General features: G+C 40.9%; 2 protein-coding genes across 2 annotated transcripts; both read right to left on the bottom strand.

Annotated features, from left to right (window-relative positions):
• Positions 1-28,281: 28,281 nt before the first annotated feature.
• LOC137294921 (uncharacterized) lies at positions 28,282-51,051 on the bottom strand. Its single transcript, XM_067826092.1, has 3 exons — positions 51,016-51,051; positions 32,247-32,780; positions 28,282-29,515 (listed from the first exon to the last, which is right to left on the bottom strand). Exons 1-3 carry the CDS (start codon positions 51,029-51,031, stop codon positions 29,277-29,279), a joined length of 789 nt encoding a protein of 262 aa, XP_067682193.1. The 5' UTR covers positions 51,032-51,051; the 3' UTR covers positions 28,282-29,276.
• Positions 51,052-51,599: 548 nt separating this feature from the next.
• On the bottom strand, positions 51,600-58,974 carry LOC137295297 (uncharacterized). The gene is made up of 8 exons (XM_067826611.1): positions 58,952-58,974; positions 55,199-55,845; positions 54,685-55,161; positions 54,097-54,555; positions 53,665-53,841; positions 52,985-53,520; positions 52,240-52,757; positions 51,600-51,927 (listed from the first exon to the last, which is right to left on the bottom strand). Exons 1-8 carry the CDS (start codon positions 58,972-58,974, stop codon positions 51,600-51,602), a joined length of 3,165 nt encoding a protein of 1,054 aa, XP_067682712.1.
• Between the last annotated feature and the right edge of the window lie 13,115 nt (positions 58,975-72,089).

Here is a 72,089-nt window from a genome sequence, read left to right as displayed (position 1 = left end):
AAGTTCTCAAACGGTTTGAAAATACAGTCGCTGCTAAGCGTTGTCAGGGGTTTTGTTTAAGTAACTGTAATTTCTCACCTTTCGTAATGTGATATCTTTACGGAAACTGTGAACAAGCTGATATTTCAATGACGTACAAATACGTAAAATGATCTGATATGCTTTTGCGAAGCGTCATGCATTTAATACGAAAAAAACCCCTCTTGCCTAAATGACGAAAAGTCAGTAATGATACCATCGAACGACCACGGCCTTGGGCTTGTGCAATGGAACTGATACAACGAATTGCCCAGCATTAAGATTAGAGGCATATCAAAGATCTCGAAGATGTGCGTGCGTGTATGCGTTTGTGCGTTCGTGCGCACCGCCACCTCTGGATACGCCCCCGAAGAATAAGACCAAGATTATTCATAACGCCTGCCTCCGGTCTGTATAAATATATGATGCAGCCAAACGATGGACAGCACAAATAACGCTGACAAGCGTTCTTCACATTGTGTAATTAGAAGCTAAGAGAAGAACTCATGTCAGCGATTATGTTTAACATGACTAAATTCGTCTGATGATAGAAAATCTGATACATGTTTCCTTACTAGTGTGACTCTTTGTTTCCTTTCTTAAATAGGAATGTCCATCACGTACAGATGATAATTGTCTTCCATATCCATCATATAAATTGAGCAAAAAGTTTAAATATTTTGCTAGTGATTGATTTCAACCCGTATTCATCATTACATCGATCAGTCAAGCAAAGTCTAAATCTTATAACTGTAGCTCTAGGTTTCTTTCTTCTTATGTTTGATAAATATTTCTCAGAGTCAGTAATTGTTTTAAATGATATGTATACATCATATTTTGAACAAAGAGCCCTCCGGTTCTGATGAATCATATCAACTTATTCGATGAGATGCGTTGGAACATTGGAATAGCCACACATGGATGCACCTTGGAAAAAAAACACATATAATTTCTCCTTGAAATACATATGTAACGAAAATAAACAAAAAGGAATGATCATAAAGGATACATTTACCAAGCTGAATGTTCCCTTCGTAGTAAACAGAGCCAGAAGCTGCAAAAGCCGATGTCGTCCGTGTAAGAACGTTGCTGTGTCCGATGCAGCTTCCAGTGACAGTGTTGTAGAAGAAGGATCTACAAGACACGTCTGCCAAACACATCAAGGAACACCGACCTGTTCCTCCTGCCTTCTCTCGAACCCACAAAGCAGAATCCATGACAACATAATTTTCCAGGGATGGTATTGCTCGAAAATAGCCCTGTCGGCTATCGCTCCCATGTGTGTACGACATCAGATACATTTGAAAGAGGATTAAAATCATGGGCCAAGAACCCGTTGACAATATCGACTTCATAGCTAGCATAGTCAACAGTTGTGGCAACTGTAAGCAAGGGAATGCCTATTACATAACCAAACGCTCCACTGAACTATTGAACATTGTTTAGTCTTAGACGGATCAGTACAAGAATAGCGCTGGCAAGTTGTCAACGACAAGTATACTTTCACGCAACTTTGATTAATGTAAAACAAAATATTTTTTGTTTAGTGTTTTCAGTTATTTATTTAGTTAGCTTAGTGTTTAGTATTTTCGTGTCTGAAACTGGTTCATCAAATCTAGCGTGCTATATACCAGGAGTGATGCCAACCCTGAAAGAGTCTGCACACATATTTGACTCCAAGGTTTGACACCAGGTACTGGTGGGTTCCATCCCGACACCTCAGGCGGGATCACTAGTCTTCAGCTTTAAACACCTCAACATCCTCACATAGATTACATAGAAGCAGTTTAACTGTAATGATTTGTTTCACAAGGATCTATTTCTAAGCACATGAATTAAAACGTTCATAAAAATATATACTTTATGGAATATATAATGTGCTTCACCTTATGCTGCCAAGTTTGAGTCCTGAGTGGAATATGTATTATCTTCATCATGCTTCAACAACAGTTATTGATAGATACTGTAACAGAAAGACAACCAGATCTGAGATGTGGGAAGTGTGCACGTGGGTGTGCAAGTAAAACAAACTGCTCATCTGAACACTTGACTAATTAAAGTACGATCATCTTTTATGAAAACAATAAACGGACATATTTCGACATTTCCTTTGTCTATTTTAATCAAATAAATTTACAAGTACGTCAAACAGTAGTAAAGAGCGTGAATGCTTTAACTTCGTGAATTTGGTAAGTTCACATGCAAGCCTTTGTAGCATAACAATATAAATAACAGGAAAAGCACGTGTGAAAAGCAAATTTATGAGGTCATTCAGTGTATGTTTAAACTGAACACACGGATTGAATGTGACCTTGAAAAACAAATTCAACGTTTCATTTTAATCTTTGTCTGAACGTGCCATTGGGAGGCCTGATAGTCTGTGGTGGCTTTTGCAAGAGCCTTTAAAGATCATATATACTCTCTGGGGTACAAAAACAAATTAATAATATATTGAATTCCTTATACGTCAAATCCCGTCCTTAAAACTAGTCCTTTCATCATTTAACTACCACCTATAATCGACCCTTTGCCAGCTGTGCACAATCCTCTCCCGCGAACGATATTTCAACCAATCAGAGGGGCGCGTCTCCGTGAGGTAATGTAAGGTGTGGACACTGCAGAATGCATGTACATTTCCGGGTTAAATGATCATGAATAAATTAAATCATGAATAAAGTAAATAATCATCAATAAGCTGAAATCTTGACAACTGTTATGAAAATGATTTCACAATATACTGTCATTTAATCTTGTCACCTGCTTGGCCTAGCTTCCGAGTTACCACTTGTTTTCATGCATGATTCTGCCAATTTAATCGCTTGTTTTTGTCATAACGGTTATAAATCTTTATATTACAAGCTGCGGCATGCCAAATCAAAATCAGATACCTACTTAACTACGAGTAGAAAGTAGTTTGAAAACAAACCATAATCTAACTGATTTTCGAACTGACTTTGGCACCCGTGGCGAGCCACCTCCTCGTGTTGGGTGCTGGGTAACGCCAGGAGCTCGCCAACACCCCCGTTATGGACCCGGGGGCATATGTGGTTCACCAGCCGTTTGCCGTGGGTTGCGGCCCAGTGTCGGTGGAGGAAGGGAATCTGGTGGCTGAGGGCTCTTGGCGCTTGTAACTGCGTCCCTTTGCTCAACACACCCCTTCGACCCTTACTTCACCTAGACGGGTGGTTGAATGGGCCCGGTTCAACCATTCAGCTGGTCACGCCAAGCCCTGAGTGTTCTGATGGAGTTTATCATCAGGCGTATCCTTGGTGCTGCAAGCTGGAGATCCGCTTGTTTTTAGCATTGTCCTTGTGATACTCCGTGGTGGGTGGGGAGCTCGGATGATGAACCTTTCCACAATAATTATGGCTTACGAAACCCATATTACCAAAAAGAAACGTCCACTTGACTCTGATCCTGATGTTAATGACCAGCGACTGTCCACTTCTATTGATTACTGGCCACGTTTCATTGTGATTGAGACCGCCGACAAAACACCATTAAAACTGGACCCTTTTGTTGTATCAAAGGACATACAAGGCATTGCTGGGGATGTTAAAAACATTAGACGTTTACGGACAGGTGCACTTCTAGTTGAATGCTGTAGAAAACAACAGGCAGCCAACCTCCTGTCAACTGACTCGATTGTCAGCATTCCTGCCCATCGAACGCTTAACACAAGCCAAGGCGTAGTTAGAGCCGGGATTTACTTTTTTCTGACATGCTGGAAATAGATATTGTCTCCGAGATGAAAGATCAAGGTGTTTTATATGTTACAGGCTTCACAACCCGGAAGAATAATGAAACCCTTCAAACCAATACATATCTGTTCTCTTTCTCCACTCCGATTGCTTCAAAGTCAATAAAGACTGGTTACTGTCATATCAAAGTGGAGACATACATACCAAATCCACTGAGATGTTTTAAGTGCCAGAAGTATGGTCATGGTGTCAGTACCTGCACATTGTCTGTTGTGAGTGCTCACTGTGGTGAGAAAACACACACAACAGAAGATTGTGACAGTAATTACAAGAAATGCACAAATTGTTCAGGAGACCATCCCTCTTTGGGAAGACAATTGGAGACGCCAGATGGAAATGAACAAGATCAAATATTCTCAAAATATTAGTTTTGCCGAAGCGAAACAGCTTGTACAAAGATGTGATCACCAAGAAACGTGCTTCAAAAACCAGGACACCATCTGAAGCACCTCCTAAAGTTTCCAGCAGCCAAACAAATTTGACCTGGGTCAAACCGATTCTCCGCAGATTTTCTCAACGGCAGTTTCAACTCAAACAGCAGAGCCACTTTCTGGCATGTTTCAAACTCAAAACAGAGCAAGTTCCTGCTCCTGACGCATCCTCTCAGTCAACCAAAACATCTCAGTCGCCATCTAATGTACACCAAATTACTAAAGGCAAAAATATACCTATGCCTGACTATTCAAAGAAACAAAGTGGTAGAGCCCCCAAAGGATCATAAAATAGAATTAAACTTTACAACAGATATGGATCACTTGAGGACATGGACGTGTCCGAAAACGTCCATTATAGGGCACAAAGCTTGTCGCCCTCCAAAAAAGTACGGGGTAGTTCCCCAATAAATCCCCCAAAGAGATAATTTATTCCAGTAGTATCATACAGTGGAATTGCAGAGGATTGAGGCATAATTTCAGTGAGTTACAGTTATTAGTCCAGGATTGTACGCCATCAGCATTCTGTCTGCATGAGATTTATTCAAAGCAGGCAGATCCTTTTGACCTACGCCATTTCAATGCTTATCATTGTTTCTCACCTCCGGGTGACAGGGCCACTGGAGGATCTTCAGTCATAGTGAAAAAGACTATTATACATAGCTCTATTGAACTTACTTCTAATCTTCAAGCAGTTGCAGTCCGACTCACTTTACATGTTACGCTCACATTATGCTCTTTGTATGTCTCACCGTCTACAGCTCTTCAGAAGACTGATCTTCAAATCCTTTACGATCAACTCCCCAAACCGTGTATTATTGTGGGAGATTTCAATGGCCACAACCCACAGCTATTAATAGTAAAGGTAAACTACTGGAACTGTTCTGTTCAGATAATGATTTATGCTTATATAATGACGGTACTAACACATATATACACGGAAACATATTCGGCTCTTGATCGGTCAATTACAGACCCTGAACTATTGGGTGAATTTGTCATATCAGTCCATGATGACCTTTGCGGAAGTGACCATTTTCTAACAGTTTTAACACCTGTGAACCCATCTGATACTACCCCCATCTTCGAGATGGAACTTTAAGAAAGCTAACTGGAACTTTTATCAAACTCTGTGTTGTGAAAGGCCTAAACCTGAACTTTTAACAGATGTTTTTGACGCCATAAAGAATTTCTCTTACGAACTCAATAATATAGCTGACAAGTGTATCCCTAAATCCTCTGCAATTCCACACATACGAAAACCATGGTTCACCGATATGTGCAAACAGGAAGGCATGGAAGAAAGTTGAACATTATTTCCGTCGCCATCCCATGGTCCATAACTTGAATAATTTCAAGATCTTAAACGCTAAGGCACGGCGTATTTTCAAGCACAGTAAGCACCAATCCTGACACAGTTTTGTGTAAATAAACTCTCGAACACCGATATCAAAGGTATGGAATATGATCCAGAAAATAAAGGTAAGGGCTCTCAAACTAGCACTAAACATCTCAAAGACGGAGGCGAATTATTAACTAGTAAATCTGATATTGCAAACAAATTTGGAGGAACTTTAGTGAAACACTCTTCCTCATCGAATTATGTACCTCAGTTCCAAAAATGTAAACAACAACAGGAAACGAAAACTATTAATTTTAATTCAGATAATGGGGAAGACTACAATGAAATATTTTCTATTCATGAGCTTCATACTGCTCTGGAACAAGCTCACGATACTGCAACAGGAGCTGATAATATACATTATCGGCTCCTGAAGCACTTACCGGAATAATGTTTAGAGACCCTCTTAAACATTTTTGATGATATTTGGACGTCTGGAAACTTTCCTTCTTCATGGCGTGATGCTATAGTTGTCCCTATCCTAAACCTGGATGTGATCATACCGATCCTTCGAACTATCGACCAATTTCGCTTACCAGCTGCGTTTGCAAAACCATGGAGGGCATGATCAATAATCGACCTGTTTGGTACCTGGAAACAAATAACCTAAGTGCAGATATTCAATGTGGTTTCCGTAAAAAATAGAAGTGCGTCTTAGAGCGTCTGGAATCATTTGTTAAAACGCTCTAATTAATAAACACCATGCAGTGTCTATCTTATTTGATCTAGAAAGAACATATGACAGCCTGGAAATATGGCATCTTAAAAAATTTACACAACTTTGGATTAGGAGGCCCTTAACCTCAATTTATAGCTAATTTTTTAAATGACTGACAATTTCAAGTGCGCGTGGGTTCTATCCTGTCTGATCATTACAATCAGGATCACGGTGTTCCACAAGGCAGTATTTTGCCTGTCACTATTTTTAGCATCAAGATCAACAGCTTTTTAAAGTTTTAAACGATCTAATGGATGGATCGTTATTTCTGGAAGAAATATGCATATTATTCAACGGCAACTACAGTTGTGTTTAAACAAAACAGATAAATTGTGTCTTGAAAACGGCTTTAAATTTTCTAAATCAAAAAACAACATGGATACACTTCTGCCGAAAAATACAAACCCCATAAAGGCCCAGACCTATTTCTACGTGGTACCCCAAAGTGGTCAAGGATGCCAAGTTCTTGGGACTTATTTTCGATTCACATTTACCTTTTTGCCGCATATTAAATCCCTAAAAGTCAAATGCTTGAAGGCACTCGATTTGTTAAATGTTGTTTCTAATTCAAAATGGGGAGGGGATCAGACTACCCTCCTTCACTTATCTAGATCGCTCGTGCGATCTAAATTTGATTATGGTTCCATCGTATATGGTGGAGCCTGCAAGAGCAACTTAAAATTATTAGATTCTGTGCATTATCAAGGTCTAAGACTTTGTCTTGGCTCCTTTCGAACTTCACCTGTTGATAGCCTGTATCTCCTAGGCTGATGAACCATCTCTTGAGCAGCGACGTATAAAATTAGCTTTACAGTATGTAACAAAACTATATTCCAATGAGTCCAATCCTGCATATAAATGTGTTTTCAATCCTCTGCATGAGGATTTATACAATAAGAAATCTTCTCATGTTCCGCCTCTTGGTTTAAGAATAAAACCACTCATTTCTGCTGCCAGCATTGAGTTAGATAAAATAGCCCCTTCCCGTCTTCTTTCTTCTCCTCCTTGGCAGTTGGTCATATAAACAAGAATATAATCAATTAAAACATAAATATAGCAATTATAAATCCTTATTTACAGATGGGTCCAAGGACGGTGGCGCGTCATTGGATTCAGAACAATATCTTCTAGATTACCGGATAGCAGCTCTATTTTCACATCTGAAGCTAACACCATATTAACGGCTCTTATATATATTCAAAGACACCCTAAACATAAGCAGTACATAATCTATTCAGACTCTCTTTCTTGTCTTCAGGCTGTTAAAAATATTTCTTGTAAACATCCACTTATAATCGAAATTATTGAACAGTATAATGATCTTGCTACTGGCCAATACGACACCGTCTTTTGTCAGTTACCCAGCCACGTTGGCATTTCTGGGAATACAATGGCCGATCTTCCTGCCAGGCAGCACTCAACAAATCTATGACACCACATCTTATTCCTTATTCTGACTACAAAGCTAACATTAGAACTTACACTCGCGATCTGATGCAGAAGAAGTGGGACACCTAAGTTGGTGTTAATAAACTACATGAAATAAAACCCTACATTGGTTATACCAACTTCGGTTGTCAGTCCAGATTTGAAGAGGTCATTTTGCGACGATGTCGTATTGGTCATACAAGATACACTCATGCATACCTGTTAAAAGGTGAGGATCCTTCGTTTTGTATCATTTATGATGGTGACAAACAGAAAGCCATCAAGAATTTGTCTACACTAACAAGGATTAAGCTGTGCTTTTCTAGACGCTTTAAGATTACTCGCAACCAAAGAGTTTAAATCAAACCATAGGTTCAGTCGATAAAGTTAATTAACATCTCAAGCACTCAGTTCTCCATCATTGATTTTCCCACTTGAAGTGGAAATATAGGAAACCCTCGAGACCACATGTCTATTTGGAAATTAGCTTCAGGACAAAAATCTCTCAACATGACTGCATCACAAAAGGGATGACGTCTAGTTTCCAATATGAACCTTGCTCAAACTGTCGAGGAATATCTATGTAGAGCCAGCTTCTGACAAATTTGATGGTACAAAAGATGTTGTGTGAAGTTTACCAAATTCAAGGGCTGTGTAAAGTGTTCCGAAACATTTTATGTTTCCAAGTTTGACGCACCAGTGACAAAAAGGATGTCTGATACACTTCCCAGATTTTTACTTGCTTTGCACGTATTTATGACGGATGCTATTTGTCAAGGGCATGTTGACATATGTTGATAAACTGACGTACTTAAATCAAGACCCATTTACAATAGCATTCAGTGAAACACGTCTTGAAATTCTGGACTAATAATAGAAACACTCAAGAGCACGTATCACATACAGGTAGTACATTTGTCAATCTTCACCCACATATATGTGCACATTAAACGGCCAACACCAGATGTTCTCTCCTCATACAATCCACTGTGAGCTCTGAGGTTGTTAACATCACAACAGTTTTGTTGTCTGACAACGCCCCCCCCCCCCTCCCCCCAAAAAAGAAACAAAACAAACAAAACCCAAAAAACCACAAAAACAAACAAAACAAAAAAGAAAAACAAAACAAATACAAACAAACAAAACAGTCACAAAAAAACCAACCAAACAAACACAAAAACAAAAAAAAAAACGAAAAAAAAACCAACAAAAAACAACAACGCTGTGCTAACTAGGTCTTTCCTTGAATGTGGAACATGCATGTCAGGGCACGTTGACACATTATAGGGCAAATTTTTACAATTCATACTCTATTTCTCCGTGATACGTACTTTAACACACATGTCAGATGAGCAATATTACTGCCGATGATACAAATTTCCAGCATGAAGATAAGACATTCATATGGGCACGTCTGCCATGGTATTATACCCAATCAAGCATTGCACACCGCAAAACACACTGTAGAAAAGAAAACCCTTCTAATGTTTTTTTTTTCTTTAATGACTTTCTAAAATTTCTGACACGTGAAGGTCCGGGGTAGAATAGGCCTTCAGCAACCCACGCTTGCCATAAAATGCGACTTGTCGTAAGATGCGACTAACGGGATCGGGTGGTCAGGCTCGCTGACTAGGTTGTCACATGTCATCTACTCCCAGTTGCGCAGATCGATGCTCATGGTGTTGATCACTGAATTGTCTGTTTATTATTCACAGACCGCCGCGGTATAACTGGATTATTGCTGAGTGCAGCGTAAAACTAAACTCACTAAAAGTTCCGCATCATACCACAACGAGTCAGTTTTAAGTTCGGCGTGTAAAACTTTAGCAACATTCTGAAGAATGTGCCTGCTGCTGACAAACCAAATAACTATCCAGGATTGGAAACCAAAGCACAAAATGGTAAGCTACGTTCCGCTTTCCATGTATTATCGGTACACATATATGTTATAATTATTCACTGTTATTACAATTGACTGTTGATTTATTGATATACGTGCATGAATCTTTTTTGCTTTCACTTAATTATCACGGTTTGCTTGTTTGATCCACTTAACCGGACGTCTCGCTATCCGGACGATTTTCGAGTGAAACCAAAACGTCCGGATAAACGGGGTTCGACTGTATAACACTTTGTAGACATGAAACGGTATTGTTTGATGGTACATCTAAGGGAACCTGAACAACATACTCACCCACAAGAAGAAACGTATAGGTTGTACACGTCTTCCACTTTCAACTTTCAGTAATATAACTATGTGCAAAAGAGACGAAATGCACACGCTAAACGAACTTTATTTTCTTCAAACACTTACAGATACAATATGTGGGTAAATGTTAGTGCGATGTCATTGTGGTATTTAACATGTATTATTATAAGCCAAAGTGTACAAAACACCCTTAATATCACAATAATCTTTTCGAAGGAGCAGTGGTGATTAATATGCATCTGGTGATGTTTTAATCTTTTTTAGTTTTATTCTCATAGAAATGAGAGGAGAACGGTATCCATATTCAAACTATTTGTGTTCAGTCACTGATGGCTTTGATTTTATGGACGATAAATGGTATTCTTCCCGCATCAGGTTCAGAAATATAAAGGAATAATAAGCTTATGCCCCTTTTGTCATAGCTACAACTTTTACCAACTTGTTCTAACACAATTAACAAATAAAATATTAAGCCCGAAAAGTCGTTTTTACAGTGCGTTTGACTATGTTGACAGAAAATGATGTATTTATCATGATGATGATTACTAAAGGGTTAACGGCTAAATTGTCAAATGTTCCACAGAGTATGTATAAATGAGTTACGGCATGTATCAGAACAGACAAAGGACACACCTAAAGTTTCAAAACTTCATATGGCGTAAGAGGGGGCTGCGTACTCGGTCCAGTCATATTTTTAATTTTCATAAATGAACTGTGAACCAAAATGCATAAAGAATATGACTAATGGTCATACTGTAATAAGGAAGTAGGTTTGTCTCACACTACAATTATTTAGGATTGATTATATTGTATCTTCCAGATTATCGTGGTCAGCAGTCGGTAGCAGCTAGCTTTGCAAGCATCTAAAGCCTTGATCGTCGCAGATAAGATCTATAAAGAAAATACGTTTATTTTTTCTCAGTTGTTACTTAAATGTCTGACAGGAAAATAGATCCGGTTCTTCTATATGGTTCCAAAATATGGGGAGTTAAATATAATGCTTCCATAAAAAAATCACGCTTTATGTTTTGAAACATCTCTTAGGTCTTGGTAAATATGCATCTTACGAAGTTATTTTAGGAGAAACAATGCTGAAACATTCACAACAATGCTGTTTCTTCACAGTTAGTTAAGGGCTGTCACATATTGGATAAAGCTACTTCGTATGAATTCAAATATTACATTTACCGTTCAATAATATTATAATATGTTTAAAAAAATGGATGAAAATGGATAAGATTCTTGGGTGTGTGATCTAAGAAAGATTGTTTGTATGTCTGGTTTTCCCTTTGCTTGGATATCTCAAGATGATGGAAATGATAAGCTATTTTCTTTATCCTTTTATCCTTATATCCTTATGCAAATATTAAGTGACATATTTTCACAATAACTGTCACTGGCAAATCATCCTCAAACTGTGCAAATGTAAAATCATTACTTGTTCCTGAAAAATATGTATCCGAACTACAGGATAGAACTTTAGGAAGCTATTTCTATAAATTACGAATATCTCTACACAATTTTAAAGTTAAAGTAAAAAAAATCTTAGAAAGAAAGATGTACGTGATAGTTTATGTCATTTTTTAATGAAGGCAATGCCGAGGATGTGTTTAATGTTCTTCTCATTTGTAAATATTACCAGTTTATTCGACACAGATACCTCACTATATTCTCAACTATGTACAATAATAAACAACAACTGAAAAGCTCAAGAAATAATAATAATAATAATAATAATAATAATAATAATAATATCTGTTTCAAAGGTACTTCTCCAAATTGTCGATTCCCTTCAGGCAAAAATAAAAGTTTGGACAGAAAGAAAGAAAAAATGGGAAAAGAGAAACAAATTTATCAAGCAAAATAAAATGTTTAAGAATAATGAAAAACAATTCTATAGGCAACTTAAAACAAGTGGTGATGGTGGGCATGATAAACGGCCTCCCATGGCTGCCAATGAAAGGTTCTGGAAACAGTTGTGGTCTGTACCCGGCAGCTGTAACCTGGAGGCACCATGGGTAAGTGATTATGACCATGCAATGCATGAGAAAGTAACTAAGTCGTTTGTGTGTTACATCTCACCAGATTGCCTTAAAAGTGTCATTAAAAAGTCCAAATCTAACACAGCTCCAGGGCCTGATGGCATTCGAAACCGGTACTGGAAACTGTTTCCCTGTGTCCAAGCACCACTCCTTCACTGTTTCAATTCTCTTGTGGATACAGGTGATGTTCCTCCATGGTTCTGCAAAGGTCGCACAATACTCCTTCCCAAAAAAGGAGACTTGACTGATCCCAAAAACTTCCGCCCTATCACATGTCTAAATACTCAATATAAATTATTCACAGGGTGTTTGACAAACCTCGTGTCATGTTACTGCTCTTCCAATGAGATAATTTACAGGGAGCAGAAGGGGGCGAGAAAGGGATGTTGGGGGTGCAAGGATCAACTTCTTGTACAGAAAATGATTTTGGAAGAGGCTAAAACCTATCACCGCAACCTCTCCATGTGCTGGATAGACTACAAAAAGGCATACGACTCTGTCCCTCACGAATGGATTCTGAAGTCTCTTCAGTGTATTGACCTCCCTGAGCGACTACTTGATTTACTCAAGTCTTTAATGAGTTGCTGGTCGACTCAACTTGAGATGTACTCACAAGGGCAGGTGCAAACTTCGGAATCTATTCCAATTAGAAGGGGAATTTTCCAGGGGGACTCCTTTAGTCCTTTGCTTTTTTGTCTGTCTCTGAATCCTTTGAGTTTTCTGCTCAATAGGGAGGAGGGCTATCATCCCGGACCTCCTCAGCACAGATCCCCAACACCTCTTACTCATCTCCTCTACATGGATGACATCGAGCTCCTTGCCAAGGGAGAGACCAATTTGAAAGAACAGGTTCTCCTTGTCGAGTCCGTCTCTAATGATATAGGCATGACGTTTGGACTCGACAAATGTAATACTCTTCATTTGAAACGTGGCAAGGTAACTAATGATGGATCGTCAAGTTACAAGGGGGAGGAGTTATTGAGCATCTTGTGGAAGATCAGGCCTACACCTATCTTGGAATGCAAGTTCGAGACAAGCTCCAGAATGCCCTGATTCAAGATAAACTTCGGGCCGAGTATAAATCTCGTTTAAAGAAAATCTGGAGTTCAGAACTAAATGCTCGAAACAAAGTCAAAGCCACCAATACTTTTGCTGTGCCAGTCCTCTCCTATTCCTTTGGAGTAGTTGATTGGACAAAACAAGACATCCAGAGTCTTGACCGCCTGACCAGAAGGATCATGTCTGATAACAGAGCACACCACCCTCGTTCCTCTCTTAATCGTTTATATATGCCAATCAATTCAGGAGGACGGGGTTTGATTAATGTGGAAGCTCTTCATGACAGAATTTTATTGTGTACTTTTGCACATATTTATTTGTCAGATGATCCTCTGGTGATGCATGTCAAGATTCATGATGAAAGCAAGGAATTCCACAGCTACTTTAAGCGTGCCAAGGTTGTTGGAGACAATTTGAAATTTGACGTTGATTTTGTTGATGGCGATGTACTGCTGGACGGTACAGTGATGGGAGTAAACCAGGTGAAGTCTTTCACCAAGTCTGCCCAGAGTCGGTCCTTTGTGGAGAAGCTGTCTGAGAAGCCATTGCATCGTGTTTACATGCAGTGTGTGGAACAGAACAGCAATCCAACCGACTCCTTTGCCTGGATGAAGTCGGCTGGTCTCAAATGTGAAACTGAGGGCTTCCTTTTTGCTGCTCAGGACCAGTCACTTCCCACTCGCAATCGCCAGAATGTGATTCTTAAAGAAAATATCAATATGAAATGTCGTCTTTGCAATGAATTTACAGAGACTGTCCAACACCTTGTCAGTGGATGCCCTTCCTTGGCACAAACTGCATATCTCAAAAGACATGATGGCATGGCTCGCTGTTTTTATTATCGTCTCCGCCATGCCTGTGGCTTTGACTCCGAGGTCCATCCATGGTATGACCCTGAACATGTCCAGGGCGTCCTGGAAAATGATGCTTTTAAACTTCTCTGGAATAGGCCAATATACAGCCTGAGACGAATTCCAGCCAACAAACCTGATCTTGTCCTTTTTGATAAAGCCAATGAAATTATTTATATCATTGAATTTTCTGTCCCTTTTGACAGCAATGTGATTGGCAAGATTCAGGAAAAGCATGATAAATATGCGGACCTTGCCTTTGAAATGTCTCGCTTGCATCCCAAGTACACTGTCGTCAGGCTCCCCATTGTTCTCGGTGCCCTTGGTTTGGTACCTCCTGATCTCTTGGCGCAGATCAGGAGAGTGCCCGGGTTCTCCACCGGGAGCACAGCCCTTCTGACAATCTGGGTAATGCAGAAGGCTGCAGTGTTGGGGAGCCTCCATATTCTCCGGAAAGTTCTTGGTGGGTTCGACTAGGCAGTGTTTCCTGGGAGAAGTCCCATTCGCTGTCTGGGCTGCGTGTAGAGGGGGCGAGGGCCCTGAGCTGATGATGAGCTTGACCAGCCTGACTGTGCCAGGATCACCCGAACCCTCTCTGCTGCATTTTCATTCTAATCTGTAAAAAATAATAATATCTGTTTCAATATTCCTAGAGAGGCTTTTTGAAAGTAGGTGGTAATATATGTATGTATATTTATATTTCTACGTGACTGTGCAGTGTAAACAAAATATAACAACACAACTGTAATATTGGTCATATGGCCTAAAATACCGAATAGTGGCTCTGTGACACCTTATTGTCAGGCAATACAAGGAGAAAACCCGCTGAAGAAACTCCATATTCTTGCTGCAGCCCAGAGTTAGTGGCTCTGTTGCACCAAATCGAAATCAGTTTCTCAACCAGCAGTTTTCACAGCAGCGTTCAGTGCCGATGGAGACACCTGGTAGTTGTGACTGGATCATCTTGTGTATGATTATGATTTCAGCGTGAGCTGATTTTATTTACATTGATCAAGAAATTGAAAATGTGTGTCAATATTAACAGAAATTGTTTCCACAGTGACCTGTGGTGAGTATATAGAAACATGTGACATTTGGTGTTCGAAAGAGGAACTAAGTGTGTCAATATTTTTGTTTATATTTCTGCTTTTGAAATCAAACAACACACATACATATGAGAATTTTAAGAATATATGCACGTCTATGGATAAAATATCCTTTCGCTTATTTTAGGCACACTTTCCTTAAAATTTTCACCTCGATATTTGCTTTTCCTAAACATATGATTAGCGAAATATCTCTTGAGACTGTACAACACTCGGGGTCATTCTGATCTACCCAATGCACTGAGAGCAAACATATAATATAGCTATATTTCTGATATATACGATCTTCTGTACATAATGTCTAATGTGTTGGAAACGTTCTTGACAACAAGGTGGAATATTGTAGGTTTTGGATTTTCAGGAGAAAATGCAATATTAGTAAACATTTTATATCTGTTTCATGAACGTAAACCACGTTTGCGAGTGGTGTTTTGTTTCCCAATACATAAAATACGCATTTCTTCATCCCCAGCGTAGATGAGAGTGAATTAAGCAGGTATCTGACAGAGAAACCTTCCTTCCCAAGTACAAAGGTAGCTTTGATATGTCATCCCAGAAAAAGGGGACGTATATCCGCAATCGTGGTTACGTTTTGGATACCCCGAGACCCACACAGAGTCCATGAGGGCACCATTGGTCCAGTAGAATAGTCCGTCAGCGCTGTTTCGGTTGATTCCCACCCACACAGTGTTCGCCAGGCCTCTTCCTGACGCCTTTCTCTCTTTAAAGAATAGAAAGGGATTGTTTTAAAGAGAATGAGAGCAAGTCAGTAGACATCACGGTATCATGTAAGTAAAGGTGGCAACCACAGGTAACAACCTAATATGAGTGAGTGAGTGCATTTAGCTTTACGCCGCACTCAGCAATTTTCCATTTTTAGACGGCGGTCTGTATATAATCGAGTCTGGACCAGAGACTCCAGTGATCAACAACATGAGCAACGATCTGTGCAATGTAATCATTTTTCTGCGTTGAAAAGCAAGAACATCCAGTTCATGTTCTCAGAGGAGGAGGACACTGACATGGTTGCCATTGAAGTGAGTGAGTTTACTTTTACGCTGCACTCAGCAATAGGCCAGCTATATGGTGGCGGTCTGTAAATAATCGAGTCTGTACCAGACTATCCAGTGATCAACAGCATGAGCATCCGATGACATGTGTCAACCAAGTCAGCGAGCCTGACCACCCGATCCCGTTAGTCGCCTCTAGCATAGTCGCCTTTTGTGGCAAGCATGGGATGCTGAAAGAGTATTATACCCAGACCTTTCCGGTTCCCAATAGGACAAAGAATATAAACAATTCAAGAAAGTAATCCAAAGTAAACTCGAAAAAAACCCGAAAGCATTTCCTTGATTTCAATAACTTTATACGTATGCACTATACTGGACAAGATAAGTTAGGGATATTGGCATTTTTATGACTGATATTTTATCAATAAATACATCAGTATTCACAATTCCAAAATTTACAATTATCACTAACTATTTTCGTCTACATATGTTTATGGCCTCGTCAATTTACAAAGACGCAGTGTTAGTTTTGACATCCCTCTTATCTTGATATTATCAACTGTATGAATATGTAATTAATAAGGTGTAAATCCTGCTGGAAAGATCCAGACAACATGGATACCCATGACCCGTGATATTGTGACCTTGTGACCGTGGTATATATTATCCTTGTAATACTTATTGGTTTATAATTTAGCGATATAATGCAGGACATGCCATCTCGGATGGTATGTAATAATCTGAAGCTAAAATACGAAGCCAGTATACTCACCGTCAAAGAACAACTTCACTGCGTTGAACCTCTCCTGCGTGTCCAGTGACGCCATATCACCTCCATTCTGTATGCATATCGCACGAGCGTCAGTCCAACTTTTTGCATAATGATGGTATATGTAACTTACAGCTACAGGGCCTGCTGCAGTCTTCGTAGTGAGAGTTATTGTGGTTGTAGTGGTAGGTGTTGTAGTTGTAAGTGTTGTAGTGGTTGGAGGTGCAGTTGTTGGTGCGGTCGTTGCTGAAGAAGCAGTAGTTGTTGTGAGAGCGGCAGTTACTGCAAGTTAACAGAAATGTTTCAGTGGCATACATTTTGTTTATGAATTACATGTTCTTTCAAGTGTAGGGTCTGAATTTATTTAAGAAACCGATGCCAATCAGGATTGAGAAGAAAATCGAATGTGTCCAAAGGTTTGTTTAATGACGTTTAGAATTTTGAAGTGACAACTAACATTACGGGTAAAAATACCCGTGTTAGAACTTCTTTATCAGCCCACGCTTATCGTAGGAAGTGACTAACAGGATCGGGTAGCCAGGTCCGCTGACATGGTTGACTCATACAATAGTATTCCATCGTATCCGTAGACTGATGTTCTTGATGTTGATCACTGGATCGTCAGGTTCAGACTGGATTATTTACCGACCGCCACCATATACTATGATATATTGCCGCGTGTGGCGTTAAACAACAAACAAACAAACAGTCGGTATTCTGACCAACGATGTGATGCTGCTTGTCAGTCCTTCTGATGTAATGAGGAATTAACTCAGTTGTATATTTTTTGCGTCTTGTCTGACAAGTCCCCAGTACACATGGAAACATATGATCGATGAATGAATAAATACATAATGTAGTCATATTCAAACTTGTCATTGATTATACCCCCAGGAAAACAAAGGTAAGTATATCTTCTGTTCATGCCCATTGTCGTGGAAGATTTAACATAAACGTCGAAGCCACAGAGCTGTACCAAATCCCTACCAAACCAAGTGCATTGTTATAGACTTTCATTGATACGTTCCATAACCTTTGTTACATACTGGATGGATAAAATGAGTTTGAGGCCCTGGCTCGCTGACTACTGTGAAATGTATGTGATGGAAGTAGCAACAACGTTTCAAGAATGTCAAGAACCATCTGCGGAATTTCCATTTCCGCACACGATTCCGAATATATACTAACGGAAAAACGGAACAGTGCATAACATACGATTGCCTAAAATAAACAAGTTATTTGAAGTGTTGTGAAAAGTAAACATGTAGGAAAGTACTTTGCATGAAATTTGATATCACGTATAGCGCATGGTGCGTGCACTTGACTTTTGCGTGTTTTTTTGACGCCTTGACTTCAAACATCTGATGCTGAAAAATGAAAAGAAGGTTGATTATTCGTTTGCACCGAAATGCTTTACGTTATTTGAACCTAAACTGCGCTTTCGCCATTCCACGACTTACGGGAAACCGGCTCTGCACCGTAAAGATACCGGAGACTGGAATTGCCCAAAATGAAGTATCCAGACATTTTCGAAACACGATCTCATTTCTATGGAGACGTTTTCAACATAAAGTAAACACAAGAGAATTGCCTCGGACCGTGACACCACATTCGTTAGACCCTCCTAAGGAATCGATCCCAGTTTGACAGCTCCTTCCTGGCCTATGTCCAGTCAGTTCCAGGAATTTACGGAACAAGCAATGAGATGACAACATCGGGCCCCGAGGGCTGGCAATACGTCCAATTTTGCTCAAACGCCATCGAAGGGCACGTCTTGTCTGGTGCATCTACGGTAAAGGGAACAAGATTGGGATAGTGTTTTGCTCACCGAGGAGTCGAGATTTCATGACAGGGCAACTGTGTACTCACTGCGAAATGAACGGTATGCTGACGCGTGTGTTGTGTGTACGATGTCGATAGTTTGATGGCGGATTATTAATGGTATGGGGAAGCATCACATGGTTCATGGTCGGTATTACCCGAGGTTACTTTCTGTAAATTGTATTATTGATTAAGTGTTAATTATTATTTGGTCACAATGTTTAGAGTCTTGAGTGACATGTATTATGGGTCACATTTTGAAAAATAAATGTTCAGTGCTATAAGTATTTTAGGGGCAGGCCTTTAAGGTAGTGCTCTAGAGTTGCCTTCCTTGACTAGTTTTAAATTGATGGCAATGTGGTCGCAAAAATACTCGAATATTCACGCATCTGTGACTGTGAATGTAAAGTCTGGTTATTGTGTTGATGACACGCACGGATTTACTTCAGTTGTCATCATTCGGCCTACACTAATCTGTCTGCCTCTTCGTCAATTTTCAACCTACATTCAGCACCGCTTCGTTGTGAACGATTTAGAAGAACTGTTTCTCACTGAATGTCAAGACTTTGGATTGTCGAAATGAAATATTTGTGACCCAAAACTTTAGATTTGATTCAGCTGCATTTTATTAGAAACCTTTATTCTAAATCTGTGTATCTTGCTCTTGTCAGCTCAATACATAATATTGAATATATGTTGGACTTTGCTATATTTCGCTGGTTCTGAAGGGATTTCTTATACCTTTTGTCTCGGCAAATTTCTAACCGTAACAGTCGGACACGACTTGTCACTGCCATACAGGGATGAGATCATTGGACCTCGTGTGCAGTCGTTCATTCAAGGAAAAAGACTTCAGCAAGAAAATAGCCATCCACATGTCTAGGGGTTGTGACAGATTTGCCGACACAGCAAACATTCTTGTACTTCCCTAACCAACTGTTTCTCCGAAACTGTCACCTATCGCGAACACTCGGGGTGAAATGGAGCAACAGAATCATTCCAGAGTGAGCCATTGATGTCGGCTGAACTGGGACAGACATATAACACTATTTCCCAAGCTCTCTTCAGTCGCTTAGTGCTGCCTATTGTGTTCATTGTCAAGCCTGCATCAACGTCTATGATGGAAGGATATGGCACTGATTTTGTGAACTGACTTTTGACAAACACACAGCTGTTTAGGACCAGGCATCTTAGTTGATACACACAGCGTGGCTGGCTGAGTCAGGAAGGCAGAGAGAGACAAGGCAGTGCGGTTGGACTGTACATTCCTGAGCCCTGATCTAGACCGCACATGCTATATAAAACATGCACGTGTGTTGCGGGTATTCCCTTTAGGCACTAATATACAATGGAATTTGGTCAAGGTTGTCACATACATCACTGCTATCTACTATTGTTTAAGAAATGTATGTATGTATTGGATTTATTCAGGCAGAAAGCTGACATTCCGTACATTTTCAAAACATTATAATAAGAAGAATCTGTTCATTTTCAAATCGCTTTAAGAGGTCTTTGTAGAGATTTTTCTGCAATTCAGTATATATGCACATTGAGTGTGTTATCTAATTCTACCAATATAGTCATGCAGTCATATTCAAGCAGGGTATTTGGCCTCAAAATTCACTGTTTTGAAACTGATAAATCCATCCACTGCAGTTAATAGCGCATTTTCGGCACAGTAATTCCATTTTGAGTACAAATTCCAACGAAAATAACACTTAAACTTGCTCCATATAGAATACACAAAATGCAGCTTCAAACTTTCTCGGAAGTGCTACTAGAATGTTCAACAACCAGCGTACTCTGTCTGCCACACTGTATGAATGAAACCTATGTTTGTGATAGATTCATGTGAAAACAAACCCTGCTTGAATAAACTGTGTTAATTTCATCTGAAAGATGGTAATTGAGGCTTTACGACAATGTAAACAGTTTCCTGTAGAAAACCCAGATAAGATAATTGTGACACTTCAACTAAACATACTTTTCAGTTTTACAGGATTCCAGACTGGGTTTGTTTACTGTGACCTCCCTTGTCAAGATTTCTACAGACAGTCATTAATCTTCATTTATGGTTTGCCACAAAGTAAAGTGTTTAGATAACACAAATTATGTTAATACAAACAATGTTAGAGTGGAGAAATAGTGTGAGTTAAGCTTCAGATGGAAAGGGCTGCTAACATGGCCGCCATCTGTAAATGATGATGCCAGCCATAGCAACAGTTAGTACACGCATGCGCAAGCCATGACTCATTACTCTCCTCGCTCTCAGCAGAAGGCAGACTAAAGAGCCTGCCTGGGCTAGATATAAACAGCTGTGAACACCGTACCTCTATTCACGATGCCGTGTGGAAAATCATTAACAAGGGCATTCAGTTTTGACGGAATTCGCTCACAATCAGCCACTCGTCACCTAGGTAAAACCTCACATATAATATAATTTCTTCTTGACACACACATTTATAGAAAACCGACATATAAGAATGTACATGAACAAAACATTTACCAGATTGTACGTTCCTTTTGTAGTAAACAGAACCCGGGGCTGCAGAAGGTGTTGTCGCCGATCTAAGAACGTTGCCGTGCCCGATGCAGCTCCCAGTGACAGTGTTGTAGAAGAAAGATCTACAAGACACGTCTGCCAAACACATCATGGTGCACCGACTAATTTCTCCTGCCTTCTCTCGAACCCACAAAGCAGAATCCATGACAATATAATTTTCCAGGGATGGTATTGCTTGAAAATAACCCTGTCGATCATCGCTTCCATGTGTAACTGACACCAGATATACTTGAAAGAGAATTAATATTACAGGCCAAGAACCTGCAGGAAGCATCAACTTCATGGTGTGTGTATCCACAAATTGTGACAGTTGCATGTGTGGGAATGTCTCTTACATAAACCACCGCAACAACGAACTATTGAACATTGTTTTAAGTGGATCAATACAAGAAAATTGCAAGTAAGTTGTTAATTAAAAGTATAATTTCACGCAACAATGATTGTCGGAAGGACTACAAAATTTTCAGGCGTGATATATATATATATATATATATATATATATATATATATATATATATATATATATATATATATATATATATCAGACATAAATTCTGTCCCAGTTTGTCATAGAAGACGTACTGGGTATACCTATAAACGTTATCAATTCAGTCTTTACATCAGTTCTTAATACGTACACGAGCCTATAGTACATTACATTACAAAATATACAATCAGACATAGTATAAAAATATAAATTGCGAACTCTTTGACCCCGACTAATGTTTATGTAATGTCCACTTTCAATATAAAGATCATGAGGGAAACATCTAAAACGTGTTCGAACATTTTAACACTAATCTTATAATGGTAATCTTCCTGAATTATTTGTCCTTTAAATAGTATAAAAGTACTTATTTGATACAGCCACTGAAACAGTCCTACTTTGTATATAAATAAAAATTTAGCCTTTGTGTTTATGACAATACAAAATTTGATTTTGAATACGCATTCTGTTTTTGCCAAAGCTTTTTGCCCTAACCACTCCCAAAACGTAACTCTCTAAATCCGGCAACACAGTCTCTCTTTACATTTTTATCAGTAAAGTACCATGTTTTTGGAGTCTGTATAAAAGGATATCAGGAAGTCTTAACCAATATTTGTTGACCCTAATATCTGAGTGTAGATAAAGTGGAAACCGACCACGCTCACCATATACCATCAAGTTAGATGTACGTATTGTCACACCTAAGAATGTTTTACAGGGGTATATAGTATTCCCAGAAATTATTGAGAATCATGTTGCGTCATGTAACGCATTACGTTTATTAACTTCTGGTGTTTTACTTACATAAACATGTTAAAACATCATCCTTTTACAGTCTCAGTCTTGTTTTAGTACTTTGTTAGACCTCCTCGCTCAGCAATGCATGCCTGAATACGCCTAGGCACACTACCCATCAAAGTTTGTAGGTAATCGTGTGACAGGGTATCCCAATATTGGACCACCTCGGCCTTCATATCTTCAATATTTCTCAGTCCCTTTTGGTTTATTCTGTCCTTCATGACTCCCCACACATTCTCAATTGGGTTTAGGCTTGGGCTGTAACTGGGCCAGTCTAAAACTTGAACATTTTCGCCCGACAACCACTGTTTTGTGTTGCGCACAGTGTGTTTTGGGTCATTATCATGCTGGAAAATCCAATCATCTTCATACAATGTTTGTGCTGTCGGAAGAAGGTGACCATTTAGAATGTCAACGTATCTTTCTTTTGTCAAGTTTCCCGTGAAAACACACAATGGCGTCACTCCGCGAGCCGATATGCCACCCCACATGTGAAACTTCGGGCTATGTTTTGGTCGCTGGTAGATAGGTTTGACAGTATGTTTGGTCCACATTTTCAGACAATTAGGGAAAAGCCAAACAGAACTTACATCCGAAAAGAAAACATTATCCCAATCTTGATTTCCATGAGCCCGACACCAGTTTAAACGTTTTTCCTTTCGTGCATCTTTCATCAACGGCGAGGGAATTCCACGTTTTTTCACCCAATTAAGTCTCTGTAATTCCTGCCTAACTGTTTCATTGCATACCCGAGGACTTCCTCTGCTAATCATTTCATTTCTGATGTTCTCAACACTTTTCAATTTGCCCCTACTCACAATCTGCCCAAGTCTTCGGCGATCCACAACACTGAATTTCCTAGGCCGACCTGCCCCTGCTTTGTGCTCTATCCCGGTTCCTGTTTGAATATTCTTCAAAGTTCTGTATACTGTAGACAGAGGAATACCATGTCTACAAGCTAACACTTTAGCATCAGCCTCACCCCTTTCAAAATCATCTAGAATGAGCTTTCTTTTCTCTCTTGCTGTAAATTCTGCCATGTCAACACAGGAAGCCGTCTGCTCAGACAAGGGAGATAACTCTTGACGTAATGAGCTGCCTTCTAAGCCTTCAAGAGTTGTCTCCCTTATTTAGTATGCTTAGTGCATAGTGAAAGCCCTTGTTCCAATCTTAGCATCATTAGAAAAAAAACAAAGATTTTCTCAATAATTTCTGGGAACACTGTAAATGATTGTTTCTATCACAACAAACTGTTGTGAGCCATGTCTTCCAAGCTATAGTCAACAAACACCTTAGTATCAGAGAAGGGAAACTTCATGTACTTTGCCAAGGCATTTGACTTAGTGCAGAGGCATTTTCTATGGAATCTTTTAAAACCCAAGCTGCGAAATGTATCAAAATGTGAAAACGTTTATGTAGCATTTATGTGTATGTAAAGATGTGTGTACGTAACGATGATAAAATTTCAAAAGCTTTTATCAGCCGGTTAGGAGTAAGACATTGGTGGTTAGACAATGGTGCATTTTAAGTCCGTTTCTTTTTACCTTTTCCATAAACGTAAGATATATTCAAATTAAACAGAACTGCAACAATTGAATCCAGCTTCATCTAGATGTAACCCTGTTAGTCTTACTGTTGCTTGCAGTTGATATTATTCTGTTTTCATCGACAGGTTTACAGACACAAATAAGGAATTTGCAACTTACTGTGAGGAATGGAAAATAACAGTTAACAGAAACAGTTCTTGTGTTTAAGAATGGACATGAGTTTATAACTTCAGGTGGTTACTTCAGTAGGGAATGTTATGAAAGAAACAATCAAATCAGGCACAATCCAAGCCAGATGAAAAAGGTGTTTGTAAATATTTGCTTGCTGACAATTATGCCATACCGATAATTTTTCAAAACATTTTCTGTTAAACTATTCCCAATTTTATCTGTTTGTTCCTCATTAACCCTATTGGTTGTATCTGCCCAGAAACCTAACCCTTTGTTGATTATATAGGTAAATATGCTAAGAAGGTTATTGCCTCAATACTTGTTTACGTTATTCGGGTTTCCAATGTTTATGCATTGGAACGATTACTCCTCCTGACCATGATTCTGGAAAATTCCATTTTCTAGAATGACACTGAATATATTCTCAGGATAAATTACAATAGGCAGAAAATGTTTGGTAACTTTACCTTAAACTATAAGTGCTATCCGTTTCCAATTTGGTATGAGGCTTTATGATTCTTCTACCATTGACATCGTAAGACCTGACGAAGCAACAAAACCAGCGTTGTATGAGCTTGTGTTACAGCACAAACCACCACCTTCCTATGCCATCGACAGTGTGTTGAAGAACGCTGGTCACGGGGTTCTACGACTACCGCCATACCATTGCGATTTGAATCCAATTGATCTGATATGGGAGGGATATCAAGGGGAAGGTAGCACGCTACAACACGACATTCAAGCTGCCTGACGTTGAAAAATTGTTCATACGGCAATAAGGGAGACTGATATCAGTCGATGGGAAGCCTGAGTCAAACATGTATTGACAGTTGAAAATGAGTACTGGAAACTAGATGGCATTAGAGAAGACACCATCCCACCAATCTTAATACATCTTGAAGATGAATCAGATACTGACCTGTCCGAAGAAGAAATGCTTTGTGATTGAAAAATCTTGAAAACTTCGAGGAAAACAAGTAAGTGATCAATCCACAAAATACAAATCAAACACCCACTTCAGTAATATGTACATGCATAGTTTCACAGAAATATGATTAATGGACTGTGAATAATGCCTAGAAAATAGACCTGTCTTACCTAACTACTTCCAAGTTCAAAATATTTTCATGGAAACTAAACAATCAAAATTCTCCGTTATTTACATGTGCATGAAAACACGTCGCGATAGCAATTTGAATACATCATATAAATTATGTGACATATTTGATTTTGAGAAAACCCCTTCTGCCCTACACCGGTATTGACACCTTTAACTAATGCAAAATGCACGTGCTTTAAGTCACGTGACATGATCTGCCGAGCATAATGTAAGGATTTGACATGTGACCTGCCTACATGACCGGGTCGCTGTGACTTGAAATGATGACAGCTCTTATAGACAGCTTTCTTATTATCTAGTGATAAATTATGACAATTAAAATCCCCAATGGTATAAGAGTTATAAAGCCTCATACCAAATTGGAAACGCATAGCAATTATAACTTTAAGTTAAAATTACCAAACACCGTCCTGAAACATTTTCTGTCAGACTATATCTAATGAGTGTTAAAAAAGCCTGGAATCATCAGGTCTGAGCTTAGTGATTGTGATTTTAAAGATGGTGAATACTCTCCAGAATCTCATCTCTACTATCTGGATGTGTTGAGTAATGTCGATTATGTCGCTGGAGTCTGATTAGCACAGGGCAATTCATTGTCAGTGGCTAAAAATAAATCTTTAAAATAAAGGTACCAGTCGTACCTTTTGATCTTCACCTGGACTGTTAAGTTCTGACCACATTTTTTGTAAAATCACGAACAGAATGCACTTGTTTATTTTTCTGTTGGAAGTACTTTTGCCTTTTTTTCTTTGCAAGTAGCAGTATATTTCTTTCTAATGTTGTGATAACATCTGAGAGATTATTTATTATATCTTACATCTTCTAAATTGGTTAAGTACCCTCGTGTTTCTTCTTTCTTGTTTTCACATAAATGTTTTGATTAAGGCATTCCAACAAGTCTTTCCACATCTTAACCAGCCAATGAGGCACCTACTAAGTATTGATGTTATTGAGGTTCCACCTTTATTATCGTGATTGTTGTATGGCGTGACAGGTTGGTTTGGAATATGATCAGTTCTGTGCAGGTCAGAGTACGACATTATTTCTCTAACAGTGATACTCGGAGAAACTGCTGATCAGTCAGTTGTAGACAAGTAGAAAACTAAGTGGAGCATAAAGTGAAAATATCGTGAAAATGTTAGTGACATAGACATCGCCACATGGCGGTGGAGTTTTCAACAGGATTGACGTCTTGTTAATCTAATAGTTTCATTAACACTAAACTATACAGCAGCTTACGAAAGAAGTGTTTTGATAAAGCTTTGAGTTATCTAGAAATAAAAACCTGTACAATGCTTTTGTTTCAGTTTTAGTGCAATTTGTTTACATTATTCTTTAGTCCTCTATGGTTACACTGATCAATGCAATTTGATCTGTTCGAGGATGATAAACAGGAAATCATAAGAGAGATACACTAGAATTAAGCGACCTCAACCATCAGTGACTTAATGGGGACGGGCTTATATCCCTGTTGCTCTAGCCTTTGCTGTCAACATTCGACAAATTCTTTTAATACAAACTGAGTTTACTCTTTTACCAAGGATTCAAAGAGCCTCAGATGACGCTTGCTCATATGTTGTTTGAAGTTTACAACATCCTAGGACTGAGTTAAACTGTCCAAAACAATTTATGTGTCTGATGCATTCCCCAGATTTTGACTTGCACACTATTCTCCCTTGTTTCTTCGTCGGAGAAATAGATGCCAGTATTGTATGCGTTTATGACGGATGCTATTCATGAACATAAACCGGAAGCCTACAATTGATTCGGCTGTTTCCAGAAAAGTCTTATGGGTGTAGAAAGGGTTTTGGCGGGCTTTACTATCAGAATAATATCAGATATCGATGTCACTATCACGGATATGATGACATATGCTGATAGACTGATGTGCTGTACCTGAACCACTACCCATTTACAATACATTTCACTCACATGTGTTAAAAAATTCCAGATTGACAACAGAACAAAAATCAAGAATATCGCCAATAAAAGGCCAGTAAATTTGTCAAATCTTCACCCACACCCACACCCACACCCACACCCACACCCACACCCACACCCACACCCACACCCACACATGCACATTAATTGACCAACACCAAATGTTCTATCCTTATACAATCCACAGTAAGCTCCAGTGTTGTTGACATCACAGCGCTGTTGTGTTCTGACAATAAACCTTCGTTGAAGGTGGAACATGCATGTCAGAGCACGTTGACACATTATGTGGGAACTTTTTACAATTCATATTCTATTTTTCAGTGATATTTACCATAACACACACGTCATATGAACAGGACACCTCCGCTTTTGGTAATATGTTCTTTTTTATATTTTGTCCCGTCATACCACGACGAGTCTGTTTTGACGTGTCCGTTTCAGGTTGTATCTGAGGGTTTTAGGCGTGTAATTCAGTGAAAACCCAGAGAAGGTGCTTGGTTCTGACAAACCAGCTAACTATCAAAGATTCGAACCCAAGTCTATCGTTTAATGATAAACTAAGGGACACCGATCTGAACAACTTACCCACCCAGTAGAATAGTGTCAAGTGGACACGACTTCCGTCGTTTGGAATATGGTATATAAACATATACAAAGGCATCACTAAATTTATTTTCCTTAAACACTGATAGATGCAATATGTGGGTATATGTTACTGTGATGTAATATGTATGCATTATGATAAACAAAAGTGTAAAATACACTTTATATGTCACAATTATTTTCAAGGAGCACTGGCGTTCATTCCTCTTGTGAATAATGTTTTAATTCCCTTTAGTTCTTACAGGAATGAGAAGGAAGACTGGTATATATTTTAACACAATTTGTGTTCAGTAATTGGCTGTTTTCATGGACGACTCTCGATGGACGATGAATGGCATTCTTCCCTCATCAGGTTTAGATATATAAGGGCATAAACAGCTCATGACAGCTTTTGTCATAACTATAAATTATTCCCACTTGCTTAAACACATTTAATTCATATAAATACAATATAAGCATTCAACTATCAAGCTGCTGATTCCCATCAGGGAAATACTATGTTACATTTTCTGTTACAACCACGTATATACTGCCACATATACGACATCCTCGACGTCCGAGAGAAAACTGTTATTCAATGAGTTGTTAATACGCCCATCCACACTGGATGTAGCCCCAAATAATATTGAAGCGTTTTGCAATATCTTCCTGCTATATCACTGACGTCCGGAGAAGAGACAACATGTTCCTTTCCTCTCGCTGTAGCTGAAAGTTGGAGATTCTGCTCCTGGTGTTTCAACCACAACAGCATTCAGAGTCGATGGCGATGTCTGGTAGATGTCACTGGATCATCTTGTGTATGATTTTAATGTCTTCACACTCATACATGTAACGTATTCGTTAAACATATATCGGCGCTATGCATGTCTATGGTCAAAATACGTTTTAGTGTAACTTTGATTACAGACAACACTCAGCATAGAAGGAGCATATTTTATACAGCAGCGTTCAGTACAGGTGGAGACATGTGGCGGCCGTGAGGGGATCGCTGTGTGTGTGATTATTATGTCCATGTGAGTTTATTACATTTACATTGATCAAGTAATTGAACATTGCAATCAATATCAGCACAAACTGTTTCCATGACCTATAAGTGTTTGAATTATAACGGTGCTATGCAAGTCTGTCGACAGAATGGGTTTGTTTTGTATAACCTTTGTGTAACAAATACTTTGTGTTATCGTAGAAGGCACCTACAAGGCAGGACATGTCAGTACTGATGCACCGTATAATGTCCTTACAATTTTCCCTTGGAGTGTGCAGCACTCAGCAGTGATGAGGTATCAGCCAGATCTACATGATGTACTAAGAACATTATAGTATGCAATGTGTCCTTTACTGAGAGGAAATGAAGAAGTATGTATACATATGAAATACACATTTTCTTCTTCTCCAACCTGGTTGCATCAATTGAGTGTGAATTAGGCAGGAGTCTGACAGAGAAATCTTGCTTGGTAAGAACATAGGTAGGTTCTATATGTCATCCCCTTGAAAGGGGACGTATACCCGCAACCATGGCCACTTTGGGGATACCCCGAGGCCCATATGTCACTTTCGTCCATTGGGGCACCGTTAGTCCAGTAGAGTTTTCCTTTAGCACCATTTCGGTTGATTCCCACCCACACAGTGTTTGCCAGGCCGCTACCTGACGCTTTTCTCTCTTTAAAAATAGAAACAGAGCAAGTTAGTAGTTAAAACGGCATCGTCTTAGTAAACGGCAAAGATGACGGCGAAACGTTTTAACCTGATATAAGTGAGTGAGTGAGTTAATATTCGGCATATCGACAATATCTCATCCCTACCGTGACAAAAACAATTCAAACAATACAAACATATAAACACTGTGAAGATTTAAGCATTTGGACGATAGGCAGTAAAAATAGCAGAGAGAAACAGATATAAACATAAAATTAGCATGTAAAACTAAAACAGTGTAATTAAAGAAGACAACACGATATCAAACACGGGCTATAGATCGCCAACAACTGAAGGTCGATCCCCATACTAGGAAACATTACTTTTGCTACCTGCATGGAATCTAGCTCGATTGACACCATCGCTGGCGATTATAATTATAAGATAACTTAGCCAAAACTTAAAATAACAAAAATACTACGTTCAAAAACGGTACGTAAAACTTTGAAAGTTCCGTGAGGCGTGTTCTGTGTTCTCTCAGGCGGACAATAATTTTACGATACTTTAATCCCGTTTGTGGATAGAACCACTAACAACAGGAGTTGCTAACTTATACTTCCATTTATAAAATACCATTTATCTATACACAAAACGTATTGTTCAAAACCTATTTCTAAAAAAAATAAACAGTTATGAAATGACAACTTACATTTTAAAGAAAAGATCCTTGATTGTTTTGACACAAAAATATTTATCCCTCGTGATGGAAATAACAAAATCAGTTCAGTCAAGCAGGAAATGTTTGACAGTGAATCGTTCTTCAAAAGGGATAGAAAACAGAGGATCGAGTTTTAACAAATAACTCATGAGTATGGCCAGTGCGACATCGTTGCATAATGACATTCAAATCTGGAATGACAACCGATAGCTGATTCAAATGCATGTAATTTGTTCACACCTGTTTGGGTGCCCCACTTGTTTTCCATTAAGTCTCGGATATATGATCTAATCACAGTGTTATTATAATCAGAGTATGGAAGAAGAAGTGGTGTCACGAATTTGTTGAGTGATGCCTAAGCAGCAAAATCAGCCATTATCTTCCCTCACACATGAAAGTCGCTTTCTGACTGGCTAAGTGCTATTCTATTATTTTCAATGTACCCGACTTACAGGCGATGTATTATTTTCAATGTACACTGCTGGTGCTTCACGGTAGTACTTCTTTGTCTCGAATACCATTGAATCACACGTGAAGCACGGAAATTACCGATGTTTTGCGATTGAAAATCGATGGAAGGGAGATAACTCTAAATCCGTTTACCCTGTGTCGACTGCGAAATGGCGATTCGCCTCGCATTCAACAGAAGTGCTTCAAATAGCTCGAACTTAAAGCTCGGGCGTTCGGTAAGATAAATACGTTGTTCACTGGTCCTTCGGGGTCCCAACCATAACCGAGGAGGAGTGCTTTATTACACATACAAACCGTCAATGATGGATAGTTAGATGAAACATCTAATGAAACTGCATAATAGTAACCGAAGCAGTAGGAAAATCAATGTAATGACAGTTGGGCTAACTTTAATAGATTATTTGACACCAGAATCTTTGTCGGCTCGGTAACCGTCCAAAAAGGTAAGGCGTCTGACAGGTGCGGTTCTTATCCGACTAGGGATGACATGTGGACTTTAAACTTGACCTTTGACGATTTTTTTCAGTTGATTTCAAACACTCATAGATCATCTGAATTTGACTGTTGATATAGAGTTCGGAGGTCTTACTTTCAGAAAGTAAACCCGGGAAATGGGTCTTATTTACAAAAAATAAAACCTTAGAGCCAAAAAACGTCGGAGTCCCAAATGCGGTTATTCCAGGAAAAGTCAGGTTTAATATGTAGTGAGAAGCACCCTTCAGGTTTACATCAGACATTCCCATATGGCCGGGTAACCAAGAAAAGAGGATGTTGCATTGGCCAATAGCAAGATTATGGTACAATTCAATAGTTTAAATTAAAAGCGGATGCTGAGAGGGCAAAATTTTAATAGGCTGTAGGGAAGAAAGAAAATCATAAAGGAGATTTTGTTCATGTTTATGTTGTTCGTAAAGAGCAAAGACCATAGTTTGAGACCTTGATGTGGATAGAATCCTTTTGCAGGCTCTACCATAGATGATGGACCCATAATCCAGTTTGGATGTATAAGTGCCCGATACACTTGGGGGAGGGTTTTCTTGCCCCCTCCCCTCTTCGAATTGGAAACAACCTTCAATATATCTAGAGCCTTCAGTCATTTCTTGTTCAGACACTGTATGTGTGGTCGAAAGGTCAAATGTATGCTCGATACTCTTGGGGGAGGGTTTTCTTACCCCCTCCCCACTTCGAATTGGAAACACCTTCAATATACCCAAAGCCTTTAGTCATTTCTTGTTCAGACACTGTATGTGTGGTCGAAAGGTCAAATGTTGATCAAAAGATAAACCCAGGAACTTGGACTCTTCACAGTTTTCACAGGAGTACCGTCCGGGCCTTTGTGAGGTTTATAACCAGAAGTGGAAACACGGGTTTTTTTATTTTGAAAATTTTAAACCTTTTTCGAGACACCATTTATTAATTTTATTCAAACCAATTAGTGTGATTGCCTTTCAGCAGTATACATGTTTTACCACTTCAGGAAATATTAAAATCCGACAGGTATCGAGAGATAGTTAGAAAGACAAGCCATCGCGGATAGTATGATTGTGACATATGCCAGTATACTTACTCTCTAGGAACGCCTTCACTGCGTCGAACCTCTCCTGTGTGTCCATTGACGCCATATCACCTCCATTCTGTATGCATATCGCACGAGCGTCAGTCCAACTTTTTGCATAATGATGGTATATGTAACTTACAGCTACAGGGCCTGCTGCAGTCGTTGTAGTGATAAGTCTGGTAGTTGTAGGTGAGTTGGTGGTTGTAGTGGTAGTGATGGTGGTGGTTGCGGTTGTAGTGGTTGGTGTTGTGGTAATAGTAGTAGTTGTCGTAATTGCTTGCTTGGTGGTTGTAGTGGTGGTTGATGTGGTGGTAGGTGTTACAGTTGTAGTTGTGGTGGTAGATGTTGTAGGTGTCATGGTTGTAGTGGTATATGCTGTAGATGTCGTGGTCGTAGCTTTTGTGTTTGTAGAGGTGGGTTTTGTAGTTAAAGGTGTTGTAGGATTTGTAGTAGTTGTCAGTACTTCAGCCGTTGTTGAAAGTGTAGTTATTGTTGCTGCAGGTGTCGTTGACGTAGCAGTAGTTGGGGCGGCAGTTACAGGATCTTAAAAGAAATGTTTTATGGTATATTTTGTTTAAGAACAGTATGCTATATCTCGTGTGTCAATAATACCAGTAATTGTAAAAGTTTGAATGTAAAAGAAGGAAATTCATCACTATGAATGAAACGATAACAATGTCACACCAGCACAACTCCCATTTCACAATCATTTAAATTCCGTGTATAAAGTAATATGTTCATCGTTGACAGGCAAAATGGGATCATTATGTCGACAATAAGTGGTAAGATTATCAGTGCCGTCGAAGAAATGGTGGTGTCGAAGACGGTGTCGTAGGGGACATTCATATTTTGCCCATTCTTCCCTTTTGATGATTATGCTCCTATGTGTATTCGTTGTCAATGCCAGTATACCATGTAACATATACTCTTAGACTGATACATATTTTAATGTTTAACTTAAACTTAAACGCACTCATTAGAACCACAATACTGAGAAAAATATAGCATATGCATTCTGTCAATAATAATAGCTATTAGTCGTCAGAGAAGCCACGATAATACATTAATTTTTTTAAAAGGTAGTATTTAAATTACAATATAACATTAGGAAATGCTAAGCTGCATTAAAGACAGCTGTGAGAGCAATACAAATGTTAATGCGGAGATACCAACAAAGACAGCTGTCAAATCAATATGTATCAGGCGCGAACGTCATGTTAGTAAACAAATATAGACAGTGTTTACATCAATATGTACCAGACACGTATTTATTGCCTTCAAACTCATGTAGATGTCAGCTACGTGTCTTATTTTTTATAAACGCATAAAGACAGTTGTCAATCCAATATGTATCAAATCTGTGTGTTAAAATGGTAAAACTGGACCGATTCTATCAATCAGATGGACATGTCAAGGCCTGAGCATTTTATTGTGTCTTTGGTCTTGGCCGAGTAATATTTCGCTTCAATTTGTTGAAATTTGTCTAGAGTCGTGTACTATTGGTTTTTCAACTGGAGTACATCATCTGTTGGTCCCTGGTGCTGCACGTAGGGGATCCACTTGTTTCTAGCGCTGTCTTTATGATACACTGTGGTGGGCGTGCAGCTCGGATGATAAACCATTATCAGACAAAGATGCATTACCAAGCCCCTTCGAAAAATTCCCCAAACATCCACACGTCATTGATGATCAGAAACACAGGCCTACCACATCAGCTGACCTCGAGACGCCATTGAAGTTGAATCCTTGCTGTTATCTAAGTAAACACTATGAACAGCAGGTGAAGTTAACATGATTCAAAAATTAATGTGATTCAGTGTTCTACCTTTTGAGTGTAGTAAACTAAAGCTGAATCGTTTCCTCTTGTTCCTGTATCGGTCTCAGCACACAGAACACTAAACACCAGTTGAGGAATTGTGCGAGACTTGTTTGCTGATGTCTCAGGGCTCGATTTTGTGTCTGGGATGAAGGTTCAAGGTGTCACTTATGTTAAACGTTTGACAACTCGTAGAAACCCTTTAAACTAATGCGTATCTGTTTCTATTTTTATGTCCGACAGCTCCGAAATCAATAAAGACTGGCCTGATGCCAGCGTGGATACAAATTTATCACAAATCCCATGAGGTGTTTACGATGCCAAAGGTACGGCCACAGAGTGCATACATGTAAATTATCTGTTACATGTGTTCGCTGTGGTGTGAAGACACCCACGGCGGATAATTACAACAGCAATTTCAGATCAGCACCAACTGCACAGGAAGTCACTTGTATTTCTAGAAAGAAATGTCTCAGTAAATCTAAGTAAGCTAAATGAACATTGTCGCCTTCGAGAAAGGCAAGGGGTAGATCCCAAATGAACCCCTTGAAGACATATATTTTAAAGTGCACTTGTTTAGGCCTGAAAATAATCTACATAAAATGCATCTGCTAGACCACGATTTTACACCGCTAACGTTATGTTTACAAGACCCGTTTCGGATTTAGACAGATTATTCGGTCTTTGGTCAGTTCAACGCATATCATTAATAGGTCCCCTTCTTGGTGATTTGGCCACAGGAGGATCGTCCATCCGTGTAAGACACTGCATTATCCACAGCACTGTAACACTCAATAAAAATCTCCAAGCAGTGTCCACTTACTCGGTGTTCATTGCACATTCCACCTTCACCAACTCTTAAGCAGGCTGATCTTCGAACTCTCTATGATGAACTACCCAAGCATGGGTGTGCTCATGATTTGTATAACCACAACCCACTCTGGTAAAGTTCTGGAGGATTTCATTTAAAAGGATTATCTATGTACGTCTATGACAGTACAAATACACAATGTCCACAATGACTTTTGTAGAAGTGCTCATTTTCATACTAATAAACTGAAACCTGTAACCCCATCTGATATTCCTCCATCATCAAGATAGAATTCTGGAAAGGCTAATGGCCTTTAGCACGAAACACTGTGAAATGGTAAACATCAACCTGAACTTTTATTGATGTTACTTACGCTATCAAATGTTTCTTTTCTGATGAACTCGGTACCCTAGCTGAGGAGTGTATTCATAGTTCTCTGCATTTGCACACGTCAAAAACCATGGTTCAGCTATGATTGTAGACAGGCCAGGAAGGCAGAACATTCTTTCCGTCGCCATTTTATTGTACATAGTATATACAAATATTAAATACCCAATGCTACCTTTAAAAAGAGTAAACGAAACTCTTGGCAAAGTTACGTATCCAAAATGCAATCTCGAATTTTCGCAAGCCGGATGGAACATGCTACGGTGAATTAAACGAAAGGACACTTAATTATCTTAAACGTAGAGATCAATTAAAACAGACATTGCGAATAAACTGGGTGAAACTCACTAAACATTCTTCCTCTTCCAATTATGTGCCTTAATGAAAAAATATATCCCAAACTGCGAGAAACAGGATGTCCCACACAGACGTATTTTGCCATGTTCCTGAGTCTGATTTTCCATCAATATTTGACCTTTCGGCCACACATAAAACAGTTTAAAGGTAGATGGGGCGCTATATAATATAAGGTCTACTCTTACTTTGCCGAATTACAATTAGCTTGTCTGCCGCTAATATTGAACTTGAAAACCTTCCTTCTTCTCCTCCCCTGTAGTTGGTGAGACCACAGGCGGAGCCGATATTACCAAAACGTAAAAATATCTTAAACCAACCGACCTATTTCCCAAAAACAATATAACGAATTACGAAACGCTTATGGTACCTAAAATGTATCTACACAGATGGATCCAAAGATGGCTAAGCAGCTGCTGGTGGACGAGCCCCAATACCCATAAGAATATAGGTGGATTAACGAATACATGTATAATGAAACTGCATACTATTGTTAACCAACACGATGCCATTGGTTCCTATTCCCAGCAATAGGAAATAGCAAACATGTCTTCTATTCATACTCAGAGTCCTGAACGATATAACACAGAACGGCAGAGCTACAAATCCCCATCAGACCTCAAACAAACAAAATCACTGCATTAATTTGTTATTCGTGTTGTATTTGTACGTTCTATTGCTTTTGTTGATACAGAATGGCTGAAAAGGCGTTTGAGCCTCCAGAACTGTCTGAAATATTGAATCTTGGTATACTGTAAAATGTGTTTCAGACTGAATTTTGAAGTAACAAAATGTTTCAGTGATCACTATGTAAAATCTATTCGCTGAGTACGTTAAATAAGCTCACATATATTATAAACACGTGGACCGCTTTCAAAATCTGCTGATACCAGGTGTACCCTCCGCCACAGGTAGCAACTGTCACAGACACATGCGAAGAGAAGTCAACCTCTGGTTCAAGTAAAATTATAAAGAAAAACCTACATGTACTGGATATGCTTGTCGCAAGAGGTGACTAACTTGATAGGGTGGTCAGGTCAACTGACTCGGTTGGCACATGATACCGTATCCCAGCACTCAGCAATATTCCAGCTACCCGGTCTGTAATAATCGAGTTCAACATCATGAGCATCGATCTACGTAAATGGGATACAAAAAGCTTATTTACAGTCGTTAGCAAATAACTTTTACCTCTGTTAGTAACACTGCATGTAGAATATTTTTCCTCTAAGATATGTAACCAGCTAGTAGTGAATGGGTGAGTGAGTTACAATTTAAAGTCACATCGTCAGTATTTCAGTCATATCATGACTAAAACAAGTTGTAAATTCACCACAAAAATACTATCCCAAAAAGAAATTTGGGATTTACAAAAATGCAATATAACCTATTGTGTTTAAACAGTCGCCAAAATATGTAACAAAGGTGTTGGTAACATGATTTTACGCAATTGCACAAGTGAAAAATCGATTTTTCCTGAAAATGTTGATATCGATGAGATTTCTCATAATGATTAGAAAGCCGTCGTCAAAACGCAACAGAAATCCCAATCTCCTTGAAATTGTGCAGCAAGGAGAATTCACTGTCAGCAACGATCCCGATTTCGTTCAGAAATTGGCTTTCGTTTTGTAGTAGTCTCAAGGTCAACTCACTACGTCACGCCTTGACTCTGCAACATGAAACATCGCCAGTGAAAGAATGGATGCTGGAGATAACCAATCTTCTGTTACCAGGGGTCTGAATGCTAGTCTGGGATATCATGGCTTGCAGCTCGTTGCAACCAAACAGCTATAACAAATGAACGTCCCCGTACAGGCACTACAGTTGAGTGATCGTACTGCCACAGGTGACAGCACAGCAGCTAGGGCCTCCTAAGGATGAGGAACACCAACTCAAAGGGTGAGGAGACCCCATTCTTTGCTGGGCAATGCGGAAATGCCCGCCGGATCCTCGTTGGACAGGACTCTTAAATAGTGGTTGGCGAACACCAAGCCAGATTTCCAGAAGCAAGGAGGTCCAGTATCTGCTGCCACTGCCTGAGAGACAAGGTCTGTGATAGTGCACGAGTCATTAGGGGCCTTGTCATCCGCTCCCTGGGTACAAAGGCCTTGAAGGCTTCTGTATCCAGTATGACGCCTAGGTATTGGAGAGAGGTGAATGGTACTAGATCCAAATTCTCCAGGTTCACTAGCCACCCTAGGCGTCGAAGGACGTGGATGAAGAGGTCCCGTTGCGCCTCGAGAACGGAGGGCGAAGGGTTGTGAGCGAACCCATCGTCCAGGTACATGTGGATGGGTCACACAAGTGAATATCATGGGGAGGAGGAAATCCCAAACGGGAGGACATTCCGTTGAAAGTGCCTGCCCCCCAAGATGAAACGGTGGTACCTGCAATCCGCCAAGTGAATGGGGATGTGCAGGTACACATCCTTGAGGTCGAAGTCTGAGTCTGAGGGCTCCAGCAACCGCATGACTGATGGAATGTTCAAGAGTCGAAAATATGGCGGTGTTGGTAGGAGGTAGGAGGTGTTGAACTCCTTCAGGTCGTGCATCAGCCGCCATTTCCCTGAGTTGCGTCTGGGACTGACAAAAACGGGGGAATAGAACCCGGGAGTCAGATCCTGAAGGGGGATTTCCTGAACTGCCCCCTTGGAGATGATAGACTCCACCTGTTCTAAGGTGAGTTAGAACCTGAGCGAGTCCATTGGACGTTCCACTGGAGAGCAGGTTAGAGGGGGCGGAGAAGAGATTGGGATGTGGAAGCCCCACTCCAGGATCCGACACATGAACGTGTCTAGTCCTAGCTGACGCCAGTTCGGGACAAAGAGGCTCAGACGGCCTCCAACGGACCCATTGAGCGGAGGAATGATAGGTGGTGGAAGGACTGATGGGCACCAAGAGTCAATTCTTCTTGGGGGTCCACTTACCCTTGGTCCGTTTCCGGGGAGTGCCCATGCTGGGGGTTTGGAAACCCTGGTTAGCCTGGCTGGGCTGGTTAGACTGGTTCGTGGGTCCTCTGCCATGACCTCCAAACCGAAAGTCCACCTTCCCCGTCCGCTTCCTAGGACTGACCAGCTGGAGGACCTCCCTGACGCTTGCAGCGGGTGGAGTCTGCGGAGCGTCCGCCGCTTGTCATGATCCGATTGGTTAGATCCTGCTGCTTGATCTCGCGTGCCTTCCCGTCTGAGGTTGATAATGGCGGCCGAAATCCTAGCAGCTGATAGGGTGACTTATGCCACTCTGCCGACAACAGCTCCAAACACCCTATACAGAGGCTCCTTACCCAGCTCCATCCCTGCCTCCTTGGCGAAAGTGGCCATAGCTTGGCAGGCGTGAGCAACATAGTTGCTCAGCCCCACAATGGATGTAGCCTCCTTGTCCAAATGGATGAGGTGATGGTCTGACACTTTGTGGTGCACGCCTGCAGATGCCACTCAAGAGATGTCCGCGTCCAAGGAGGGAGGATATAGCAGAATGGGCGAGTTCGCCACAGGAAGCCTAATCCTCTGTTTATCTGAGAGAAAGGGCTGAGGGATAAAGTGACCTGGTCCGGCGGAGGCAACAGCTTCCTTCAATTTCTTAGCAGCTGCTTCGAGGAAGCGGTGCAGAGGGAGGACCTTCCGAGCAGAGAGAACCAAGTCTTCAGGGCAGAAAACTCTCCTCTTGCCCTGGACGCGGCAGACGGTTGGTCCTCTACCTCCGCCAACACCACGCCAGTGTATTTGGCAATAGCCTCCAGCCTAGAAGCAGAGTCAGAGACTGGAGGGTTAGGTTCTGGAAGGATAGGGTGGCTGTCATCCCCCACCTCTTCCGGAAGGTGATCACCTGGGGGGGATGACCTGGGAGGGGATGACCTGGGAGAAGGAGAGGGAACAGGTGTCTGCCTCCGGCTGGGAGCCGCTGCGGAGGCAAGGGGCGGGGTGCAGCGGAGGGTTCAAAGGAGCCTAACAGCTTGGACGGACCAAGGCGTTGGTAGAGGATGGATTAAACTAGCCCTTTAACTGAAAGTAGAAGTCTCTCCCTGTCACGAGACTTCTTCACTTTTTTATCCTTCCTCCTCTTCTTCTCCTTCCTCAGCTTCCGGTGATACAGCCACGTCCTCCCTCAGGACAGGCCGAAGAGGAGAGCAGGAATGGGAGCAAGAAACACTCCCCTCTGGCATATTCCTGACTGAGAGTCGAACTCCTCTGCCTTCTCGTGAATAACTAACTCCTCAGAGGCGGAGGGAGAAGGGGGGTGGAGGTGGGAGGTGGGAGGGAGTCACCGATCATCTGGACGACGCTGAAGAAATAGGCGAACCTGTGGTAGGCGCTGCCTTCTTTAGGTGAGACTGCCTCTCATTCTTCTTAAGTACTGCCAGGTACTGACGGAAGTCCCGCTCAGATAGAACCTCACACTGTGCAAGTGTTATCCGGGGCGCGGGGGCTCTTGCAAAGCCTACACAAAGTGTGAGGGTCCCACTTAGCTGACTTCCGAGTGCCGCACTGAATGCAGAAGGAGGCGAATACCATGTGTGGAACGGACAAAAGGGTTCGATACTAAGGGGAAACGTCCGTTTAAGCTCCAAGGAGGAGAGACCCGTCACAGACGAAGGGTCCGATCAGACGGAAGGTTCGCCTATCGAACTCACTCCGCACAGGGGGCGGAGGGAGCGACAGAAGAATTGCCTAACGAAGGGTCCACCTAGGCAGAGGGTCCGTCTGTCTTCCACTACTCCGCACAGAGGCAGAGGGGTGTGATAATAAATGGAAGCAATGAAGGGTCTGCCCCGGCGAAGGGGTCGCCTGTCCTCTGTCTCTCCGCACAGAGGCGGAGGGGTTCGATAGCTAAGAGCACTAACGGAGGGTCCGCTCAGGCGAAGGGTTCGCCTGTCCTCTGCCTCTCCGTCAAGGCTATCCGCTAGCGAGGAACGCGGAAGTCCGACAAGGGCTCGAGTGCACGAGCCATACAAGCGTGACGCCCGTGTAGCACGTGCACAAGATAGAGCGGCTAAGCAACACGTCCTGACTCGCTCGTCTGTACTAAGGGAATGACGGGTACAGGTCATGTCCTGCGTGACCTAACGCCCGTATGTTGACCTCGCGTCTCTACTTTGTGTAGACTGTTATGAGAGAAATTGTTTAAACGCCACTCAAGTGGGCAATGTTGGCTTTCTTACCTGATAGGTATGTAAAAAATATATTATATATTTTTTATTACATTGTCCAGTTTTGAAATCTATTTTTTGATATACATACTATTTTTGTGTGTGTGTCTGTGATATTCTAGTTGGTTTTATTGTCCTTCGCTGACAAGCCTTTAGTGATCTACTTGTATTTATTGTGAAATTAGGAACCCTTTTTTCGTCACGATATTATCAAATATGTCATGAGTTTGTCATACTGGTCACTCAGCAACAATATCAGGAACACTTCTTTTCAACTGAACGATCATTTCACAAACTTTATCATGATTATTCGTTATGTTAGGAGAGGGATACATACCGCATATCTCAGACCCATAAATCAAAATAGGCAGAATTTGTATATATGTAAAATATGTATCCGGACGGGTAGGGGAGATCGAGGTGCATTGTGGAAAAAATTGTTTTATTCATCTCCCTTCTAATCAACACTGTAATAAAGCACCACGAAACCAAATAAATTTATCTATTTCACACCATGAAATTAACTGACACAGGTAATTTAAAAAATAAACAAAACTGTCCCAATGCGCCCCACCTTTGGGTGCACTGAGGCACACAGTTGGGTGGAATCGGACAATCATCAACTTAATGATGAATATAGCTTCACAAGTAAATAAATGATAAATATGTTTCGTAGAATATTTTTGAAGGTCTGTGTGTCAGAACCTTAACTTTAATAACAAGATTGTGTTTCAGAATAATACCTTCAAAAACAAACAACTAATTAAACTTCAATACCTTGATATTGCCTATACCTATGCTTGTCGTAAGAGGCGACTAACGGTCAGGCTCGCTGACTTGGTTGACACATGTCATCGGATGCTCATGCCGTTGATCACTGGATAGTCTGGTACAGACTCGATTATTTACAGACCGCCGCCATATAGCTGGCCTATTGCTAGTGCGGCGTAAAACTAAACTGAGTCACTTCAAGGGCAACCATGCCAGTGTCCTCCTCCTCTGGGAATATAAAGTGCATGTTCTTGCTTTTCAATGCAGAAAAATGATAACATACTGGTAAACAAAATCACATCCACATACTTGGGGTGCATTGGGGTGGCCCAATGCACCCTGACCTACCAAACCTTTAATTGTAATGGCTTCCTGACATAGACATGTCTACGATGACTTTAATCTCTTGGCTGATTACTTTTAATTAATCACTGTTTTCATTAAAACTCACGCATCAACTGATTGATGAATCACTTGGGTAGATAAAGCTTCAATATAAGGTGTGAGAATTTTACAATGAAGTTCAAAAATTATGTTTTACTAACCAAACTCCTGTTAACCATGCTGCGTCCACATGCGCTACAAAAAGTGCCAGGATGCACGATGTCAATCCCTTTAGGTTACATTGTTATGTTACTGCACACCTATAAATAGTGGTTTTGTGGGTTGACCCAGTGTACTCTGTGTCCCAGTGCAACCCGGTGTCCCCTAAGTCATCACAATGGTAAATTTGGTGTTGTAACATTTGAACAACAACTTCCATTCTTGCAGAGACAACACTTCATGCATGGCACACCATCAACCTGAATTGTTTATGGTTGATTCCCAAGTAGATAAATCTCAATGGAATTAATTGGAACTAAATTGTTCATGCTTTGTCGACCTGCTACCTGAACAAAATAGGAAGACCTTTCTTGTATCCAAATTAATCTGCAATTGTGATTTTTCGCAGTAAGATAATCAGTAATCTAATCTCTTCTAACGTCCAATTACAGTACCATCGAACAAGGTAATATCGTCAGCATAAACATGTTCAGGACATTGATATCGATACACCTTCACAAGATCGTTTATGTGAAAGGAGAGCAAGAAGGGAGACAACTGGCAATCCTGGCAATCTCCACGTAATCACCAAAGGAATGGAGTACAACCTTGTTCAAGTGACACCAACGACTTGATATTTTCATACGTTGCGAACACATCTAAATGTCTTACCCTTAACATTCCTGATCCAGTGTTTATAAAACAGTGATTCTTGAGACAGAATCAAATGCAGCCTTTACATCTACAAACACACAACATAACGTTTCTATATATAGAGATAGATACGTTTTAATAATAGCACCAATATCAAAAACATCTACTGCAGACACGTATTGACAAACTGATACTGGTACGAATTTAGATTACTTTCAGTGAATATTATGTAAAGAATCAAAGAATAACCGCAATTAAAACATATTTTGAGGTTTAGCGACTTTGGGCGGTAAGAGTTTAAGGTACCTTCAGAGAATATGACACTGCAACAGATTCGACGTTTTACAGAATGCATTGCACTTATTTCCTCATACGTACGAACTAACATACATGGGCGAAAACAATCACGACCTGTAACGCAAACTCACGACAGCATGTGTATTTGAAATGTAAATAACCCCTAAACATCCGGCCATGCAGAATATTTATTCCATCCTGGTAGAATATATTTAGATGCTCGATCTTCCGATGAGCAACACCTGAAGCGGAATTTGTTTCTAAGGATAGTCAAGAGATGGTAACCGTTGCATATTTAATTTAGCTTGGTGGATGTTGCTGCTGGTTGACTGAAAGCCCGATCATACGTACTTTAGCACAGCGGAGATCGAATTCCAATGTGCTATAAAACAAAGCTGTTTTCTGAAAGGTTTTCTTTTACACGACCCGTGGGAATCTCTACTGTTGGTAGTTGCGCATGACTTTGATTGTGGCAATCTGGTGCATTGTGGGTAGTTATGTATCTTGTTGATCGTGGAAAAACATGGTGTATTGGGGGTACGTGTGTACATTGTCGATTGAGGGGGATGAACATTTGCTGTATTGTGGTCACTTATGTACATTTTAAATTGTTCACTGTTCACGAGGGGACATGACGTACCCTCGATGTTTTTTGCGTTCCCTGAGCAAAAAAAACAAGTTTGCTGCAATGCTAATTTTGAATTGTTTCAAGCACGGGTACAAATCCTTTTGTAGCCATCGCTAGATTTTGCGGACAAGAAAAACAGAATTTGAGTTATCTCCCTTCCACTGATTTGCATTCGCAAAACATCGGTAATTTCCGTACATCATTCGTGATTCATTGTTATACCAGATAAAGATTACTAACACGAAATAAAAAAATGGCTTCGACATTTCCAACAGGGTATATAGAAATATTATTCGCTTGTATACATTGAAACTAATAGAAGGGCGTTCAGCCAATCAGAAAACGACATTTATAAGATGTAAGATACTGTGTATTGTGACTGAGTATTCATGTATCACATGTTGGATACGTTATGGCTTAAATGCTGTCGATGCGACTCGATCGTTTACAGATCCCCGCTATATAGCTGCACTATTGCTGGGTGATGCGTTGAAAAACAAGCAAAAATGTGAATACCCCATGGTATGATACAGTTGTTGATTTCTGAGACACGGCATGCCCGTTCGGCAACCCATTAGTAAGACATTTCAGTTGTCAGACACTGGGCTAGGGGCAAATTTGGCCAACACCCATATATAAATGGTAATGTCCCAATGGGACATCTTAACCGGTAAAATGAACCTAACGACAACTGTTATTGTCTATAAATATCTTTTATATATAGCAAAGTTATTTTTGATAGAAACTTTTCTTTCCAGTTATCTTTATCAAATGTCTGAAGATTGACGGCGGCACTGTCAGTGCTTTGATCCCAGAAACGTCATGCCTGGTTATGATAGATGGAGTAGATTACAAAGCGAAGATAGAAATCCACTGGCTTTCGAAGATACCATCAGTTCCCCGACCCAATGTCAGTGTTAGCGAGAGAACGGCACAGGAATCCAGGTGCACAAACTCACGCGAACATTAAATTGTATCTGTTGTTCAAAGTGGTGCTTGAAGGATTCTGAAGTTCCACTCGAGTTTGTGGTTATTTTCGGAACGTAAACTGAAATTTCTTGACAACCAGTCGTGCTTTAATATAAAAACGTACTGGGAACTACATGACGTAACGCAGTCAAATGAGTGATCAGTAGAAAACTGCGTCAGCGAGCTTGTGACATCACGTATTACTACGCCCATATTTGTGACGTCATAGATATGTGGGCACATCTCAGGAAGTTTAGTTTCATGATCTGTGGCAAATGAAATCACATTTTATAAAATGTTAAAGTAAGAATGACATTGTATGATATACTACCGACAAGAAATAAGGGAACTAATGAAATAATAGCGAATTTGAAACTGCTTTAAATATCCACTAAATCAATTTTAGGCGTCAAGTTCAATATCTGGTGTGTCCACATTGTTGGGCAACACATTCACGGCACCTTGACGGCATGCTGTTAATCAATTTCCGGATAGTTTCCCGTGGTATTGCCCGCCATTCCTCTTGGAGAGCTGCACCAAGCTGGGCCAGGTTGGCGGGTCTGCCCTGGCGTACACCCTTCAACCAAGAACGTCCCAGAGATTTTCAATTGGGGACAGGTCTGGGGACTTAGAGGGCCAGTCCAATGGAGCCACAACAGGACGCAATATTTGGTCAACGTATCGCTGACCAGTCATGACTCCGTTAATGATGACCAAATCTGATCGTCTGTCATGTGTAATCCCACCCCACACCATGACAGTACCACCTCCATATCGATCATGGTCAAGAATTGCCTCTTCTGGCATATCGCTCCCCGCTCCGACGCCAACAACGTTTTCTGCCATCTGTGAATCGTAGGCAAAACCTTGACTCATCAGAGAACATGGTGTAACGCCAGTGGCGCATAGCCCGTCCCTGATGCTGCCTAGTCCATGCCAATCTTTGGCGCTTATGGTGAGCTGAAAGGGTGACACCCTTAAAAGGCCGTCTTGCTTTCAGACGAGCTTGATAGAGTCGGTTATTAACGGTTGAGGTTGAAATGCGTTTTCCAGTGAGTGTGCGGAATTCTCTATTGATGGCAGGGGCCGATTTAAACCTATCGCGTAGAGCAATTAACGTAATGAGACGATCCTGTCGTGGTGTCGTTGATTTTGTTCTACCACACCCAGGTCTCGTTGCAACCCCACCCGTTTGACGGTACTTATCCCACAGGCGTGAAATTACACTTTTTTGATTTACCCATCTGCCGGGCAACTTCACATAATGATGTCCCCCCTCTATCATCCCCACAATTCTTCATTTTGTTGCTTCACCGAGATACTGCCTCGGAGGCATTTCTGTCAGTAAGTGTCAATCTCTATTGCATTAGTGACTGCGACTTATGCAGTACATTTACAGGAGTTAACTTCTGTATGCACGTGTAGCACGTGCTGGGCATGCATTATGCGAAATTCCATTGTCATTGGATGTTGCGTTTGGGACATACGCCACGATAACGGACCCTGTCACAGTCAAAGTCATCTACATTCAATTTCGTGGTTCCCTTATTTTCTGTCGGTAGTATAAATAGGTTATCACATTCGCCAAGGCTCGCTAAATACAATGTTTATTCCTAATGCAGGATATTAACTATCCCTAAACACACTCGCGTGATAACCTATATGTCTGTAAATGCTGGAAAATCATAGTGAGTGCTGTAAATAGATCATGTCAATTTTGAATTCTTCCGGCCAACTAGTATTGCTCCATTTTATTATCATTTATTGTCATTTGAACCTCATTTGCCGATGACATCCGCCTGAGTGTCAGTGGATTAGCTGTGCTCTCAACAATGGGAAGAAACCAGTATGGTACTCGTGTGACGACATTAAATATTCGCCTCACCAGAGTGAAAAAGATTGTTGGATGGAATTCCTCATTATGACTTATGCCTTCTATTCCGGTATGTTTTCAACTGAACAACTGACTTTCAATTGAACTATGCGTTCCTGAAATCTTATGATTACTGAAATGGTTCTTTAAATTCACTCTTTAACTTGGCATTTAAACTATATTTTTCTGAATTAGGGAATAAACCGTTGTTAATGATGTAGACCTAGAGGTGACACGGTCATTAAAGTGCCGAAATTTCTGCCTGAAATACACATTTATCGGAAATTACCTGGACATATTTTTTTTATAAAATACGTAAAAACCATATTTACCGGGTTGTACATTCCTTTTGTAGTAAACAGAACTCGAGGCTGCAGAAGTAGTTGAGGTCCATGTAAGAACGTTGCTGTGCCCGATGCAGGTGACACTGTTGTAGAAGAAAGACCGACAAGACGCATCCGCCAAACACATCATTGTGCACCGACTTATGCCTCTGACATTCCATCGGGTCCACAAAGCAGAATCCATGACAATATAATTTTCCAGGGACGGTACTGCTCGAAAATGACCATGTCGATCCTCTCTTCCATGTGTAACCGACACCAGATATATTTGAAGGAGAATTAAAACACTGGGCAAAGGACCTCTTGGAAGTATCAGCTCCATGATTTCTGTATTCATCATTTGTAGCATTTTCAAGTAAGGGAATATGTGTTGTGTAGCCAAACGCCGCAATAAAATATTGATTCCTGTCTCTACAAACTAAGACTATTTAAAGTTAATGACAACAAAAGTTTCACGCAACTCCGATGGCCGTAAGAGACTAAATGTTTCAGGAAGTTAGACTCAGAGACTTGATTGCTTGCGATCGTCTGTCACTTGCACAGATCGATCGATCCTTTTGTTGACATTCAGTGGATAGTCAGGTAAAGACGCAATTATTCAGTATCACTCGTTTCTCTAGACATAAAATATAATCAACCGGCGTTTAGTGTCCAGGATTAATGGTACCCTAGATTTCGAGCAGAATGCCTGCCTCTCCGGCTTTAGTATTTATATTTATTAACTTGTACGGTACACATCAAGCGTACATTTTACCAAGGTGTGATCGAGCCTCAAATGACGACTGCTCAGATTTAATTCGATGATGTTGAAAACATTCAACGTGTGAGTAACGATTTCCAAAATATTATGGTGAACACGGTGAAAACAATTACTAATCTGGGATTCGAAACCAAGGTTATCGTTTTGTGTTGCAACTAAGTGACACAAATCTACAAAGCTTACCCATCCACCAGAATAAAAGTGTCAGGTGGACGCTTCTTACGTCATTTGCAAAACATTATATAAAAAAAGGACAAAATCCATATATACAAATTCCATGATCCTCTAACTGTATTTTCCTCAAACACTGACACAAACACAAATGTATGTGCGTATTACTGTGAATTCACTGTGGTCATCTATAGGCAAATGGTACGCTAAGGTGTACAATACACCCTGCATATACACTGCTGTGTAATGCGTTGCTCTTACGAGGGCAATTAATAAGCTAAGGTGTACAATACACCCTGCATATACACTCCTGTGTAATGCGTTGCTCTTACGAGGGCAATTAATAAGCTAAGGTGTACAATACACCCTGCATATACACTGCTGTGTAATGCGTTGCTCTTACGAGGGCAATTAATAAGCTAAGGTGTACAATACACCCTGCATATACACTCCTGTGTAATGCGTTGCTCTTACGAGGGCAATTAATAAGCTAAGGTGTACAATACACCCTGCATATACACTGCTGTGTAATGCGTTGCTCTTACGAAGGCAAATGATAAGCTAAGGTTACAATACACCCCGTAAATCAACTGTTGTGTTGGAACATTCGACTTTATTGGTGAAAAGTGGGAATATTCTAGGCTTTGTAATTTCAAAGAAAATGTAGTAGACAGTTAGCATGTTATATCTTTTTGATGAACATAAACCATCTGTTCGAGTGGTGTCTTCTTACATTTGTAAAGTAGACCTTTTCTTCTTCCCCAACCCAGAGTATTACTTAAAAAGGTATCTGACAGACAAAATTTGTTCCCAAACAGCATGTGGTGTATTTATATAACATCCCTTGAAATGGGACGTATATTAGCAACATCCACTACGTTTTGGATACTCAGAGGTCCATATGTCGCTTCCGTCCATGAGGGCACCGCTAGTCCAGCAGACTTGTCCGTCAACGGTACTACGAGCGATTCCCACCCACTCATTGTTGGCCTGGATGAGTCCTTTATCTTTCCCCTCTTTAAAAAATGAAAGTGAACAATTTCTAATTAACTTACGTACGTAAGTAGTCGTTTAAGTAAACGGTCAGGATGGCAACCATATTTGGCAACTCACCGAGACAACCAATCATGACAGGTTTATATTAAGTTGTAGAAGTATACAGTTGTAGATATGCAAAGATATTCCACAAAATAATCCACAAATCTAAAGACCCTCCAACACGTTTCCATTCATATGTTGATTTCTCCAGACATGTACTCTGTACACTGCACACTCGCACGCCGCACGCACGCACACATGGACACACACTTATAGTCATATTATGTTGTTCAGTTGTGTTCAGCAGTACATGCACATGTACAAGAATTTCACAAATTAAAGACGCAACATGAATTTCCCTTCTGCTCATTTCAGCCTTAAGATCAGGGTTTAATTACAGGTACAGTTATACTGTGATGTAACATTATAATGACGTCAGAATGAAACGTTCATAAACGCGGTGATGCGCCGTTGCCATGACATCACTTTGATCAGCGGATTACAATGCACAATGCTGGGTGCAAGCCAACTTAGTAGCAAAATAGTGTCCTTCCTTTTATGCACCATTGTGTTACCAATATTCACTTTGAGACAAAGAAATATCTTGAAGTTTATTTCCTTTCATGTTGTACATTTGGGGATGAACTTGATGTTGTCTGTTTTACCTCAGTGTATTCTTCATGAGGCCATCGGTAGGTTGTAGCATAAATAATATTATTATGCAAAGACCTCCAGGGAAAGGTTATTTAGTGTTGTTTGTTTTTAATTTTATAGATGAATGTTCAGCTATATACGTAAGTTCCACAATTCTCCAGTCACATTTTGACGTCCACCCTGTTAAACCCTGAATGCTATAGATCTATCTGTGTTAAGCTACGTTGTTCGCTTTGTATTATTGTTAATAGTATTATTATTGCAAATAATTCCATATATGTTTAAAATTCACTTAAATATGGAACAATTTCTCTAATTGTTATGGGGTTTATTATACTTGGGGTGATGATGCATAGATTCATAAAATATACTCTTCAAAAAAAGTAGTCGCACTTCAGTTTTTTATTTACGATTAAAATATTTATGAGATATATGGGAGTCAATCAGTGTTGATATGATCATATTGAATGTTTTGAGAGTGCATGACCATTTGCTCTTCCTTACAACCACAGTTATTTGGAATGTGGTCGCTTTTGAAAGTGACCGGTGTATGGCATGTAATTTGCATGTGTAAAACAAACGACTAGAAACAAACACTGACAAATGTGTGATGCAAGATGAGTGCCAAAATTTATGTTCTAAGTGATTCTCGACCTTCTTGAAAAACCGTCAAAATCAAGAATGGGACCCCATGCACGTGTATGGGGCTACTGCATTGGGCACGTGCATATCATGCGTTGTGTTTAGGGGTGGCAGTAGAGGGAATTGCTGGTGCGTTCACGAGATGTCTTTACTTGAAACGTTTGTCAACGTTTACACTTCCTATCCAGACTGACAGTTCAGGTTCCCCTACTTTTTTAAGAGTATACGTAACGTATAGTATGAATATGTTTTCATATCAAAGATACATCAAAATTATGATTTTGACTTCAGAACAGTTTGAATTGCATACTTCAATTTATGCAACGAATTAAAATCCTTGGTTAATGCTGACGATAGATTTACCAATGCTAAATTTCTCAACGCTATTTTAATCTCTGATCATTTGTCGATACCTTCCAGTTAATTGTAAGTAAGACATATTATTAGCTTCTTTAGCCTCTTTAGCCTCTTTATCATCTTTATTAGCCAGTCTGTCTCTCTTCTGAATATCTAACTACTGGACATAATTATATATAACAAGCACACCATGAAAAATGGATAGATAGGTCAGACTAGTTTTGTGCATTTGTATTTTGTTTCCATGCAATAGTTGGCAAAAATATCTAAAATACAAATGGGATGAAATATTTATATCATATGTCCAAGTAAATGGCATTTACATTGTCTCAGCATTTTGTCCTGGTCTTATGAGTAATGACATACTGTGCAATTTTACCACAGAACTTTCCATGATTTGCTGTTACTGGCTGAGGTGACTGACAGTGATGTGATTCTGTTGCCTACAGTATCTCTGTCATCTTTGATGACATATTTGTATTGGTCATATGACATATGTTACATATGATCAATGTTTCTAAATGACATTGTATAATCACCGCATTACGACGCCAGTCGACTTACCTTCAAGGAACATCATCACTGCGTTGAACCTCTCTCCTCTGTGTCCATTGACGCCATTTCATTTTGTACACATATCGCACGAACGTCAGTCCAATTTGTTAAAGAATGATGGTACATGCAGGTTACAGGTCCAGTTACTGGGTCTGTCTCAGCCTTCGTACAGGGTGTTGTCGTGGTTGTTGCTGTAGTGCTGCTTAGTAGGTGTTGACGTTGGAGGTGTTGTAGTGGTGTAGGTGGTTGTAGTGGTAGGTGTTGCAGTGATAGGTTTTGTAGTCGTAGGTGTCGTAGTGATAGGTGTTGTAGCTGTAGGTGTTGTCAGCTTGTGGTGGTGGTTTCAGTGTTAAAGTGTTGTATAGGACCTGGTTTCATTATTAGGTTTTGTAGAGATTGGTGTTGTGGTGCTTGTAGTAGAAGAGGTAGTGGTAGGGTCTGTAGTGAACGGTGTTGTAGTGGTTGCTATTGTAGTTGTAAGCGTTGTAGTGAGAGGTGCTATAGTTGTAGGTGTTGTAGGGATAAGTGTTGTAGTTGTAGTAGGCGTTATAATGGTAGGTGTTCTAGACGTAGGTGCTGAAGATGTAGGTGTTTTAGTGGTTGGTGTTGCTGTTGTCGTAGGCGTAATAGTGGAAGGTGTTCTGATAGTTGTTGAAGTGGTGATGGTGGCTGCTATTGTGGTGGGTGTTATAGTTGGTGTTGTAGCGGTAGGTGTTGTACTTGTGGTAGGTGCTGAAGTTGCAGTAAATCTTGTAGTGGTAGGTGTTGTGGTGATAGGTGTTGTGGTAGTGGTGGTGACTGTAGTAGTAGGTGCAGTAGTCGTAAGTGTTGTAGTGGTAGATGTTGTAGATGTTGGTGTTGTACGTGTAGTTCTTGTAGTGGAAGGTGATGTAATGACAGGTGTTGTACTTTGGGTGGGTGCTGCAGGTGTTGTTGGTGTTGTGGTGGTAGGTGTTTTAGGTGTTGGTGCAGTAGTGGTAGGTGATGTAGATGTAGATGTTGTAGTAGTAGGTACTCTACTGATGGCTGTTGTGGTTGTAGGACTGGTAGATGTTGCAGTGGTAGGTGTTGTAGTTTTAGGTGTTGTAGTGGTAGATGTTGTAGGTATGGTAGGAGCTGCAGTTGTGGTTGGTGTTGCAGTTGTAGGTGGTGTTGTGGTTGTTGTAGATGAAGGTGTTGTAGTAACAGATGCAGTAGATGTAGTTGGTATAGTGGTAAGTGCTGTACTTGTACCTGTTGTAATGGTAGGTGTTGCAGTGAGAGATTTTGTACTTGCAGTTGTTGTAGTGGTATGTATTGTAGTGGTACGTGCTGCAGTTGTGGTATGTGTAATAGTATAGGTAGGTGGTGTGGTTGTCGGTGTTGGAGTGGTAGGTGATGTAGATGTAGATGTTGTAGTAGTAGAAGGATTTGTAGTGGTAGCTGTTGTGCTTGTAGGTGTCATAGTGGTAGATGTTGCGGTGGTAGATGTTGCAGTTGTAGGTGTTGTAGTGGTAGGAGCTGTAGGTGTGGTAGGAACTGCAGTTGTGGGTGGTGTTGGGGTTGTAGGTGTTGTAGAGGTAGGTGACGTAGATGAAGGTGTCATAATGGTAGGTGCTGTAGGTGTGGTAGGAGTTGCAGTTGTGGTAGGTGTTGGAGTTGGTGTAATGGGAAGTGCTGTGCTTGTAGGTGTTGTAGTTGTAGCTGTTGTAATGGTAGGTATTGTAGTGGTGTGCATTGTAGTTGTGGTAGATATTGCAGTCGTAGATGTTCTGGTCGTAGGAGTTGTAAAGGTAGGTGTTGTAGTTGAAGGTGATGTAGTGGAAGGTGTTTTACTTGTGGTGGGTGTACCAGTTGTAGTAGGTGTTGTTGTAGGTATTGTGGCGGTAGGTGTTGTAGTTGTTGATGTTGAAGTGGTAGATGATGTAGATATAGTTGTAGTAGTAGGTATTGTAGTGGTAGCTGTGGTAGTTGTAGGTGTCGGAGTGGTAGATGTTGCGGTGGTAGGTGTTGCAGTTGTAGGTGTTGTAGTGGTAGGTGCTGTAGGTGTGGTAGGAACTGCAGTTGTAGGTGGTGTTGGGGTTGTAGGTGTTGTAGAGGTAGGTGACGTAGATGAAGGTGTTGTAGTGGTAGGTGCTGTAGGTGTGGTAGGAGTTGCAGTTGTGGTAGGTGTTGGAGTTGGTGTAATAGGAAGTGCTGTACTTGTAGGTGTTGTAGTTGTAGCTGTTGTAATGGTAGGTATTGTAGTGGTGTGCATTGTAGTTGTGGTAGATATTGCAGTCGTAGATGTTCTGGTCGTAGGAGTTGTAAAGGTAGGTGTTGTAGTTGAAGGTGATGTAGTGGAAGGTGTTTTACTTGTGGTGGGTGTAGCAGTTGTAGTAGGTGTTGTTGTAGGTATTGTGGTGGTAGGTGTTGTAGTTGTTGGTGTTGAAGTGGTAGATGATGTAGATATAGACGTAGTGGTAGGTGTTGTAGTGGTAGCTGTGGTAGGTGTTGGGGTGGTAGGTGTTGTAGTTGGTGGTGTTGAAGTGGTAGCTGATGTAGATATAGATGTAATGGTAGGTATTGTAGTGGTATACATTGTAGTTGTGGTAGATATTACAGTCGTAGATGTTCTGGACGTAGGAGTTGTAAAGGTAGGTGTTGTAGTTGAAGGTGATGTAGTGGAAGGTGTTGTACTTGTGGTGGGTGTAGCAGTTGTAGTAGGTGTTGTTGTAGGTATTTTGGCGGTAGGTGTTGTAGTTGTTGGTGTTGAAGTGGTAGATGATGTAGATATAGTTGTAGTCGTAGGTATTGTAGTGGTAGTTGTAGGTGTCATAGTGGTAGATGTTGGGGTGGTAGGTGTTGTAGTTGTTGGTGTTGAATTGGTAGATGATGTAGATATAGATGTAGTGGTAGGTATTGTAGTGGTATACATTGTAGTTGTGGTACATATTGCAGTCGTAGATGTTCTGGTCGTAGGAGTTGTAAAGGTAGGTGTTGTAGTTGAAGGTGATGTAGTGGAACGTGTTGTACTTGTTGTGGGTGTAGCACTTGTAGTAGGTGTTGTTGTAGGTATTTTGGCGGTAGGTGTTGTAGTTGTTGGTGTTGAAGTGGTAGATGATGTAGATATAGTTGTAGTGGTAGGTATTGTAGTGGTAGCTCTGGTAGTTGTAGGTGTCGTTGTGGTAGATGTTGGGGTGGTAGGTGTTGTAGTTGTTGGTGTTGAAGTGGTAGATGATGTAGATATAGATGTAGTGGTAGGTATTGTAGTGGTATACATTGTAGTTGTGGTAGATATTGCAGTCGTAGATGTTCTGGTCGTAGGAGTTGTAAAGGTAGGTGTTGTAGTTGAAGGTGATGTAGTGTAAGGTGTTGTACTTGTTGTGGGTGTAGCACTTGTAGTAGGTGTTGTTGTAGGTATTTTGGCGGTAGGTGTTGTAGTTGTTGGTGTTGAAGTGGTAGATGATGTAGATATAGTTGTAGTGGTAGGTATTGTAGTGGTAGCTGTGGTAGTTGTAGGTGTCATTGTGGTAGATGTTGGGGTGGTAGGTGTTGTAGTTGTTGGTGTTGAAGTGGTAGATGATGTAGATATAGATGTAGTGGTAGGTATTGTAGTGGTATACATTGTAGTTGTGGTAGATATTGCAGTCGTAGATGTTCTGGTCGTAGGAGTTGTAAAGGTAGGTGTTGTAGTAGAAGGTGATGTAGTGGAAGGTGTTGTACTTGTGGTGGTTGTAGCACTTGTAGTAGGTGTTGTTGTAGGTATTGTGGCGGTAGGTGTTGTAGTTGTTGGTGTTGTAGTGGTAGATGATGTAGATATAGATGTAGTGGTAGGTATTGTAGTGGTAGCTGTGGTAGTTGTAGGTGTTGTAGTGGTAGATGTTGGGGTGGTAGGTGTTGTAGTTGTTGGTGTTGAAGTGGTAGATGATGTAGATATAGATGGAGTGGTAGGTATTGTAGTGGTATACATTGTAGTTGTGGTAGATATTGCAGTCGTAGATGTTCTGGTCGTAGTAGTTGTAAAGGTAGGTGTTGTAGTTGAAGGTGATGTAGTGGAAGGTGTTGTACTTGTGGTGGGTGTTGCAGTTGTAGTAGGCGTTGTTGTAGGTATTGTGGCGGTAGGTGTTGTAGTTGTTGGTGTTGAAGTGGTAGATGATGTAGATATAGACGTAGTGGTAGGTATTGTAGTGGTAGCTGTGGTAGTTGTAGGTGTTGTAGTGGTAGATGTTGCGGTGGTAGGTGTTGCAGTTGTAGGTGTTGTAGTTGTAGGAGCTGTAGGTGTGGTAGGAACTGCAGTTGTAGGTGGTGTTGGGGTTGTAGGTGTTGTAGAGGTAGGTGTTGTAGTTGAAGGTGTTGTAGTGGTAGGTGCTGTAGGTGTGGTAGGAGTTGCAGTTGTGGTAGGTGTTGGAGTTGGTGTAATGGGAAGTGCCGTACTTGTAGGTGTTGTAGTTGTAGCTGTTGTAATGGTAGGTGTTGTAGTGGTATACATTGTAGTTGTGGTAGGTGTTGCAGTCGTAGATGTTCTGGTCGTAGAAGTTGTAAAGGTAGGTGTTGTAGTTGAAGGTGTTGTAGTTGAAGGTGATGTAGTGGAAGTTGTTGTACTTGTGGTGGGTGTAGCACTTGTAGTACGTGTTGTTGTAGGTATTGTGGCGATAGGTGTTGTAGTTGTTGGTGTTGAAGTGGTAGATGATGTAGATATAGATGTAGTGGTAGGTATTGTAGTGGTAGCTGTGGTAGTTGTAGGTGTCATAGTGGTAGATGTTGAGGTGGTAGATGTTGTAGTTGTTGGTGTTGAAGTGGTAGATGATGTAGATATAGATGTAGTGGTAGGTATTGTAGTGGTAGCTGTGGTAGTTGTAGGTGTCATGGTGGTAGGTACTGCAGTGGTAGATGTTGAAGTGGAATGTGTTGTAGTGGCAGATGTTGTAGATGTAAGTGTTGCAGTAGTAGTTTTGGTGGAAGGTGTTATAGTGGTAGATGTTATGGTTGTGTTAGGCGTTGTACTGGAAGGTGTTGCCGCATTCGCAGTTGTAGTGGAATATTGTGTCCTGTTGGGTGTTGTATTTTTACTTCTAGTAGTGGAAGGTGCTGTAGTGGTAGGTGCTGTAGTTGTAGGTGTTGTAGTTGTAGGTGTTCTAGTGGTTGATGATGCAATGGTAGGTGTTTTAGTTGTAGTTGTTGTAGTTGTGGTAAGCGCTGTAGTCCAAGGTGTAGGTGTTGTTGTGGTAGGTACGGTAGTTGTAGGTGTTGTAGTGGTTGGTGTTGCAGTTGTGCTAGGTGTTATAGTAGAAGGTGTTGTGAAAGGTGTTGCATTAGTAGGTGTTGTAGTTGTAGGTGTTGCAGTTGTAGGTGTTGTGGTTCGTGTTGTAGCTGTGGTAGGCGTTATAGTTGTAGGTGTTGTAGTAAAAGGTATTGTATTAGTAGGTGTTGTAGTTGTAGCAATAGGTGTTGCAGTTGTGGGTGTTGTTGTGGTAGGTGCTGTAGTTGTGGTAGGTGTTGTAGTGGTAGGTGTTCTATTAGTAAGTGTAATAGACGTATGTGTTATAATGGTGGACGTTGTCGTAGTAGTAGCTATAGTAGGTGTTGTAGTGGAAGGTTTTATAGTTTTAGGTGTTGTACTGGTAGGTGCTGTATTTCTAGGTGTTGTAATGAGAGACGTTGTAGTTGTAGTTGTTTTATTGTGAAGTATTGTAGTGTTGGGTGTTGTATGTATTGCAGTGATAGAGCTTGTACTTGAAGTTGTTGTATTGGTAGGATTTGTAGTGATAGATGTTGTACTTCTAGGTGTTGCAGTCGGAGATGTTGCAGTGGTAGGTGTTGCAGTTGTGGTAGGTGTTGTAGTGGAAGTTGTTGTTGTAGCTGTCATAGTGGCAGCTGTTGAAGTGGAAAGTGTTGCAGATGCAAGTTTTGTAATGGTAGGTGTAGTATTTGTAGACGTAGTAGGTTGAGGTGCTGTAGTGACAGGTATTCTTGTGGAATGTGTTGTACTGGTACCTACTGTAGAAACAGATGTTGTAGCATTAGTTGTGGTAGTGAGAGTTTTTCGTGTTGTAGTCGTAGGGGTTGAACTCGTGGTAGGTGTTGTACTTATGGGAGGTTCTGTAGTTGTGGTGGGTGTTTTAGTGGTAGGTGTTGTAATGATAGGTTTTGTAGTGGTTGGTTTTGTAGTGGTAGACGTTTGAGCTGTAAATGTAGTAGTAGGTATTGTAATGAAAGGTGTTGTAGTTGTGGTAGGTGATATTTTGGTAGGTGTCGTAATGGAAGGTGTTGTAGTTGTGGTAGTCGTTGTAGTTGTAGGTGTTGTAGTGGTAGGCGATGTAGTTGCATGTTTTGTACTGGTACGTGTTGTACTGGTATATTTACTAGGATTTGTAGTGGAAGGTGTTGTAGGTGTAGGTCTTGTAGTGGCAGGTGTTGTAGTTGTGGGTGGTCTAATGGTTGATAAAGTAGTTGTAGGTGTTGTAGTGGTGGTTGCAGTGGTAGATGTTGTAGTTCCAGTGGTAGTAGCGGTTGTTGTAGTGGTAGGTATTGTGGCTGTAGTGGTATATGCTAGTTTTGTAGTTGTAGTTAAGGTTGTAGTGGGTGTTAATGTAGATGTCGTAGGTATGGAGGTCTGAGAGGTTGTGCTGGTAGCAGTGGTTGCTGTTGTAGCTGTAGGAGTTAAAGTTGAAGGTGTGGTGGATGTTAAGGTCGTTTTAGTGGTAGGTGTTACAGTGGTAGAAGTTGTAGTTGTGGTATGCGGTGTAGTTGTAGGTGTTGTAGTTGTAGTGCTTTTTGTAGTAATGGCAGGTGTAATCTTTGTAGACGCTGTATTTGTTGTAGGTTTGGTGTCTGTAGCAGTTGCTGTATCAGTGATAGGTATTGTCACTGGTGGTGGCTTTTCTGTCGTGGTGTCATCAGCCGTAGTTGTCCGAACTTCAGTCGTAGCTAGAAGTGTAGTCGTTGTTGTTGCTGCTGTCGTTGCTGAAGAAGGAGTTGCTACTGGATCTGAAGAGTAATGAAACAACATTGAATAAACCATATTTATTTTACGCGTATCCTTTCGTCACAGGTACCAAATACTGTAAAAGTACATGTATTAAGTGACCGAGTGGGTTAATATTTACCGTCACATCGGCAATATTGCATCCATATCGCGACGTGAACAATTTAAATTATTTGAAATTATTAAAGAAACTTATACCAGCCATGACTGAATGTGTCCAAACATTTGTATTCAGATGTTTAGAAGCTGGAAGTGAAAACTAACACCACAAATATGGTCAGGCTCATTGACTTGGTTGACCCATGTCATCGTGTCCCATCGTATCCGTAGATCGACGGTCTTGATGTTGATCACATCATTGTCAGGTCCAGACTCGATTATTTACTGACCACCGCCATATAGCTGCCGACTGCGACTTTAAAAGTAAACAAACAGTCCAGTATTCTGGATGCTACTTGTTAGTCCATTAGCTGAGGCGGCGAGGATTTAACGCAGCTGTTAGTTATTTACATCATGTCTAACGAGTTACAGTACACATGAGAAAACTATGTTCGATATTAATAAATATATGATGAAGTCAAAATCAAACGATGGCAGTAAGTACTTGGCATTAATTTATACGTCCAGTACCACACAGGTAAATGCCTTGTGTTTATGCCCATTGTCTTGGAAGAGTTAACACATCAAGGCCCCAGAGTCTTTTCGAATCCCAACCCAACCAACAGTGTTGATATAGGCTTTTCTTGATACGTTCAACTACCTTCCTTGGTAGTGAACAGGTAAAAAGGAGTTAGAGGCTCTGGGACTGTGAAATACCGAATCTCATTTGACCGTAAAGTGTGTTTGATGAAAGTAACGAAAACCTTTCAGTATTCACAAGAATACAACAGACGTTAGCAAAACTGTAAGCGTTACATCTGTCACAAATACATAAGTCAAGTCAGCTGGAAAGACGTGTCAGGTAAAAAAACCCATACAAAACATATAACACCCATATACCTCTCATCATCAGTGAAGTGCATATCTTAATACTTTTCTTCGGTTTAGAAATTGATGTGATAAAAGACTTCTGCGTCACTTTTGAATCAGCAAAATAAAATTCAAACACGCCTGTAATATTCATCTGGTTGAGTGTTCCAACCAGAGCTATGTCACACCACCATCTTCCCAGAGATTCCATAATTCCACCGAAGGCACCGAAAGCAAAGTAAAACCAACAAAAAAAGGAAACAGAACAGAAAACAGTTTGAAAACAAAGAAACAAAGAAACAAACAAAAATAAAAGGAGGTAACCCTTCATCTTACTCTCACCAGTTGAAAAATGTATTCTAAGTTCATTACATGGCGTGAGTTCAAATCCGCATTAAGCGCTTATATGACGATTTCACTCGTCAGCCGGTGTACCTCTTACGTCCAAGCTGTCAGGCTCCTTCGAACCCTCAGCTCCACCCCACCCCTTGCCTCCGCAGCGGCTCCCAGCCGGAGGCAGACACCTGTTCCCTCTCCTTCTCCCAGGTCATCCCCTCCCAGGTCATCCCCCCCAGGTGATCACCTTCCGAAAGAGGTGGGGGATGACAGCCACCCTATCCTTCCAGAACCTAACCCTCCAGTCTCTGACTCTGCTTCTAGGCTGGAGGCTATTGCCAAATACACTGGCGTGGTGTTGGCGGAGGTAGAGAACCAACCGTCTGCCGCGTCCAGGGCAAGAGGAGAGTTTTTCTGCCTTGAAGACTTGGTTCTCTCCCCTCGGAAGGTCCTCCCTCTGCACCGCTTCCTCGAAGCAGCTGCTAAGAAATTGAAGGAAGCTGTTGCCTCCGCCGGACCAGGTCACTTTATCCCTCAGCCCTTTCTCTCAGATAAACAGAGGATTAGGCTTCCTGTGGCGAACTCGCCCATTCTGCTAGATCCTCCCTCCTTGGACCCGGACATCTCTTGAGTGGCATCTGCAGGCGTGCACCACAAAGTGTCAGACCATCACCTCATCCATTTGGACAAGGAGGTTACATCCATTGTGGGGCTGAGCAACTATGTTGCTCACGCCTGCCAAGCTATGGCCACTTTCGCCAAGGAGGCAGGGATGGAGCTGGGCAAGGAGCCTCTGTACAGGGTGTTTGGAGCTGTTGTCGGCAGAGTGGCATAAGTCACCCTATCAGCTGCTAGGATTTCGGCCGCCATTATCAACCTCAGACGGGAAGGCACGCGAGATCAAGCAGCAGGATCTAACCAATCGGATCATGACAAACGGCGGACCCTCCGCAGGCTCCACCCGCTGCAAGCGTCAGGGAGGTCCTCCAGCGCGTCAGTCCTAGGAAGCAGACGGGGAAGGTGGACTTTCGGTTTGGAGGTCATGGCAGAGGACCCACGAACCAGTCTAACCAGCCCAGCCAGACTAACCAGGGTTTCCAAACCCCCAGCATGGGCACTCCCCGGAAACGGACCAAGGGTAAGTGGACCCCCAAGAAGAATTGACTCTTGGTGCCCATCAGTCCTTCCACCACCTATCATTCCTCCGCTCAATGGGACCGTTGGAGGCCGTCTGAGCCTCTTTGTCCCGAACTGGCATCAGCTAGGACTAGACACGTTCATGTGTCGGATCCTGGAGTGGGGCTTCCACATCCCAATCTCTTCTCCGCCCCCTCTAACCTGATCTCCAGTGGAACGTCCAATGGACTCGCTCAGGTTCTAACTCACCTTAGAACAGGTGGAGTCTCTCATCTCCAGGGGGGAAGTTCAGGAAATCCCCCTTCAGGATCTGACTCCCGGGTTCTATTCCCCCGTTTTTGTCAGGCCCAGACGCAACTCAGGGAAATGGCGGCTGATGCACGACCTGAGGGAGTTCAACACCTCCTACCTCCTATCAACACTGCCATATTTTCGACTCTTGAACATTCCATCAGTCATGCGGTTGCTGCAGCCCTCAGTCTCAGACATCGACCTCAAGGATGCGTACCTGCACATCCCCATTCACTTGGCGGATTGCAGGTACCGCCGTTTCATCTTGGGGGACAGGCACTTTCAACGGAATGTCCTCCCGTTTGGGATTTCCTCCTCCCTATGATATTCACTTGTGTGACCCATCCACATGTACCTGGACGATGGGTTCGCTCACAACCCTTCGCCCTCCCTTCTCGAGGCGCAACGGGACCTCATCATCCACGTCCTTCGACGCCTAGGGTGGCTAGTGAACCTGGAGAATTTGGATCTAGTACCATCCACCTCTCTCCAATACCTAGGCGTCATACTGGATACAGAAGCCTTCAAGGCCTTTGTACCCAGGGAGCGGATGACAAGGCCCCTAATGATTCGTGCACTATCACAGACCCTGTCCCTCAGGCAGTGGCAGCAGATACTGGACCTCCTGACGTCCGCCGAGGACCTGACCATCAGAGGGAGGCTGATGCTCCGACCCCTTCAGGTGTTCCTCAACGAGCACGTCAGGGAGACCCACTGTCTTCACACTATAACTCTCCCACCTCACTTTCTCGCGTGGTGGCAGGTGGACGACAACATCCTTAGAATAGTTCCCCTAAGGATACCTCCCCCAATCAGTCACCTTTTCGTGGACGCCTCCACACAAGGATGGGGCGCTCACTTGGGGTCGGGCCAGACGACACATACCTGGTCAACAGACCAGAAGGACCGGCACATCAATGTGCTGGAGTTGGACGCGATTTGGCTTGCCATCCTCCACTTGTCAGTTCCCCTCAGGCACCATACCTTACTGGTCCACAAGGACAGGTCGGTCACAGCCTGGACGATCAAATGACAAGGCTTGACCAGGGCCACTCCTCTCCTAGACCTGACACTCCGCCTGTTCGAACTTGTAGACAGGCTCCACCTGAGCATCCGCACGGTTCACATCCCAGGAATCAACAACATCCTGGCAGACGCTCTCTATCGGCTGGACGCGCCTCCTTCAAAAGGAGTGGCAACTGAACCCGCGGACGTTTCAGTCCCACTGTCTCCAGTTCGGCAGGCCCATGCTGAACTGACAGCTCCTGATTTATGTATCCCCACTGCCGGACCCAGGGGCCTGGGCCCTTGACGAACTATCGTTAGAGTGGGAAGGGATGGACGCTTATGCCTTCCCTCCACCAGCGATTCTAGCACAGGTAGTGGCCAAGCTTCATGGCTCCCATGTGACCGACTCGACCCTGGTGCGTTCCCCTTCACAGACTTTGTCTCCGGAGTGACCTACTCCTAAGCAAGACAAGCGGCCATGAAAACCCTTAGGTATTCGATCTGCATGTTTGGCTTGGATTCAAAGGGGGCTCAGGAAGAGCGGATACTCCCAGCGAGTAGCCTTCGCCCTGGCTTCCTAACAGAGGAAAACCACTCAGAAGCTCTACGACTTCCAGTGGGGCTCCTTTTCGTTTTCTGTGAGGACCATGGCGTGGAGGCGGATTCTGCCTCTCTGCTCCAGATAACACCAGTCTGGTGGCAATCGTGTCCGTTGTAAGGAAGAGGTCGCTGGGATTGGACATTTCGGTGCTAAGGGAACTAATCAAGTCTTTCTGACAGGCGGAGGGTCGGCGGGATTTGGCGGTGGTATTTGACCACCTCAAGTCAGAAATTTATGAGCCTCTAGACGAGGCTCCCCTCCTCCGCGTCACTGTGAAACCACCTTTCTAATGGCCATGGCCTCGGCGGCCCAAATATTGGAGCTTCGCACTCTTCAGGCAGACCTCCTAGATTCGAGGCTGCAGACGCTGGGTCTGCGTCCCTGGGACTAGCCCCCGACTTCGTCTGCAAAAACCAACAGGCAGACGAACTGGGACGTATATACCGACCGCACCCGCCGCCTCAGACAGGGGCAGCGGAGGCTCTTCCTCCCTCACTCCCAGAGGAGCAAATGGGCGATTGACAGGACAGCACTTGGGGTCTACCCTCGGTCCGCCATTATAGAGGCCTACAAGAGTCAGGACAGACCAGTTCCGCCTCGAACTAACACGCGAGATTAGGGCCGTCTCGGCCACCATGGCTTATCATCACAACATTGCGGTGGCGGACGTCATGGCGGGCTGCTTCTGGAAGTCTGGCTTGGTGTTCGCCAACCACTAAATATGGCATTTGTAACAGCGGGCTGACAAGTGAACTCAACAGTGAACGACATAATTTCCCAAAATACCTGGAAGCCACAACCATGGACTTGTACACAACGAAACCAAGGTGACTCTTTTCGACTGTACCAAAACTACTGACCGTCCCCATACAAGCAACAACCTCGGGGGTTGGCATGGCCGTCTCAAGTATATTGTGGGAAAACATCCCAACCTTTCCGAGATTGCAGAAGAATGACTGCCCCCAAGAGAGGAAGTATAGATATTTAAAGGAACGACTAGATACCTTGAAGTTCAGGCATGCAAATAATGATCCGACATTGATGTAGTACCGGAAGAATGCCTACTAGTAGCATTGTGTGAATTCGTTGAGCTCGTGATTCTTGGTCCTGGTATATCTGTGTTGCCTGTATAGTTTGCTTTCACCATATATGATTTGTATTGTTCAATTTAATTCATATGGAAATGCTCAAATGTAGTTTTATTGTATAGTGCTATAAACTTTTTATGTTATGTTATATGAACGTGCATTATTTATTGTGTAGAAATTACCTTCCCAATCAATGACATTTTACAGGGCATTCGTCAGTTGTGATCGGTTGAGTTCATGTTAAGCTGACAAAAATGGCTCCAAATTCAATACAAATACATTGTTATCACTGATTTGACTACAACATCGTCTTTCTAAAAACGCCGTGAATACATGCGTAAAATTAGATTGGACAAAAGTGATTTTGTGACTTTAGGACCAAAAGTTGCGTTAACTATCATATACTGGCCTCATCAAATTGTTAAGTGCTATTCTAGACATGATTATGCATTCTCGACCAGACTCAGATTCCGTATGTAAACGTAAATGTCAATGTTGACAACCTTAGAGAACTAATGCAGCATGTAGGTTTTAACAGAGGTGTATAAAGTAGCTAAAGTCTGTACAACATGAATCGTTTGATCACGACTGTCAGCGTGCTAAGAGAGTAACAATTCTTTCACTTAAACACGTTTCGGGGGGTGTCGGTCCAATGAAAATATCAGTTGGTATATTGATGCAAAGAGGAATTTCAAAAGTGTATGCCGGGATGCATCCCGACAGTTTAATAACATGACTGCTGATAAGATATGTCGATATGACATATGATATATCTGGATTGAATTAAATGAGATTTTACACGCATGTCAAGCAGGATTTAGAGTTCACTATTCAAAAGTTGATAACATTTCGTACTTCAATCTCAATGCCAAACATATCACAGAAACCCCAACCATCCAATTTATGCAACCCCTTGATGTTGTGAATGGAAATGAGCTTTCATGTGTACTTTTCACCAAATGCTTCCTTGGTGAAATCTTCAGGCTGCTGAAATGTATATATCATAAGGTGTCAGCTTGATATAAGAGATCTGAAATTTTTAACATATCACCTGGGGTAAAGCAAGGTTACAAGCTTAGCCTGGATCTATTTACATTTTTTCTCGATGAGCTTGTGGATGAAATAAATATTTGTGAGTTAGCAGGAATACTTGTCAGAGATTGTTTAAATGACATTTTATTACTGTTTTGGTAATAAAATACTGCCATTGGTTGACACGAAAACTTGAAACAGTTAATTAAGACAAAGGTGTCATGATATTGATATTCAAAGCTGGCGTCATCATCTTTACTAAAAGACTATGGATAAATCAAGTCCACACCGGAAACTGAAACATACATATTGGATCTTCAACATGCCAAGGAGCTTATGTACGCAATTATGCAAATTCATCAGTTTGATTATAAGCTTACGTTGGATGTTTAACAAACGTTGATAATAATATGAATTGTATTGATATGTGATAAATGTGATTTTAATGCTACACAAGATACAAATTCATATTTTACTTCTGTGTCCATTCTATTCTGTTCAGAGGAAACTGTATTTACGTACTTGTTACCATAATTTTTATGAAAATTAAAATGTAAATAACTTTCAGCAACAGCAAAATGGAGTCTATAGCAATGTTTCTAAAGCGTAACTAGCCTGTATGAAAATGAACTAATTACATTGTTATGTTTGTCCATCCGCAAAATATTGCTTATACATGTTTGTACACTTGGAAATGTGGCCTCAAATACTGAAATAAACTTCTGTTTATCATGTAAAGTTGCTTATTTTAGAGCTATAAACGTTTCATGTATACGTTATGGCATATTAATGTGTAATATTTATTGTGTAGACAATAGAAGTTGCCGTCCCAATGAATGTTCCAATATAAATGACATTTTACAGCGTGAATCTTGTCCGAATATGCTAAGGTTAACATTTTAGCATTAACTCTACCGTTGTGAAAACATTGACTGCTCATTGTGTAGAATCACTCGACCATAAAAATACACTCCTGCAAGCCGACCAGTTTATTTCTACACCCATCCAAAGGTCGGACTTACAGGACGCACGCACGATCAATACAGTGAACGCGTGACTCACAGCACGTGACTGTCGTGTTTCACGTTTCCAGACCAAATGTACCAAGTCAGTTGCGAAGACCATTTTCAAACAGCCTGCGAGTCGTCAGTGCTTAAAGCTCGGGTCATTGTGCCATCTGTCTCTGTATTCACTTGTACATGTATTTGCATATGGAAAAGCCTTCAGATAAGCTCCCCGGATATTGTTGGCCATTCCATTCATGACGCATAATTTAATGAATAAAATATACTAGCCACACAAAGAAACTGCACTGTCAAAAGATGATCACGTTAATAAGTAAGATAACAATGTCAAAGGTACATATAAACTTTAATGGAGGAATCTTTAGACCATAACAAGTCGGGAGAATTTCATTTGAAAAGTCAATCACAATGACGCCACAAGTTCACAAGCGGGACAGGGGTCAAACGACATCTGGATAGAAACACTTCCTGCCACTGCAAATTTGTAGCTTGACTGAAAACGATCAACGATGAAATATGTATGCATGGCTACATGCCGAGATTTCTGTAGAAAAGACACAGTCCTGTACATGCTTTCCTTGATACGTCTCTTGGGGATGGTTACTTAATTCTCTTGTGGGCAGAAGCAGAGAACGTAAATACGACTTTCATTTCTTCAGTTTGAACACTGGGACTCCCTAATTAACCTAGATAGCTCATGTTTCCATCAGCACAGGATGTTTACGTTAATGCTAAGTGACTATTTGTAAATGTCAATGGGCAAATACGACATTGTATTTGCACATTAAAAGAGTATTACATCTACCTAAATACCACTTCACTGAGTCTTATTGTGTAGTATTTGAAGCAAACACGTGCAGCCATCTTTCTTAGATTTTCAACATAAACTTGGTATCGCAAGACTTGGGTCCAATTTATATCTTGAATTATATACATCTTTTGAATGATAATATATATATATAAATACAGTTTTACAATGCTACAAAACATCACATATATTGACATAACTGGTACTTCTAAATGAAATAAATCTGTGACATTTAGGGAGCTTTTGAGAGCCCGGTTCAGGGTTGGCCGAGCAGAGACTTAACTTAACCTTTGACAGAGGGTGTGTTAGGAAAGGAGAGAGAAAAAGGCTTCACCTTAACGGATGAGTTATCTTTGCATGCGACATTTTCTGACATTACATTTAGATACATGTATTATTACTCTATAGATATATATGCAATTCTCCATACGTGTATACGTGGTTTAAGGTGTTTTTGGAGAGCCTTGTCTAAGCCGGACCGAACACTTGAAAATTTGGGAAAGAGTGCTGCATTTTGAGCAAAGTGTTTGATTCAGATGCTACGCTTTGAAAATCTATAAAGAGGTATTTAGGTAGATAATATGCTAATCGATGGATTTAAATTCAAATCAAGATACACTCTGTGAGGTTTCAGTTATTTTTGATAACTCGGACCTGAATGAGCAGTTGTGACAGAGATAAAATTGAGAGCGTGGGCGAAAGATCGTGTCTTTTACTAGTGGTTGATCACATGTCTGAACTGTCGTGCTGAAACGGTTAAACAGCCTAATTATGGTTTGTCTTGTACAACCCAATGTCCTTGCAATATGGCTTTTGGAAGCACCCATTTTGACATTCTTGTGAACCGTTCTCGTTGCGCCGACTTCAGTCTTGGCATTTTCTCGTGAGTCTTTTGTCAAGTGATTGTTCAGCTGTCAGGACAAACACGCTTTATATCCTCTGAACGAAAAGTGCTCTTGCGTGGGACAATACTTACAGTGTTGCGAAACTTCGTACAAAACACACGCAAATGTTTTTGGTTGCATTTTTGCAAATGAAACATGGTGGCTGCATTATGTACAATCAGTGTTCTTCCATAGTTTTACTGGTTAGTTCCAAGTTTTGATTGCAGCAACAATTACGCCTGTGTACTTTCTTTCGCTTGTCAGTATATATTAGGTTAGTAGGTTAGTAAGTTGTCATGGGAAAGTGTTGCCAACAGTATGGGTAGTTATTTATATACATGTACCAATGTGGGTTTAATTCAGTGTTTGTATAAGTTAATCAAGTTATTATGTAGTAATCCGATTCGTATCAGTTATTGATTGGATAAAGTTAGATTGTCATTTTACCGTGTTTCAGACTCAAGGTTGTATTTATAGCATTCGCTGTACTAAAAAGTCCATCGCCTTACACACCAGTGGCTTTGTGGCTCTTGTCAGAATGCTAACCACATCCTAACGCTGCTACATTATGGTGCAGGTCTGTGGCTTCTGACTGTTAATCATTATCATGGGTGTATTTTACATTAATAAATTAGAGCCATTGATTTCGATAATTAACCAATAACAATGTCTGCCAGCCATGGCCCGGCGCGAGTTACAGGCAATTCCCTACATGACAATGTCCTGAGTGTCGGACACACCTTGAAACTAAATGCATTTAGGTGTCAGTTTCTAATTTTATTAAGCAGCTGAAAGGTTACAAACGCAACATAAAAACTCAAAGTTAACTCAGTCATTGCATGTTATGACAATCTGTCCTTTATAATCACAAAAAGTAAGTACTTCATGTTTGTAAGTAACATTTAAAAGATTGAATTGTGAATGGTTTTTTTTTCTAAAACCTTTGTCCTTAAAGTTCATGAATACACAGGTTCCTATTTCAAAATGACTTTTTCTCTCACGGTACTTTTTTCGGTACCTTTTCATGACTTTTTTCCAAGGATTTTGTTTCCTACAATCTCGTGACATACCGCTTACGAATTGTTTTCCGTATTTCTTTGGATCATGTTTGCGTCAATATTTTACAAATCATCATGATAAGTGACATTCCGATAATTGTTGGCACAGGTTGTTGACTCACATGTTACCAAAGTATGACTTCTGTGTAGAAGAAATTTTGAAAGTCCAAAATCCGTCGAACAGCTTCGCTGGTGAAGCTCGTTCGAGGCGAAAGCGTAGAAAGAGTTTTCACTGTCGGGGAAAACAAACGATGTCTAGTGCGACTGTACGAGAAGTATATATCCGTTCGGTAAGTGGAACAGTCCATTTGAGGTGGTAAGAATCATCATCTAATTATATAATTATAATATGTTGCAGAGGAGTTTTTGATCATATTATAAAACAGTCTTTTTATTTTCAAAACCTTTAAGAATATGTTATCTATAATACTCAGTACGTGTGATTTGTATATGACCATCAATCAATAAATAAGTTACGTACTGAAACTGATTACTATAATATTTTCCTGCAAGTGCTTAGAATACGGTTTATTTTGTACTCGTTCATTGCTTATGCACATGCTCTATTTAAAGCCTCCACTAGGGGTCGTGCACTAGCTTGTACCTGAGACCTCACCGCTACCAGGCAGCGTATGCGTCGTTTGCCGACGTCCCTGTCGATGTACACCAACTGACACAGGCGGTAGGTCGACTCAGCAAAGCAGCTGGATTCTCAGGGGTTTTCTCTAACCACTCTCTGGGGAATTGCGACAGTTGTAAACAAATTTCTGCGTTTCTTGAGCCACAATTAATTGGAAACCATAATACTAGTACAAAATTTAGATACAAATGAAGAATAACGTCATCGTGCTTTTATAACATTGTTTGAAGCTCACAAATGATGCCTGTTTCTGATTAAATGGCAAAAGTTATATAATATATACTCGTACCACCAAACAATTAATCATGTAAGAAAATTCTACAAAAGCGTTTCTTTCAGCGAACGTCCAAAGAAAAAGCCAGAAAAGTAGATGACATCATTCAAAGGAAAAGAACAAAGACAGCTACAACGAGCTCATCAGCAACATCCATTGGCACAGAATGGAGATTCCCGATGGACACTAATGAAATATATACTGTGCTTAAAGACGGTATTAGCGCCTCCGTTCAGTTCAATTAAAAACCTGAAACCTGATGGAATTGTTTGTGATAAGGGTACATCTTTACCGTACATGTGTTATTCACGTGTTTTGTGTTCATGTGTTTTGTCGCAAATGGATCGTAGGGGCTATTCCGGGTGGCTTCATAGTCACGTGAAGGAGAAAGGGAGTGCTTTTCAGGGCGTCAACCATATAGAACTAATATAGACCTTTCGTACATTATCTGACTAATCTAGACAAAAGACTAAAATCTGAGGTCTCACATAGTTGAGAATAGTCATGAAACTTTGTTTTAAATACCTAAAATGTGATGGCGAGGATAATTCCAGTTTTGCGATACAAAACTGTACCTCGTGTCCAAGAAGTTACAAACTGTTTGTCCCGGTTACGACATTCATGTAGTATTCAAAATACACTTCTGTAATGGTATGGTACATATGTGGACGACAGTAACCAATTTTAACTTCGTTTCCGGATGTTTTCAAGTGAACAACTGACGTTCCTTTTCATGTGTTTGGGATGGTTGCCACATTTGTCGTAGAGTGCACTTGCCATTATATGAACACCCGGTGTCATCTCTATTTTTATCATTGACACTTTTCCGATGTAATCGGACGCGGACAGTGAAATAATGCACTCTAGATTATTTTGATTATTTACATGATTTTACTTCTTTCATTTTACCTCTTATTCTGAGATTGGAAATAAATATTTCTAGGCTATAGTGATTGAGTGAGTGAGTTAAAATTTAACGTCACATTGGCAATTTCTAGGTTATAAGGACATACATTTGCCTGGCAGACATCGATCCGTATACTTATCTATTACATACCGCTGAGAACAATATAACATATATACGATGTATAGCAGGTGTTTAGTAAATGATATGGACTCGACATGATAAGGTCGTTGAAGTGTCGACATTCTGCCTGAAACACACATTTATCGGAAATTACTTGACAATTCTTTTAAAAATACATAAACAGCATATTTACCAGGTTGTACGTTTCTTCTGTAGTAAACAGAACCCGAGGCTGCGGAAGTAGTTGAGATCCATGTAAGAACGTTGCTGTGCCCGATGCAGCTCCCAGTGACAGCGTTGTAGAAGAAGGATCTACAAGACGCATCCGCCAAACACATCATTGTGCACCGACTTATGCCTCTGACGTTCCCTCGAGCCCACAAAGCAGAATCCATGACAATATAATTTTCCAGGGACGGTACTGCTCGAAAATGACCATGCCGATCCTCTCTTCCATATGAAACTGATACCAGATATATTTGAAAGATGATTAATACTCCGCGCAAAGGACCTCTTGGAAGTGTCAGCTCCATGTTTTGTGTATTCGTCAGTTAATGCAGTTTCAAGCAAGGGAATACGTTTTATAACCAAACGCACCACTGCACTATGGATCGCTGTCTCGGAAGACCAAGTATATATAAAACAGTCAGTGACAAATTTCACGCTACTACGATTGTCATAAGAGACAACCAAACGTTTCAGAAGGTTAGACTCAGATACTTGATCGTTGGTCACTTGCATAAATCAATTTTTCGAAGCTCTTGTCAATCAATGGATTGTTTTGTCAAGAGACAATTATTTTTGTATATTTTTTTTTAATTTCAATCATATGTTTTGGACATTCATTATGTGTGTATATGTACGTAAGTGTGTGTGTCTCTGTGTCACTATCTATGTCTACTTAATTATGACCATTGTTTGTAAATATGCAATATTAATATATCATCTAGGAAACTGGTTCTCAGAAAGAATTGATTCCTCTCGTAAAAAACGCTTGTTTTCGGCAAATTCGGACACAAAGAACACCTAACATCTGTAAACAAAACACTCCACCAGGGATCCACCACATCTGCAAGATCCAAGACCACACCATCATATAGGAAGGTATAGGTATAAGGAAATCCAACCACTGATTATGGGTATCAATTTTAATGCAGCGGAAGCTGTAAGGCTGGGCAGGACAACTTAGGAATGGCCAGCTAGTCCTAACTTGACACACAGAAGGAAGCATGCTACAAAAACCATTTTTATATCATTGAAAAGATCTCGAGGAGATGAATCCAAAAATATAATGTGCAAGTATGTTCTTGTGTTCATAGGCTCACAAATTTACTTTAAAATTGCATTTCTGCAGAAATTTCTGGCAGAATGTTTTTTCTCCAGAAATTTCTGGCAGAATTTTTTTTCTCCAGAATTTTCTGGCAGAATTTTTTTTCTACATACATAAAAGATTTATGATATTGTCTATGTGCCTCTGTTGCTTCTTTAGTCACTCTAACTGGATAATGGTACACTGCATGTGTATATGGCAGATGCATAACATTTGAAACCGCATATGTGACTTTCACAAATGTACCAGCCATTTCATGAGGCCAGCCAAATATAAGATTACTTGGTGAAATCCAACAATTCACTCAAGATGAGAAATATCATCATTGAACGCAGATTTAACATCAGTACGTTTTACTCTAACTGATACACTGCATATGTATATGACAGATGCATAATATTTGAAACCGCATATCAGACCTTCAAAGCTGTACCAGCCATTTCATGGAGCCAGCCAAATATAAGATTACTTGGTGAAATTCAACAAGATGATTTCGGTCACTGAACGCAGATTTCACATCTGTAATGGGGAAAAATAACACAAACAAGGTCGTAAAACAATTGCATGTATTGCTTCATAAATGCCATAGACTACAAGGTTACACATGCTACACTTGTATATATTCCAAA

The sequence above is a fragment of the Haliotis asinina genome, chromosome 8, assembly GCF_037392515.1.
Source record: "Haliotis asinina isolate JCU_RB_2024 chromosome 8, JCU_Hal_asi_v2, whole genome shotgun sequence".
Taxonomy (NCBI): domain Eukaryota; kingdom Metazoa; phylum Mollusca; class Gastropoda; order Lepetellida; family Haliotidae; genus Haliotis; species Haliotis asinina.
The sequence above is the reverse complement of the archived record's forward strand: the minus strand, read 5'-3'. Positions and strand labels throughout refer to the sequence as shown.

Coding starts and splice junctions, on each gene's coding strand:
- LOC137294921 (XM_067826092.1), bottom strand. Junction 29,516..32,246: donor AGTGAAGGCGTTCCTAGAGA/GTAAGTATACTG, acceptor CTATTTTTAAAG/AGAGAAAAGCGTCAGGTAGC.
- LOC137295297 (XM_067826611.1), bottom strand. CDS start 58,974: ATGCACTTCACTGATGATGAGAG. Junction 55,162..55,198: donor CAACTGCAACACCTACCACC/GCAACATCTACC, acceptor CAACTACCACAG/CTACCACTACAATACCTACC. Junction 51,928..52,239: donor AACACCTACCATTACAACAG/GTACAAGTACAG, acceptor CAACACCTGCAG/CACCCACCCAAAGTACAACA.